This window comes from Stigmatopora nigra, chromosome 1 (assembly GCF_051989575.1).
Source record: "Stigmatopora nigra isolate UIUO_SnigA chromosome 1, RoL_Snig_1.1, whole genome shotgun sequence".
NCBI classification, from domain to species: Eukaryota; Metazoa; Chordata; class Actinopteri; order Syngnathiformes; family Syngnathidae; genus Stigmatopora; species Stigmatopora nigra.
The window spans coordinates 21347296-21408243 of record NC_135508.1 but is presented as its reverse complement, the minus strand read 5'-3'; the positions used below and the strand labels follow the sequence as shown (position 1 = coordinate 21408243).

At 41.3% G+C, this 60948-nt stretch overlaps 4 protein-coding genes across 9 annotated transcripts in view; 2 read left to right on the top strand and 2 right to left on the bottom strand.

Annotated features, from left to right (window-relative positions):
* Nucleotides 1-328: 328 nt before the first annotated feature.
* Nucleotides 329-6381, bottom strand: LOC144192020 (ADP-ribosylation factor-like protein 8A). Of its 2 annotated transcripts, none has more exons than XM_077711138.1 (7): nt 6299-6381; nt 2192-2272; nt 2049-2122; nt 1872-1965; nt 1647-1714; nt 1497-1567; nt 329-1391 (listed from the first exon to the last, which is right to left on the bottom strand). In XM_077711138.1, exons 1-7 carry the CDS (start codon nt 6335-6337, stop codon nt 1339-1341), a joined length of 480 nt encoding a protein of 159 aa, XP_077567264.1. In that variant the 5' UTR covers nt 6338-6381; the 3' UTR covers nt 329-1338. The 2 variants fall into 2 exon arrangements, with proteins under 2 accessions (XP_077567264.1, XP_077567188.1); XM_077711062.1 differs by lacking the exon at nt 6299-6381 and adding an exon at nt 2832-3241.
* A 759-nt stretch (nt 6382-7140) lies between these two features.
* itpr3 (inositol 1,4,5-trisphosphate receptor, type 3) lies at nt 7141-31734 on the top strand. Its single transcript, XM_077710939.1, has 59 exons — nt 7141-7385; nt 9388-9458; nt 10576-10697; nt 11002-11088; nt 12245-12403; nt 13055-13153; nt 13229-13312; nt 13602-13748; nt 13850-13945; nt 14078-14122; nt 14186-14328; nt 14398-14497; nt 14777-14937; nt 15010-15151; nt 15637-15801; nt 16071-16243; nt 16312-16431; nt 16603-16684; nt 16951-17066; nt 17944-18195; nt 18370-18514; nt 18586-18730; nt 18807-19009; nt 19238-19358; nt 19440-19494; nt 19567-19732; nt 19965-20132; nt 20490-20564; nt 20971-21090; nt 21214-21336; nt 21551-21751; nt 21825-21940; nt 22017-22152; nt 22327-22452; nt 22521-22646; nt 22726-22846; nt 22936-23266; nt 23344-23452; nt 23536-23629; nt 23807-23982; nt 24068-24227; nt 24292-24497; nt 24565-24765; nt 24836-24946; nt 25016-25111; nt 25180-25281; nt 25459-25542; nt 25628-25738; nt 25959-26151; nt 26457-26576; nt 26653-26828; nt 27393-27557; nt 27621-27810; nt 27892-27996; nt 28819-28937; nt 29004-29169; nt 30125-30285; nt 30359-30520; nt 31154-31734. The coding sequence occupies exons 1-59, from the start codon at nt 7294-7296 to the stop codon at nt 31262-31264; spliced, it is 8052 nt and encodes a 2683-aa protein (XP_077567065.1). The 5' UTR covers nt 7141-7293; the 3' UTR covers nt 31265-31734.
* A 1899-nt stretch (nt 31735-33633) lies between these two features.
* LOC144195256 (myosin-7-like) lies at nt 33634-47593 on the top strand. Its single transcript, XM_077714802.1, has 45 exons — nt 33634-33741; nt 34772-34871; nt 35059-35162; nt 35224-35367; nt 35628-35784; nt 36017-36044; nt 36278-36371; nt 36524-36616; nt 36918-36981; nt 37129-37227; nt 37357-37460; nt 37540-37678; nt 37921-38039; nt 38099-38248; nt 38322-38492; nt 38920-39099; nt 39187-39325; nt 39411-39481; nt 39573-39660; nt 39831-39948; nt 40034-40157; nt 40223-40359; nt 40500-40670; nt 40752-40836; nt 41025-41267; nt 41348-41524; nt 41587-41732; nt 41808-41898; nt 41963-42120; nt 42186-42417; nt 42497-42623; nt 43093-43211; nt 43318-43514; nt 43880-44063; nt 44166-44331; nt 44399-44523; nt 44596-44711; nt 45422-45608; nt 45706-45915; nt 46157-46282; nt 46359-46449; nt 46521-46600; nt 46799-46903; nt 47103-47198; nt 47291-47593. Exons 2-45 carry the CDS (start codon nt 34772-34774, stop codon nt 47465-47467), a joined length of 5832 nt encoding a protein of 1943 aa, XP_077570928.1. The 5' UTR covers nt 33634-33741; the 3' UTR covers nt 47468-47593.
* A 503-nt stretch (nt 47594-48096) lies between these two features.
* The window catches only part of LOC144194958 (extracellular sulfatase Sulf-2-like), a 19817-nt gene continuing 6965 nt past the window's right edge, over nt 48097-60948 (bottom strand). The window contains exons 3-25 of one of the 5 annotated variants that reach the window (XM_077714260.1): nt 60843-60902; nt 56167-56387; nt 55927-56047; nt 55244-55362; nt 55018-55169; nt 54506-54675; nt 53999-54149; nt 53113-53212; nt 52965-53040; nt 52742-52870; nt 52478-52534; nt 52205-52334; nt 51744-51942; nt 51482-51671; nt 51257-51353; nt 51084-51178; nt 50963-51022; nt 50659-50828; nt 50434-50576; nt 49821-49944; nt 49725-49758; nt 49394-49450; nt 48097-49104 (exon numbers count right to left, since the gene is read on the bottom strand). In XM_077714260.1, the coding sequence (XP_077570386.1) occupies nt 49074-49104; nt 49394-49450; nt 49725-49758; nt 49821-49944; nt 50434-50576; nt 50659-50828; nt 50963-51022; nt 51084-51178; nt 51257-51353; nt 51482-51671; nt 51744-51942; nt 52205-52334; nt 52478-52534; nt 52742-52870; nt 52965-53040; nt 53113-53212; nt 53999-54149; nt 54506-54675; nt 55018-55169; nt 55244-55362; nt 55927-56047; nt 56167-56326 (2565 nt within the window). In that variant the 5' untranslated portion in view covers nt 56327-56387; nt 60843-60902 and the 3' untranslated portion in view covers nt 48097-49073. The other 4 variants (XM_077714346.1, XM_077714433.1, XR_013326058.1 and 1 more) reach the window with 4 other exon arrangements.

Here is a 60948-nt window from a genome sequence, read left to right as displayed (position 1 = left end):
AAGAACCATTTTACTTGCACTGAAGTTTTCACAGGTAAATCGTACCAGTTTTACTGGCTCATAGATTCTATTGGCGTAACCACCAATGAGAGAACTGTGATTTAAGAAAATTAATTATCCTGATTGAGAATGACAAGAATTGATAGTTTATCAAAAAGTACTCAGTAAATGGAAATGATTCCACCTGTTTTTAAGGGTTGTTTTAAGACCAGTAAATGTCGCTTTCTACTTATATCTTTATGGACATTAGTCTAGTAAAGTGAAGATTGAAAAATAGCTTTGCCGATGTCAAAAAAAAACAACACAAAGGGACGTAGACACAAATCCATATCATAGATTTTTCACTTTAGTTGTGTGACGTCAAAAACGGCATTTTCTCCTAAATAAAAATCCACAGACGAGTGATGTTGTGCACCTGAGAGGCGCAGTCTATGTTTGCGAGTTGGAAAAACAACAACAACCTTGTCATTCCAATGGCTGCGCTTAATTTCCTCCACGTTTTATTTTGGTGCGAGGATTAACAAATTGACGACGCAATCTCTGAGCACAACATCGTATTCCATTTCTTCTCAAGTCCACATGAATCCAACTTTCACATTTCTCACATTGCGTTAGAGAAGCACGATCGGATCACGTTTCTACTCGCCGACACCTTCCGTTAAAGATCACTGGGTCCGATTCACATGACTGATAAATAAACTAGGCTGATCTATTATCGACATAAATAGCATGATCATCATTACATGACTCCGGCGGGCCAATATGTCAAAAAGCACAACAACAATAAAATTACAAAACTCAAAAAGTAGTTACACATGAAACGCTTATCAACATTTGTCATTATTCTTATCTTACAAAAATCAAAAATCAAGAGTGCAATAAAAAATTCCAAAGGGACGTAAACTTCAAACTGAAAAGGGAGGGACAGGGGGAGAAAAAAAGTGACCAAATGATGAATGACGAAAGGATGAGAGAGAAATGACGTCGACGGGGAAGAGGAGGCTCATCTTTCCCGTGGGGGTAGCGGAATAGACCGGTCAAAATGTCCGACGCGCCGATGATCTCACTTGACAACAAAGTTTTAAAACTCTTTGTTGAGAAACACTTGACTCGGTTAAATGGAGATTAATTTAACAACCATTGGGGACTGCGGGCTTTTCCTGCTTCCCATCTGGTCGCCCCCGGACTCGGAGATTGGCGCGTGAGATATGGGAGGCTTGTGGGTAGTGTAGTTTATGCAACATGGAGATATGAAAATGGAAGGATGAGAGGGGAGGAGGGGTTTGGGTGTGGCAAGGCTGGTTGGGTTTGAGTGTGGAATTTGGGGCTTGTCTACTCTCAGGAACTCCTCTTGGTCCTGGAATGCTGGATCAGCCACTGGAGGGTGATGTCTGTACACCACAAAGAGAAAAATCAGGATCAGTGGACATTTCCAAGGCCTACTTAAATCATTCTGTTGCTTATATATATATATATATTTTATGTCTGCAGCTTACCAATGTTGTCCTTTTCCTTGCAGGAGATGGAGTAACAGCAAATCTCTCTGTCCTGGATGGCCGACAAGTTCCTGGAGGAGACAAGCAAAGCACAATGAGGAACTTTTCGACATGGAGGACAGGCAATGAAAGTTGTTACGGTGATTTTACATCAGCTCTATGAGTTCCTTCTCGTCCAGAGCTCCTGGCAGGTCCCGCTTGTTGCCCAGGACCAGAACCTGAAAATATGATACCATGTCAAATTAGGAGGTGAAGGATTTCTTTCAAAGTCACTATTTGGGAATGAATTCACAGACTCTGAATTTAGATTGGCATGGATTTGAAGCTAAATCCTCACAGCTGTAAAGGTGGCAACACAAATACTGAAACACTCACCGGAATTCCCTGCAGTTGAGGTTTGTCCAGCAGGTTGTGAAGTTCGTTCTTGGAGGCTTCGATCTTTTCCGGGTCGGCCGCGTCAACCATGTATCTGTAAACATTGCGATATTTGATTGACAGGAATGACACATGATGAAGATAAGGCGGAATAAGGAAAGATGGAGGATGACTTACACTATGGCGCTGACTCCTCTGCAGTAACGCTCCCACATGCTCCGGAAACGAGGCTGCCCACCAATGTCCCACAGCTGTAAAATGCAAGCACGCTTTAGACTTTCACTGGGGACACTGGCTCGGAAATAAGAGCGTAGACCCACCTTGATGGTGACGTTTCCCTTTGTGATCTTCCTCATGTTGAAGCCCACGGTGGGTATCATGTCTTCACTGAACTGGCCAGACTGAAACAAGGCGGTCAAAGCAACCATGTGTCACTCTTTTTCAATCAATATCTATTAAGATCTTATATAAATGACTCATAATACACATCCTGTCAGTTAAAAAATTGGATTTCTTTTTCTATTTCATAGGGTCATATAGCGATGGAAGCATTTTTCCAAGAAAGCAAAATTTGAAAGGTGTTTGTCAACATTTTTCAACAAGATTTCCCCTCAAAAACAAAATAATGCCCGCGACTATATTTAAAGTCAAAGTGCATCTCACGCAAAATGAGTAAAGATGAGCTTTCTGTTCTTTACGACCATTTGACCATTTCCTCCCATCACTAAGCGGTGCTGATGTGAGGAATCCACAAGCACGCAGTGTTTTTCTCAAAATGAAACGAGTATGTTCTTGTCAAAAAGAAAAAACTGGTTAAAGTAGTTCCACTAGCACAATATTGTATTGATAAATCAAGAGGTTCTATCCAGAGGCTGACGTGAAGCCGCTGAGGTCATCGACTCAACAACGGATGGAGGCAGCCTGATGCTAACAGCTGCTCGCCAACCTTAGCCTTCTTACCGCGATCACGTTGACGAAGGTGGTCTTCCCTGAATACTGCAAGCCCACCAGGGTCAGCTCCATCTCCTCCTTCCAGAAGAGTGCCTTGAACCAGTCCAGCAGTTTGTTGATGAGCGCTATCATCTTCGTCGTCCCCTGTTCAGGCCAATGCTAACCGATTTGCTTCTGCTGATGCTAAAGCAAGGCGGCTCCCCTTGCTAGCAAACTGGCTGACGCCCCGAACGAGAATTTGTCCAAGTGACAAGCGGGGCCAGCGACGGACTACCGAACTGCGCCGTCGATCTCGATCTTCGGAGATGAAAAGACGTCTTTTGATTTTAACACGCGAACCGACTTCGTCTTTTTCACCTTTTCGCTGCTGTTTACTACGAGACGTCTTTCCTATGGGAAAACGTTCCGGCAATGTAAGAGAATGGACTTCCGGCTATGTCAAAATAAAAGGTCACGAGGTATGTGCAAAACAGAAACGAAATCAAATCCATTCTCTAAGCCTATGCATCAGATATTGTTATTTTAAATATATAAATACCGAGGAATATTAGTAAAAGACAAAAGTCTGATTAATTTAGCATTTTAGACAAATCAGACAAAAGCACTGTCTTAACTAAACTTCTGCCATTGGCGACGATTGTTGCCCAAACCCTTCTAACAAACATTTTATGACATAAAACTGTATTTTACAGCTCAAACTTCACGCCAATTTTCCATGAAACGTGCTCTGGTGTCCTGATGAAAAATATTGTCGCTGAGCTCCCCGAAAGTTGCGCTGCATATTTTTGCCACTGGAGGGCAGTGTTTAACTTTTTGGGATGGAGTGTACCACACCCAATTCCAGAGTGCACGACTACCATTAAATTTAAAGTGCTCTTCTATAAGTAAGGTTCCTAAAATATTCTCATGCATCCAAAAAAGTAGCACAAACAAGATTGTTATTTCCATACGAATACATATTGGCAGTCGTTACGATGCCTTCCAGAAGGGCCTATTGTCTTACGACATGAGTTGTTGGATAGAAACTCCCTCATTACTATTCTATTCAGGAGTAAAAAGGTTGCCAGAAGAGGCCATGTTTTGTTTAGTTTTTTTTTTTTAATGTTGGAGGCAAAGTTATTGAGTCTTTTTGCAATGGATGAAAAGACAGCATTGTGTGCAAGAATTACAGTAACTAGGTGGTGTTTGATCTATTATATTTAAAGATAGACTTTCCACCTTCACATTTGTATCATCTCTTGTCCAAAGAATCTGCTTTTCTTCTGTCCTTAATTTAATCACTGCCACTTACAACAATAAACCTTCAAACTAATTGAACTGTGAGTGATTGCCAACCCTCAGTTGAAACGGAACTTATGTTGTAGGCCGGTGAAATCATTTTTAGCCAAAGTTCTGATAGCACCCAGTAGTTGGTGTGACTCAGATTGAATTAGACATTGTGTAGGTTCTCTAAAAACCCCAAGATGGAAGCCCCTCTTTTCCCCAATGTGGACGTCAAAGTCCAAAAAAGGCAACGCATTATCTTCCACAGCAACACGTGTGACCTTGGTGTTTTGGTCCAATGACTTGATATGCTCTTGAAGGCTTGCACTTCGAGCAGTGATGTTAGATTGGACGACTTTTTTCCCTATTGGGCAACTTTAGAAGACACAGGGCGGGAAAGAAATACATTGGGTGGGTTGATGAAACCTACAATGCTTGTTTACATTACACAAGCATCTTGTCTTCTTTATTATCCAGGTTTAGCGTTTGTCTTCAAACATAGCGATAACCTTCGCGGCTGGGGAACGCCTCCGACTCGCTGCATGAATAGTTGACTTTCAACACAAAAAGCCAGACTAATCTGTCCTGCCTAGCCTTGCATGAACTGATGAAGCCTGCTCGGGGAAGACATGAAACATCTTCTAAGAACAGAGCCACCATAGTCAAGCTGGGATTGATTTAATTCCCTGAGAATCAAAAATTGAGCTGCGATACTTATAACATTCAATTTTTCTTATTCATTCATTTTCTAAACAATTTATACTTACTAGGGCCACAGGGGTGCTGGAGCCTATGTGAGCCAACTACAGGCACCAGGTGAGGAACACCTTGAATCGATGGCCAGCCAATCACAGGGCACAAGGTTACAGACAACCATTCACACTCACACTCATACTTAGGGGCAATTTAGAGAGTTCAACTACCGTGCCCTACATGTTTTTGGGATGAGGGAGAGAACCAGCGTACCTATAACCCCCACAGTGAGAAATGACCTGGGATTGAACCCTCGACACCAGAACTGTGAGGCACTAACCAATCATCCACCAGACCCATTTATTGAAAAAAAGTTCAAATGTGTTTGTTTACAGCTCTTAAGATTACCCACTTTCTAACACATGTACACTAAGAAAGCACACCCCCCACACACATACAGGCAAACACCCCTTATATGGGAGGAAAGGTGAATGGAAAATTTTGGAGTGTGAAGATTCCATATTTGTGTCAAATCCTGGCTAAATCTGCTCGGCCCCTCAGCTTAAAGGAAAGTGCATGCGTATTTTTAGCTTTAAAAGGACTTTTTCTGCAAGTTGAGGAGCACAACATTTGTACAGCATAGTGATCAAATAATAACATTTAGACGCTGTTCAAATGTAAACACATTCATGTTAATGCAACGTAATGCCCGTAATTTTTTATTGCAAGTTAATACCCATCATTTTTGTCAACAAACTCACTTTTTAATTTGCCAAATGCCCAATTCTGTCACTGATTGAGTGATGAAAAAGCATGGATTGTTCCAAAAATGACTTGGAGGAGCCTTAAAATTCAACTTTTGGTTTCAGTGCCCATCATGGCTGCACTTACCAACACACACACACACATCGTGTACATGCACCCTCACAGCCAAAATGTGCATCAGATTTATAACTTTTGGCAATCGCACAGTTAGATTGTTTCCTACATCACCACGGAGACCACAAAACCACACAGCCACACACTGTTCTGAGCAGAATACAGATAGCTATGCTGGTGCCGCCTGAAACCTAATTGCGTTAATTCATAAATTATAAATAATCTTGGCGACCCGGTGTTTTGAGTGGTTAGCACGTCGGCCTCACAGTTCTGGGGTCCTATATTCAAATCCAGGTGTGGAGTTTGCAGGTTCTCCCTGGGCCTGCGTGGGTTTACTCTGGTTCCTTCCTAAGACATACACGGTAGGCTAATTGGACAAGCTAAATTGCCCCTAGGTATGCTTGTGAGTGGATGGGCGATTGGCTGGCCGCCGATTCAGGGTGTCCCTTCCGTTTCTGTCCTGAAGTTAGCTGGGAGAGGCTCCAGCACCCTCCACGACCTTAGCGAGGATGAAGTGGTTCAGAAAATGAATGATTGAATGAATGAATAATCTTTCCCACGGTTATATCAAACACACACACACAAGCACACACACTCGCACACACGCACACAAACACACACACAACAATGCAGACTCTTACACACTGTTTGCATTCCAATGGACCACGATTCCTGATCATCTCCAGCAGGGGTGGTCAAGTACGGTCCTCGACATCCCCTATATCCAGTCTGTTTTCCATGTCCCCTTCCACCAACACAGCTGAATCAAATATTTGGGGATATGAAGCTTCTGGACAGCTTGCTGATGATGAGTTGATCATTTGATTCAGGTGTGGTAGAGGGGGGAGATGTGGAAAATAGACCGGATAGGGACTCTTGAGGACCGGACTTGGCCAACCCTTGATCTACAGCATTATTTCCCAACCAGAAAATTATTTATAGAAATGATTAATGACGAGTGCTGTACCAGGTGTCCCGGTGGAGGAGTGTTTGAGGTTTGGGCCACACAGTTCTGGGGTCGAGGGTTCGATCCCCGGTCCAGAGCTTCCTATGTCGACGTTGCATGTTCTTCCTGGGCTCATGTGGGATTTCTCTGGGTACTTCAGTTTCTTCCCACGTCCCCAAAAACATGCATGGTAGGTTGGTTGAACACTCTAAATTGCCCTAGGTATGAGTGTGAGCATCAATGGTTGTAATTTGTCGCTTTGGGCCCTGTAATTGGCTGCTCACCGATTCAGGGTGTCCCCCGTCTGGTGTCTGAAACCAGCTGGGATAGGCTCCAGCACCCCCGGTGACATTTGCGAGGATAAAGCGGTTCCAAAGATGAATGAACGGTGATTGTATTGCCCCGCCCCTCCGAATGCATGGATTTGCAGGTGTGTCAGGTTAGCGACAAAGTTCTGGGTCCGGATCACGTGCTGTTTGAAGCAGGGGGCGTGTCCGGCGGTCTTGACACCTCCACTCACTTCCTGCTTTGGAACAACAGGGTGGTGCGGAGCGGACTGTTAGCTGTGCTCTGCAAAGTGCACGACTTGATCGCGGACTTCTAGTTGCCTGCAGCCGAACCGAGGCATGAAGGAGTTGCTTGCCTGAAGGGGGATCCAATTTTGTAATCGCTCCAAGTTGCAGAGTCAACATGTCGGACTCCGCGTCCAGTTTCCTGCACATCGGGGACCTGGTGTCCCTGTACGCCGAGGGCACTGTCAATGGCTTCATCAGCACCCTGGGGTGAGTGCACGCGCCCAAACACACTGGCACACAACACACACGCACGCATGCACGTACGCACGCACTTTGTCTTGTCAATATGAACACTAAACAAGAGTAAACTTGGGCATCACAGTGTGTTCTTGTGTATACTATATTTTTTAGTTTGTGTATACTTTCCCATAAGTTGTAAAATGTTTACACACTTTATTTATAAAACCATGCCGAGATGATATCACAAACTTTTCCATCACCATTGTTGGTTGATGTGGTTGGTGTTGAACTTCATTGATTAAAAAAAAAGCAACAGGGAAAAAATGAAAAATTTGATAACCATATTAAACTGTAGAATATAATAAACTGCAGCTAAATGATTAGAGTAGGATTGAGGTTTTTAGTATGCATGAATGTTGATGTTTCAAAAAAACAGACACTTGGCAAGTAAATTCCAAAATAAGATATGGCAGTTGTCATTGTGCTGTTCTGCGGCTTTTCAATTCTGAAAGATACTGAAATTATGATTAGGTTTGACAAAATAAACGAATTATACCTTTCCTTCAAAGTGTATGAAAAAAAACGAGAAAATTGCTAATGAAGATATAGAAAGTATAAATACATTCTGCCTTTCAAAGTCTTAAGTTAAAAAAATTAAAACAAATAAAAATCCACGTAAGACCCTCACAGGGAATGCATTTAATATCTTACGTGTGAAATCTGCTCTAGCTGGTAACTTTTTTTAAATTATTTTTTTTCTTAACTATTATTTTTACACATACGATGAATCAGCTCACAAAAGCATGAGCCAAAAACGTAGAGGCAGGCCCTAAAGTGAGAGTCTACTCATACATCATGTCGAAAATATATTTAAAAGATAGTGATTACATTGATTTCTCTACTAGACACAGAGCAAAAAAATGTCTGGTGTTAGAGTAAAGGCTCACAGATGTATGTGTATTGTATTCAATCCCGCGCTGTCAACTTGTCACTGAGATACAAGCCTGGACTGGAACTTTAGCAGCCAGCATTATCTTTTGAAGATTCCTTGGGGTAAAGTTTTACTAACATATGTACACAAAGGGCAAATTAGTACTATTAAAATGAGGAATGATGTGCTAGGGGGTTGGGTTTGGGTCCATAATTCTTTGCCATTTCTACTAATATTACTGAGAATAGTGTTACAAATGGGAACTTTAACCCCTATACAGATGGCATTGTTATTTATTCCTTTGCTATAACACACTGGTGTCAAAATGGCGGCCCGTGGGCCAAATCTGGCCCACTACATCATTTTGTGTGGCCCGTAAAGTAAATGATGAGTGCCAACTTTCTGTTTCACGATGACATTCAAGTGAAGATTGTGGATTATTTCTTGTTTCCTCATTTTAAATCAATAATTGTAAAAATTTGTGCTAATTTGAATGTCCAAAAATGATCTATCGATTAGCATGATTGAGAAAACTGTCAATTTATTAATCGATTAATTTTGGCAGCCTAGTAGGATAATTTTACCTTACGTGGCCAAACAATCATTGAATACAGTGGTGGAGGGGAGAAAAAAAATAATAAATGTATTGTTAGGAGTACGTACTTTTAAGTTCTTGAACTAACTTAAGTTGATATAATAACGAAAAGTGCAAATATATATTTCCTGTAACTTGAGGCCTCCTCCCTTTCCACAAAGTTTACTAATCTGCTTGAGTAAAACCAACCAAACTGACAAGTGAATCAGAAAACCAGCCAACTCATTTCATTGCAAATTATGATGTTAATATAGACAGCAAACATCCTTCAGCTCCTCCACAACCATCCAGCGTGTCGCCTTCAGGTAGGAACTCGTCAAACCTGTGAGACAGGCCGCTTGGACCACTTCTAGAATCTTCTTGCTTATTTGACTTTTTAAACACTTACTGACACTAGTCACACACAGAAACACACGCACACACACATGCACACTAAGAATTTCTGGAACAATGCACCACACCAATTCACATATTTGTGTTCTTGTTTGTGTGTGTGTGTGTAGGTTGGTAGATGATCGCTGTGTGGTGGAACCAGCTGCTGGAGATCTGGAAAACCCCCCGAAGAAGTTCAGAGGTCAGATGGTCGTCCATTACATGTGTCATGTCAGGTGTGTGCAAGGCAAAATGCAAAATGTGTGTTAACAATCACAGCATCTCTGTGGCATCAGGTTGAAGTGGATCACATGACTCAGGTGGAGATGCAAATGAACCAAAAGCAGGCAAATGTGCGGCCGAGCATGTAGGCAAGCTGGCTTCCTGCTCACTGGGAAAGACGACCATATTTGGTGGCACTTGTGTTGCTTGGGCGCTTTGACTGACTCCACCCAAAACAGCCAATTAAAAGAGACACATTGCTATCACAGTTCTGGGGTCAAGGGTTCAACCCCCGGTAGTTTTATGTTTTTCCCGGGCTTCAGTGGGTTTGTCAGGGTACTCGGGTTTCCTCCCACATTCCTAAAACATGCATGGTAGGCTAAGTGCACACTCTAATTTGCCCCTAGGTGTGTGAGCGTGTATCCTTGTCCATCTGCCCTGTGATTGGCTGCTCACTGATTCAGGGTGTCCCGAGCCTGGTGCCCGTAATAAGCTGGGATAGGCTCCAGCACCCCTACGATCCTTGTGAGGATAAGCGGTTCGGAAAATGAATGAATGAATGAATGAGTGTGAGTTGAGTAATCCATGAGATCTGGTTAAAAACTGGTTTTGAATCTGTTTGTCTTATTATGGAGCAGCATAAAAATATTATTATAAATATTTTTGTACCCATTTTTTTCAGTGGACAAAATAATATCACATTTAAATTTCCATAAACTTTCTTAAAATTAATCTCCACAGCCTCTAATTGATTTTTTGTTGCTTTTTATATACAAAAATAAAATAAACAGTTTCTTCAGATGACTTTCCAAATCAGCTTTTGTATTGTGACTTCACTAAATATTTTCTTTACCAACATAACAATCACTCAGATGCTTTATCTCCTTCAACATCTTTCTTTTCAACAACTTTCTTATAACATACAGTGTGTTAATGTGCAAAACAATACTAATGCATTTGGCTTCAGATTGTTTTTCCGAGGTCTGCTATAGTATGATAGCAGGCTATTATGTGCAAACACACTAATTTAGACTTCCTATGCTGATGATAGCATGCCAACCTGTGCTAATACAAGCTAAAATGTGTCCCATCAACAGACTGTCTCTTCAAGGTTTGCCCAATGAGTCGCTACTCTGCACAGAAGCAGTTCTGGAAGGCAAAACAGGCCAAACATGAGAAAGACAAGATTGGCGATGTGGTTCTGCTGCAAAAACTTCAGGTATTTTCCAATTGAACTGCCAACATTGCAAAACAGTACAGTGTAATATCAAATTTAGACACCCAGAATGACCCAATGACTTTCTATCAGGGAAAAAAATCCCAATGAAGAGTAGTTTCTGACTGACATTCAAAGCCACTTTGCATTGGGACCTTGGTCCCTTCGTTCCAGAATTCGAAACATCCAAACTTAGCATGCAAAGTTTGTTTGTTCCTGAATTGAGCAGATATTTGTTCAAGTTACCATTTTAACATGAACAAACCTGGGTGTTTTTTTTTAATTTTTTTATTTGTGTGTGTTGTAGCATGCATCCAATTTGGAGCAGAAGCAGAATGAGACCGAAAACAAGAAGGTTCATGGAGATGTGGTCAAGTATGGAACCGTCCTACAGGTACTCAATTTGGCAGCTTTCTCATATGTTTTAAATGCTGAAACAATCAACCGTGCTCTGTTTACACTGGCCCCTCCCATCTCACCTTGGAAATGCTTATCCCTCTGCGAAAGTGGACACGTGTAGTCATGTACTGTACAAGACACACTCTTATTTTCTTTTGTTGAAGTTAATATTGACTTTGTTTCAACGTTCCCACACAGAGTACACACACATGCCCACTGTGGGTGTGGTCGTACTCAGTATGATGATAAAGATAGAGCTTCCTGTGCAAAGGTGCGCGTGTGTGTGCTTGTGTACGTGTATTATGTGTGTGTGTGTGTGTGTGTGTGTGTGTGTGTGTGTGTGTGTGTCCATAGCTATTTTTATATCATTGAGTAGATTGCTTTCCTGATAAATGGCCAAGCGTCTGAGACTTGACTTGGCCATTATTGTGAAATGGTTAACTTGAATATGTCCATGGACAATTTAGCAAGGCCTCATTTCGCTTATATACAAAAATTATATGTCGCCATTTATTTATTTTCTCATCAGGCACCATGTATTTTTATTTAATATTATATATGTAGTTAATTCAATTGAAACATTTACCAATGTCAAACAGCAGTGGGGGTGGAGTGGCGAAAAAGTGACAGACAAGAACTAGTCATACGACAGAAGTATTTTTCTAAACCGCAGCAAATGCATATGTATCCTGTAGATTAAAATACTTCATTATTTATATAATGTGTGTGTCTGGTGCTGCTTGGTTGAGGAACAGGAAGTTTTAACCTCCAAACAGCTTTTCTCTGTGCCATCTCTTGAGATTAGTGGGCACTAATGCAGAAAAAATAAACTTTAAAAAATATTTGCAATCAAATAAAACTACATGAATAACACACTTTAACCAGGACATCCTCCCATTTTGACGTTTTACCAATATAACATACAAATATTGAAAAATTGCTTTATCCATCCTTTAATTTTTCCAATTCGCTTATCCTCACAATGGTCTGGAGGGTGTCTGAGCCCATACCAGCTGACTATAGGCAAAGAAAATGAATTTAATGGCTCGTCATGCTAATAATAATGTTTACATAGAGTCAAATTAAAGAAAATACAATGCTAGTACTACGATAAAGACTTTTTGGCATCCTTTAAATTCCTTTTTCTGCAGCTGCTGCACATGAAGAGCAATAAGTTTCTCACAGTAAACAAGCGTCTGCCGGCACTTCTAGAGAAGAATGCCATGCGTGTCACACTGGACGGTACTGGCAATGAAGGCTCTTGGCTTTTCATACAACCTTTCTGGAAACTGCGAGCCAATGGAGACAATGTAAGCATATCCCATCAAATATTAGGAGAATGCTTTATAGTGTTTATGTACGTGATAGGATGCGTAACATATGTTTCAACACTAGATAAAATACACGTCAAATAGATGGCTTTCCATAAAGAGGCATACATTTAATCTTCACTTTTTATCATTTAGGACAGGGGTCGGGAACATTTTTGACAGAGAGAGCCATAAACAATACATATTTTCAATTGTTATTCATTGAGAGCCATACTCAGAATTTACTAGAAGTAAAATTACATGAAAATGCGTGCATTTTTAGTCATTTCACTGCCTTTAAAGTAGAAAAAAGTCTCAGAATTATGTTGACAAAATTGTTACCCTGATGCTAATCAAAAGGTTTAATTAAAAACTGGAAGATTAAAGCAACTCTAGACGTGGTGTCCAGATTTTAGCTCACAGTTTAGTGGAGAGCCATAAGCACCCATCAAAAGAGCCACATGTGGCTCCCGAGCCATAGGTTCCATACCCCTGATTTCGGACTTCCAAAACTAACTCATGTTATTTAAATTGGTAACTATTGTGTGAATATCAGAAAATTCCCTAAAGCAGCTTCAGGCCTTTTGATATTTTTTGCAACAATGGAGTGTCAAAGCTACATCAAAATAACTGTTGAATTGGTACTGGCAGGTGGTGGTTGGAGACAAAGTGATCTTGAACCCTGTCAATGCCGGTCAGCCGCTTCACGCTTCAGACTACGAGCTGACCGACCACCCGGGCTGTAAAGAGGTGGGATTCCAACTCCAGATGCGAGTCACCTGCAAGAGATGTGTCTAATTCATTGCGTGTTTTGGTCTTCTGCAGGTTAACTCTGTCAACTGCAACACCAGCTGGAAGATCAACTTGTTTATGATGTTCAGTGACCACAGGGATGAAGTACTGAAAGGCGTGAGTCTAATCGTCCAGCCACACTTTCTTTCCTTCTTTAACAAAGCATGTGTGAATTGGATACAGAGGATAATGTATAACTGATTTTCTGGGGCGAAGATTGGATTTTATTTGTAAAGGTTATGTGAATGGCGTCATATTCAAGATATTTTTGAGTCATTTTCTAAGGGTTGGTCCAGCACAATGGGAAGCTTCTTCCTTTCTTTAATATAGTAGATATTAGCTTAATGGAAAATCAATGTGGCCCAAACTATTGAGAGTTTGAACAGGATATTATTGTATTTTCCAGGGCGATGTCGTGCGCTTGTTTCACGCTGAGCAGGAAAAGTTTCTGACTTGCGACGAGTACAAGAGCAAAATTCACGTTTTCCTCCGCACCACTTTGAGACAGTCGGCCACATCCGCGACCAGCTCCAATGCACTATGGGAAGTCGAGGTGGGAACATTTAAATTTTGATAAGTACTTTGTCTGGTAGTCTCATTGAGTGTCTATACGAGATCATTCTTTTTCCTCTTGTCTACCAATGACACTTCTAGGTTGTCCATCATGACCCGTGTCGTGGAGGGGCGGGACACTGGAACAGCTTGTATCGCTTCAAACACCTTGCCACTGGAAATTACTTGGCAGCAGAGGTAACCATTACATGTTTGTTTTGTTTGAACGTGGTGGAGTTTTACCATTATAGTCAATAGTAAAAATCTGTGTAAATTGAAACAGGTCAACAAATGTCAAAGGTTAACAGATTTTTCTTCTTGTGCTTTCAGGAGAATCCTGGTTACCGTGGTGATAGTCCAGAAGCGCCTTCCTTGGTGAGCAAGAGACGTCGTGAACTTATGACATAACCTCAGCCTGACTTTTTCGCTCATGTTTAGACTGAAGGCAGTCGCGGCAACAAGCGCTCACACGGCGAGAGGATTAAGTACAAGCTGGTGGCCATGACGCATGGCAATGACATTGCTGCGCTTTTTGAACTGGACCCGACCACTCTACAGAAAACCGACTCCTTTGTTCCACGGTAGCAGACACTTCCTGTTGGCATTTCAATGTAAAATAAACAGAAAATATAATGAGCATCTTCTTGCAGGAACTCGTATGTCCGCTTCAGGCATCTTTGCACCAACACTTGGATCCAGAGCACCAACGTCCCTATCGATATTGATGAGGAGAGACCCATCAGACTCATGGTTGGTCTGCCTCTCTTCAATTCCTGCCTGACTGGATCAATACAAACATAGAGGAAGCACAAAGAAAATTGCTTGGACAAATAGCACAAATTTTCATTTTTAAAAGCCGAGTGATCTCTGAATTAGTCAAAAAGCCAAGCTAATCCACTGAATTTTAAAACTCACTTACAAATGACTATCTGTCTGTTTAAAACTAATAATAATAGTCAATGAAATGTGGCCCTTAAAACAAGATTTTACCATCCCTGGTGTATGACTTTGACGTTGTCCTCCTTGCAGTTAGGAACATGCCCTACTAAAGAGGACAAGGAGGCTTTCGCCATCGTTTCAGTTCCAGTGATGGAGATTCGGGATCTAGATTTCGCCAATGATGCGAGTGCCATGTTGAGCACGGTTGTGGACCAGTTCAGTAAGGGTTTTATCAGCCAGAACGACCGCCGGTAAGACTCTTTTTTTTCTTATCCACTGCGTCATAATGTTCTACCTGTGAGCTTTGTATTTTTCCTTGACAGCTTTGCCATCAAGCTGCTAGAGGATGTGGTCTTCTTCGTAGCAGACACCATCAATAGCGGTCAACCCGTGTTGGATGTCACTATGACTTCAGTTAACCGTGAGAGGCAAAAGCTGATGAGGGAGCAAAATATTCTCAAGCAGGTAAAACTCAAATGTTTATTGGGCACATTATGTATTGGCGAACACTGTTTTTTTTCTTTCTTTCTTCAATGTTCATTTACTGTTTGAAATAAACTAACCATGAAGTACTATGTACTTTCAAATTGGGCATTATAGATGCAAAATCAGTCATTGCAATTAAGCTCAAGTTTTATAATACACATTTTGCTTATCAGAAAAATATATTTGCATTTACTCCCCAGAATATTTCAAATTAAAACTGCTCGACAACTTTTCCATTTGGCATTCTCCTATTTGTGCCTTGTTATCAGTAGTTGTAGACATTTTAGTAGGAATCCCACCTCTGTTTGGGTGAAGAACCAATATTGCATTATTATTTGTGCAAATCTTTAGTAAATCAGGCCTCTATTAGGAAAAAAAAGAATTAACTTTGAATCCATATTTTACCTATTAATGTTCTATGCAAGTATAATGAACATATTTGCTTGATATTTCATCCATTTCAGATATTTGGCATCCTCAAGGTTCCTTTCAAGGACCGCAAGAAAGGTGAGGGGCCTCTCCTACGTTTGGAGGAGCTGGCCGACCAGAAGAACTCTCCCTACCAGTACATGTTCCGACTTTGCTATCGCGTACTTCGACATTCCCAGGAGGACTACCGTAAAAATCAGGTAAAAGCCATTTACAGGAGTCTTTTGTACTTTGTATTTTACGTACACTTGGCAACTTTTTTTTTAGAGAGAAGACATACCTTACGATGCATGTGTTTTTGCTCATAGTGTATCAAATTATATAAGACGTTTTTTTCCCTCTTTTTCATCTTACAAGCTGAAAACAGGTTTTTCTTGTGATAAAATGTAGTTGACTGTGTCCATTTGTTGATAGTTGATTAAGCAAAGTTATCATCCTGCTACCATTGTCGTTTTTTTTCCATTTTCAGGAGCACATCGCCAAGCAGTTTGGCCTAATGCAGGGTCAGATTGGCTACGACATCCTTGCGGAGGATACAATTACCGCGCTACTGCACAACAACCGCAAGCTTCTGGAGAAACACATCACCAAAACCGAGGTGGAAACCTTCGTCAGCCTAGTTCGCAAGAATCGTGAGCCTCGGTAAGCTCAATGTGGCATGATTTAAAACTATAGATTAAAAAATAGATTAAAATGCTGCTTCTCCTCAGTTTTCTGGACTACCTCTCAGACTTGTGCGTCTCCAACAATGTGGCCATTCCCGTCACTCAGGAGCTCATCTGCAAGTGTGTGCTAGAACCCAAAAACCAGGACATCCTTATCAAAACCGAGTGAGTGGGATGAGATTGGGGACGTCTATTAAGATTTTTGACCACTGTCTGTATGGTCTGCAGAGTCTCAAACTCTGTGATTGCGGAGAGAAATATAATTTTAATAAGAATACTACAACCATAAAGACATTTTCCCTTTCTCTAAAAATGTTGTATTTGATTGATTTACAGGCGTCGGATGCCCAAAGAAGCGGCACCTGGCGAAATCCCCAATCAGTATATGGGAATGGACGACTATGTAGACGAAGATGAGGTAGTAAAGTCTTCCTGAACAAATTGGATCTGTTTTGTTCACATTGTCTTTTCTCTCAGAAAACTTGAGTCAATTGAACCATCACAAACATCATGTTTCTATTTCACATTTTGAAACTATCAGACATTGGCTCACAGAAACACAGCTTTTTGCAATTTTGTTGCATTATTTCTTTTTTCACGGGCAAATGACCAAGGGCAGACACGTCAGTGCCAACTGCTAGTTCTTATCATGGGACCTACACAATTCTTGTTTGTATTTCATAGGTGTGGCTGGTGTGGGCTGACAAGAACAATGAGAAGCAGGAAAAGAGTATAAGGCAGCTCGCTCAGGAGGCCCGACAAGGCAATGCCCACGACGAGAATGTTCTTACCTACTACAGGTGAGCTACCGTGTGCCTCTTCCCCAAAAGCAAATTGCTGTCTCGATCTGACAAACTCTATGTTTGTGTTCTTTGTATCCAATAGCTCATCAAGGTTCTTTATGCCTGTTACACTTGTGCTATTGATGAGTCACACTAACAAAGAATATTCTGGATCTTAAAAAATACATGATGCTTCTACTCTTACTTCATTAACAGTTATAGACATGCGGTTCAGAAAATGAATGAATGAATGAATTATCTGGTTACACTTGCTTGTATTATGAATAAATTCTTTAAAAATAATTTAATTCCAGTTAATACCTGTCACACTCCTCATCCTGCCTGTAAATAACTCCAGGCATTTTTTTAGGTTAAATATTTTATCATAAAACAAATATTGTTCCTCCTTTTTTAAATTATTTTAGTTAGTGTTGCCCGGGCCTGCGTGGGTTTCCTCCGGGTACTCCGTTTTCTTCCCACATTCCAAAAACATGCATGATAGGCTGATTGGACACTCTAAATTGCCCCTAGGTATGGGTGTGAGTGTGCATAGTTGTCCCTCTCCTGCGATTGGCTGGCCACCGGAGTCAGCTGGGATAGGCTCCAGAACCCCCAGCGACCCTAGTTAGGATAAAGCGGTTCCAAAAATGAGATGAGTTATGAGCAGTTAAACATCATGAGCATTTTTTTTAATGTTAAATGAGTAGTAAACAACCTAACGAGACGCAGAAACACTTGGAAAGTCTTGGCAAGGAGACAGAGAGGCTTTTCTGGATTTTGCCAATCGCTCCTAAAATTTGCTGAGACATATTTACTCTTGTATTCTGCAAAACCTGTAAGGTTCATCATTATCAAGATGTGCTCATATATTGTGTGTTACTTGTCATCTGGGCAGATATCAGCTGAAGCTTTTTGCAAGGATGTGTTTGGATCGTCAATACCTGGCCATCGACGAGATCTCAAAGCAACTAGATGTGGAGCTCATCTTCCTGTGCATGATAGATGAGACCTTGCCCTTCGACCTGAGGGCGTCCTTCTGCCGCCTGATGCTACACGCCCACGTCGACCGAGACCCACAGGAACTGGTCACGCCTGTCAAATTTGCCCGACTTTGGACTGAGATCCCCACTTCCATCACTATCAAAGAGTCAGTAGCTGACTAACTATTAATATATACTGTTAAAGGGGGAGTTTGCATTTTTTACTTTTACACTTGATAGATAGCTTGCTAATATAGAAATATTTGTACATTCGACAGTCGGAAATTGTAAAAAAAAAAAAAAAGAAGTCCTGACTGAAAGGTGTTTTTCATCTCCCCAAGTTATGACTCCAACATGGATGACAGCAGAGACAACAAGAAGAACCGATTTGCCAACACCATGGCCTTCATGGAAGAGTATCTAAATAATGTTCTGAACGAGGAGCTTCCCTTTCACGATGAGGAAAAAAATAAGCTGACTTATGAGGTTAGCAGGGGCCTTTGGCGGCGCTTGAACTTCCTCTCCTTTCTTTCTCTGACTTCCTATTTCTGGTGCAGGTGGTGAGTTTGGCCCGACATCTCATCTACTTTGGCTTCTACAGCTTCTTTGAGCTGCTTCGCCTTACTAGAACACTGTTGGGCATTATCGACTGCGGGCCCAACCCTTCGCAAAGCGCCCCGGTGTTCCATGACGACGGATCAGGTGACGAGCCTTAATGCTTTTTATTGTAAAATGTAAGAAGTCTCACTCTTTTCACTCTTTTTTTCTAACCCATAAGGGAAGAATGTGAAACGTTCCATCCACGGCATGGGCCAGATAATGACAACCATGGTCCTCAATAGGAAGCAGTCGTTATTTGGTGGGGTGGGCGAACGGGGGGTGGGGCTTGCACTTGACGGACAGCGAGGGGCCAAAGACAGTATTGAGAAGACGGACCTGACAGTTATGGACACAAAACTGAAGATTTTGGAAATCATGCAGGTTAGTCAGATTGTGGTTGGAGGCTTTCTCTGCTGTCCTTTGACTTAATTTTAATGATTAGGATTGATAATAATTCATATTTGGAGCACTTTTCATGCACAGTACAGTAATCACTCAGTACAGTGATTGTATAATACTGTTTAATTGTCCGTTAACTTCTGAAATGAGATTATGTATGTCTGGCGCTCGACAACTCCATGTGGTAGATGATTGTCATGTCCTCATCAGTTCATCCTTAATGTGCGTCTGGACTATCGGCTCTCCTTCTTGCTGTCCGTCTTCAAGAAGGAATTTGTGGATGTCTACCCACTGGCCGATGCTGATGCCACCACCAGTATGGAGCAGGCAGGTACAGGTTATCTCGCAAAGGAAATGACGTGTTGTAGTGATTATTTTAAACCTCCTAAGTAATGACTTTCCAATTGTGCAGCCTCCATCAACCTACTGCACATTGGAGAGCAGGCCGAAGCCATGTTTGGAGTCGGGTATGTAGGAGAGTGCCATAAATGTAGATTCACGCCTGACTGTGTGGGTGTGTTTTGTATTCGTGTCTGCAGGAAAGGCAACAGCATTCTAGAGGTGGATGACGAAGGAGGCCGCATGTTCCTGCGCGTCCTGATCCACCTGACGATGCACGAGTACGCGCCACTGGTCTCGGGGGCACTGCAGCTGCTCTTCAGACACTTCAGCCAGAGGCAGGAAGTGCTTCACACCTTTAAGCAGGTTGCTCACTTGTTCACACTACAGTGCAAAGTCTCGGTGTAGGGTGGAAAACTAATATGATCCATTTTTACTCCTCTTTCTATTCATTTCTGTGTCGTACGTCTGGTACTTCGCGGCAAGAGTACATGAACAACCATTATACATTTGTTCATTGTCCTGCAGTATTCAACTGAACACTGTATCCATAATACATTAAGCCCATAACCTTGCAGATCTTTTTTCCCTTACATAGGTCCAGCTACTCATCTCGTCTCAGGATGTGGAGAACTATAAGATGATCAAATCAGACCTGGACCGTCTTAGGACATTGGTGGAAAAATCTGAGCTATGGGTGGAAAAGAAAACCTCTGGAGGTGGAGACGGCAAGAAGGAAAAGAAAGACAAGAAGGAGAAAGTGGAGGTAGCACAAATCTTTCTTCTTGTCCTATTTATGGAAATATGCATCCAGAAGAGTACCTGTAAGTTTGACTGCAACTCAAAACTTAATTTGAGAAGACTTTGGGAGGACAGAATTTGCTGCGATGTGGTCTGACGATGGCAGTTATTGGCTCTTTAAATTTTAAAATAAAGGCACAGATCAGTGATAGTGATTACTTCGAAAGCAGCCAATAATGATCACTGGATCAAAGCATCCTTAATAATTATTAAATTATCTATAAGACTTTTGGGAAAGTCCCCTGTGCCTCCCCACTGAATAATCCTATTTGAAAGTGGTTTCCCGTGTCACATCAGCCTGTTTGCCCTGTTCTTCCTGCAGGCAGCGGTGGAGGACAGCGCCCCCAAGAAGGAGAAAGGAGAGAAGAACAACCAAAACTATCAAAACGTCAAAGAGGTGAGCAAGCATCGCTTGGTTGTCATGTGTCAATCACTCAGTGGGGGTGGGGGATTGAGTGCAATGTTTGTTGCTGGCGACACGCATGTTTTTGTATTTTTGTCCTGGAACGTTTGATGATTAAGGGTCTATTTAAAGTTTTTTTTGTTTTGTTTTTTTGCTCAAAACATAAAGATCACATTTCGAGTACCAATTATGGCATGCTATAGTTGCCTTGCTTGTGCTTGAATAGAGTGCCTAAAAAAATTCCATAAACTGAGTTGCTCTGGACAATTAGGATCTTTTGTATATACTTCTTAGCATTGTATCTAAGAGGGGCCGGTGGGCAGCAATAAAAAACAGAGTGTGTAAGGTGATCTTCTGCTGTTGCGTAGTTGTTTATAAATGTAGTGCTATTATGTTGTAGATCTTGGAAAGGCTGAACAAGATGTGCAGCAGCGGCGTGTGGAAGAAGCAACAGAGGCTGTTGAAGAACATGGGTGCTCATAAAGTCATGTTGGATTTGCTGCAAGTCTCTTACGACAAGGTGAGACGACCTAAAATATCCACTACCAATGTATAAGTCTAAAAGGGTATTTAAGCACTGCCAGTGTTAAATAAGTTTGCAGATATAAAGCCAATTCTTTTTTTTCAATTTTGGTGTTTTCAGAACGACGTGAAGATGCAAGAGATCATTAGATACACTCACCTGTTCCTGCAAAGGTTTTGCACAGGCAACCAGGAGAACCAGGTTCTACTGCACAAGAACCTCAGTCTCTTCCTCAATCCCGGGGTAGGTCGCTAGTTTCCCTTTGACGTAGCGCCTTCGTATTAACTTGGATCTTTGTCGGATTACCAAGACTTCTATGGAAAATGTAGCATGAAGACTTTATTATTTCAACTAACCTGTCAAACACTGTACCAAAGAAGTCAAACAGGTTTTAGAGTCATATCAATAACCCGTGGTTTTTTGATGCACATCTAAGACTCGGTTTCTTCCCGTTCAGCTGCTAGACGCAGAAACTGTGCAACACATCTTTAGCAACAACTACCAGCTATGCACAGAGATCTCCGAAAGCGTCCTACAGCACTTCATCCACTGCTTGGCCACCCACGGACGTCACATCCACTACCTCAACTTCCTGCACACCATCATCAAGGCCGAGGGCAAATATGTCAAGAAGTGCCAGGACATGATCATGACCGAGGTGCGGATGCAGCTAAGTGGATTTTTCGAGCCCGGAAATGGCCGCCTTGATGTTAATTAGAGTGTCGATGCAGCTGACAAATTCCGGCGACGACGTGGTTGTGTTCTACAACGACAAGGACTCCTTCAACGTCATGCTGGAGCTGATGGCTGAAAGCAGGGAGGGTATTGGGGAAAACAGTCCACTCAGGTAAAGACAACAGCCGTTGTACTTGATATGTTTGTGGAGAAAAAAACGACTTTTCAGGTGACCTTGTGCTGTGCAGGTATCACATCTCGCTGGTGGAGCTACTGGCAGCATGCGCTGAGGGCAAGAACGTCTACACTGAGATCAAGTGCACGTCCCTGCTCCCACTGGAGGACGTCATCCGTGTGGTAACGCATGAGGATTGCATCACCGAGGTAGGCCATTTCTCTACGTTTGTCTGGGGAACAAAAAGTAGATTTGTTTTTGTTATGCACGTACATATGTCTGGGAATGTTCAATACCACGTATTTCTGAGATGGTTGCTTTTTATTTTACTTTACTTAACAGTTTAATATTCCAGATAACATGTACATTTCCTGTCTTCCCAGGTGAAAATTGCCTATGTCAACTTCGTCAATCACTGCTATGTAGACACAGAGGTGGAGATGAAGGAGATTTACACCTCCAACCACATCTGGAAGCTATTTGAAGACTTTACAGTGGACATGGCCCAAGTGAGGAGGACCGCTAGGTGAGCTTACCTTTGTCCCGTGACCGCTCAAATGCCGTATTCTGCCGGCAGGTGTGCAACAAGCGCGACAAGCGTCTTTCTGATCCCATCTTGGAGAAGTACATCATCAATGTGGTCTTTGACACCATAAACGCCTTCTTTAGCTCGCCCTTTTCTGAGAACAGCACCTCGTTGCAGGTCAGCTTAAGCCCTAAAACATTGTTTATTGATAAAGTCCCCCAGCTTTGACTTGTCCCCATCTCCTGTTCTTCGCTAGAGTCATCACACCATCGTCACGCAGCTGCTGCAGTCATCCGTGCGCTTGCTGGACTGTCCTTGGTTACAGCAGCAGCACCGAAGCCAAGTAGAGACATGTATCAAGACCCTCGCAGTCACAGGTGAACTCTCTGGAGAGATAATTGGGGAGAAAAAAGTGATGTCATCAGGTCGTTGTTTGAACCCAAGACGTTTATTTTTCTCTTTCCAGCCAAGACTCGCACCATTTCCGTCCCTCTGGATCTGGAGGGTCAGATTAGCGCCATGTTGTCTACCAGCGCTCTTAACTCGCTGTCACGTAGCAGCACCAGCTATAAATCAACATCGCGCTCAATACGGCCAGTTGCCCCCAGCAACCCTTGGGACTATAAAAATATCATTGAGAAACTGCAGGATGTCATCAATACGCTGGAGGAGCGCCTCAAACCACTTGTCAACGCCGAGCTCTCTGTCTTGGTGGACGTTCTCCACCAGCCAGAACTTCTCTTTTTGGAGGGAACAGATGCACGCCAGCGTTGCGAGTCTGGTGGATTCATTTCTAAGTAAGAGGAATTATCAGTTCATTTCAGAGTGTCTGGACTGTTTAGATTTAGAATGTGTGTGTGTTTGTGTGCTGCAGGCTGATCCAGCATACAAAGGCTCTGATGTCCACAGAAGAAAAATTGTGCATCAAGGTTCTGAGGACACTGCAGGAAATGTTGATCAGAACACTGGACTTTGATGAAAAGGTGAAGAAACCGGTTTTTGTCTTCCAATGATACATAATTGAGGGATTTTTTTAAGTGCGTTTTTACGTTTTTTGGCCTTTTAGGGAATTTCACTGCGAAAGGTTCTACTGCAGAACTACTTGTTCCCGAACAAGAAAAACAACCCAAAGAATGAAGTGGCAGAACTCAGATCGGCAGGTCCCAAATGTCGTGGTTATTTTTTGATAGTAATTTAATATTTGTACATAAAGGTCACTTTATGATAAATTAGATGCTATTTGGGGAAATACACAAGAGAGGTTGCATTTGATTCTGCTCCTCCATTTTGAGAGGTGTTTTCCTTGTGAAGTCATCACATGTTTATTTGACCACCAGGCAGTGAGCAAGAGCGCGATTGGGCCACGGTGGCGGCAGTCCAGTGTCGTCTGGACCGAGAAGGCAGTAGCCAACTTTTCATAGACCTGGTGATGAGCACCAAGAATGACAAGATCTTCCAAGAAAGCATCCAGCTGGCCATCAGCTTGCTTGAAGGGGGAAACACGGAAATACAGGTTACCTGTGGTCCTGATGACATATGTCATCTCACATGCTAATATGAGTAACTGTTTGCCCCACTTTTTTCAATTTGACCTTCAGAACTCCTTCTACAAGCTGATGATGGGGGACAACAATTCTGAAAAGTTCTTTAAAGTTCTCCATGACAGGATGAAAGAAGCACAAATGGACATCAAAGCGACAGTTTCAGTTAACGTCGGCGAGATGTCGCACAAAGCCAACGAGAAGGAGCTGGATAACGGTGAGGTCCCCGTGGACAGCTTTTTTGAAGATGTCCTCTCAACATGCATGTTCTTCGCTGGAAGGGTCGTCTTCAACACTTGGACTTTCCGCCACCGATGGGCATTCCCTTTTGGTGCAGGGCCAAGGTGGTGGCCCTTCCTCCCCACAGGCTCAGTCAGCTGAGGAGCAGAAGGAGCTGGATACAGAGATGGGCCCGGCCGTCCTCATCATGAAGCCTATCCTGAGGTTCCTGCAGCTTCTGTGTGAGAACCACAACCATGATCTGCAAGTGAGTGCTTGTGCCATTGCCAATGGACACAAACATTGCTTTATTCATCTTATCTTCCTTTTTTCAGAACTTCCTCCGCTGCCAGAACAACAAGACCAACTACAACCTAGTGTGCGAGACATTGCAGTTCCTGGACATCATGTGTGGAAGCACTACAGGCGGCCTGGGCTTGCTGGGCCTCTACATTAACGAGTCAAACGTTGACCTCATCACGCAGACCCTGGAGACACTCACCGAGTACTGCCAAGGCCCATGTCAGGAGAATCAGGTAGGAGAAGGCGCTCCATTGCCACCAAAACGCTCTGAGGAGGACATTTTTCTATATCTGCTCGCTTCAGACTTGCATCGTGACACACGAATGCAATGGCATCGACATCATTACGGCACTCATCCTCAACGACATCAGCCCGCTCTGTCGTTACAGGATGGAGATGGTGCTGCAGCTCAAGGTGTGTTGCCCGCAGGTCACATGATGTCACACTGGTGTGACAGCATCTTATCTTTTCTCCCATGACTAGGACAATGCCTCCAAACTCTTGCTCGCACTCATGGAAAGCCGCCATGACAGTGAGAATGCAGAGAGGATCTTGTTCAACCTCCGCCCGCGAGAATTGGTCAGAGGCACCTCGTCCCACAGACTTCAGTCAGGGTCTTCTTCTACTAACTGTTCGCGTCTGTACAGGTGGACGTGATTAAGAAGGCTTACCATCAGGAGAGTGAGTGTGAGGGTGGGGAGGTGTCACCACGCGAGGTGGGGCACAATATCTACATCCTGGGACTGCAGGTGAGCTATTTTGCATTCCGATTGGCTAATTTTGGTTGATGTCGCTCCATCTAACCAGGCAAAGGTCAGCCAGGTGAAACTGGCATGAAACTGCAACAAGAATCTGAAAAGTCAATGTTCAGGGTCTCATGTAGAAGCGCATTAGACATCTAATTCATTTGTAATGTTTTTTTGCAGCTGGCCAGGCACAACAAGGTGTTGCTGAACCTTCTTAAGCCTCCAAAGAAAAGCAAAGAGGGCGAGGAGGGCATATCATCTATGGTAGCCTTTACATTCTATTGATGTTCCTGTTCAATCTTGTTGAATGACTCATTGTTTTTTTTTATTTATTTTTTTGGTTCGCCAGTTAAATTTGAACAATCGTCCACTTTCGCAAATGTTAAAGTCATCAATACCGGCAGCTGTTGTTGAACAAGACCCGCTGGAGTATTATGACCAGCTCACTGCTCAAATTGAGGTACTATGCTAAACCTATGGCTACCAATGATAATTAATGACGCTTCTTATGATTCACTCTTCAGAAAAAGTTACTCTGCTAAATTTTATTGAAAATTAAAAACATTTTTTGCACAAAAGCATGTGTATTTTAACTTGCTTTATAATATTTCAGTTTTAAAAAGGCTTGAAACTCTTGCTCAGTCACAACTGATGCGTGTATACTTGTGTTACACGTGCAGATTGTACGTGATGATCGCAGCATGGAGCAGATTGTGTTTCCCGTGCATCCCATCTGTGAGTACCTGACGGAGGAGTCCAAGGTGCGTGTGTTCAACACAACGGAGCAGGATGAGCAGAACTCCAAGGTGACGCACTTCTTCGAGCAGACATCTTTCCTTCATGGAGAGATGGAGTGGCAAAAGAAGCTGCGGAGTGAGTCTAAAGCAAATATTAACATACTTCATGAAGACCTTACACACATTACTATACACATACTAATAAATCACAAGCTAGTTTCAATATCACAAGTCGTTCAAAAACACTTTCCTACACTGCTGAAAGTTAATGCATTTGATTTGCTTACACGTCCTCTAAAGGTCTTGAGCCCCTTTATTCCTTCAATTTCCATGTCAGAATACTTTTATAGTTAAATGTCTTTGTTTTGATATAGACCTGTTTTGAAGTATAAAGTAATGCAAAGAGCACACCTAGCGCTATTATGCATGTGTATTCCACAGGCATGCCAGTGCTGTACTGGTTCTCCGGAAAGATGTCGTTGTGGGGGACCATCTCCTTCAACCTGGCTGTCTTCATCAACCTCATCATTGCCTTTTTCTACCCATACGACTCAGGAGAAGGTATGACTTAGTGTGTTTATTTGATGACATAAAACCCAAGTGTATGGGCAGGAAGTTAACCTATCTCTCTCACCAGTGGGTGCCATTGATGACTCTTTGCTGCTGATGTTGTTTTGGGGTCTCATCGGGCTTTCCGTGCTGGCCTTACTCTCGCAACGCTACGGCCTCCAGCCATTGACTTTGGCGCTCATCCTGAGATCTATTTACCATCTGGGTATTGGGAACACGCTGATTCTTCTGGGAGCACTGAATGTAAGACCATAACGTGTGTGGGGGGTGTGACCGTAAATAGTTTAACTGATTTGTTATTATTTTCAATAGTTGCTCTGTTTAAGCGTAATTTGGTTTAAAGAAAAATTGGAGCTGATGAAAATGAATAGCAAAGCTCCCCACATAAAATATTAGTTTTTTCCCCCACATGATTTGACTGATTCTCACCGTTCTAACTTTGAAATGTTAAAATAATAAATTAGAAAAATTAAAAATTGTTCATTTCCAATGGCAAAAAAACTACAAAAAGAATCTTGTCCTGGAATACTTATCTGATTCACTTAATTGACACATGAAACAATTCCGGAACACCAAAATTTGACCAAACATTTATTTCCAACTGGAATAAATATACTTAATCATGAATGCAATTCGCATTCAAAGTCAATGCATGCAATATAAACATGTAGTAATTACTTAATTATGCTCATAAAGTACTTAATTATTCAAAATCTTTGCAATACTTATTGGCCACATGACGTTATCGTGAATTTTTTTTCATTGTTATTTTTCTGTGGCTTGCTTACACGGGTGTCTTTTTTGCAGCTAATCAACAAGATCGTGTTTGTCGTGAGCTTTGTGGGCAACAACGGGACGTTCATTATGGGCTACAAGGCCATGGTGATGGACGTGGAGTTCTTGTACCATCTGGCATATGTCCTCACCTCCACATTGGGCCTGTTTGTGCACGAACTATTTTACAGTATCCTGGTACGTAGCTCGATCACTCCGGTTTCAAGCTTCAGCCTTTAAAGAGTCCGTTCACGTCATCAGCTCTTCGACTTGATTTACCGCGAGGAGACCTTATTCAACGTGATCAAGAGCGTGACGCGCAACGGGCGCTCCATCCTGCTGACCGCCCTCCTCGCTCTCATCCTTGTCTACCTCTTCTCCATCGTGGGCTTCCTATGCCTCAAGGAGGATTTCATCATGGAGGTCGACCCACTGCCACAGATTGCCCCGTGTAAAGCCAGTGTGGTTCTTCTTAAGATGGCGTACCGACTCGTCTTGCTTATCGATGCTGACTAAACATTTTCTTTGGAAGCTCCTCAGCAGAGCGATGCCCGGCAAGACTCCCTCAAGTCGTGTTCTGCAGATGGCGTCCAGTGTGTAGGAGAGAGTGAAGCTGCAGCTGAGAGCGAGGACGATGGTAGGCCTTCGGGAAGGTTTTTATCGTGAAAGAAAACACCTGGAAAGAAATGGTGAAAGAAATAGGCTATTCTAGTCATTTTGAATGGGGAAAATGATTAAAAAGAAAAATGATGATGCACTGAGAATCTATTGAGTGCAAAGGAATGGAATGTGTTTGTCATTGGTGCAAAGACATTAAAATAAAAGCCTGTCATTGAGGGTTAAAAATAAATATTTATATAATATATATATATATATATATATATATATATATATATATATATATATATATATATATATATATATATATATATATATATATATATATATATATATATATATATATATATATCTATATCTATATCTATATCTATATCTATCTATCTATCTATCTATCTATATATATATATATATATATATATATATATATATATATATATATATATATATATATATATATATATATATATATATATATATATATATATATATATATATATATATATATATATATATATATATATATATATATATATATATATATATATATATATATATATAACTTTAAATAATAGACACTCAATTTCATTGTCATGTTTCACTATTCTATACTTGTGTTTACAATACTAGCTGAAGCATATTTTAATTGAAGGCACTCATTCCTTCAATATTGTATTTCAAATCCACACATTTACATATCAAAACAACTTTCAAAATGACTGCTTTTGATTTGATTATTATTCAAGCAATTTGAGTGGAAAAAATCAAAACAATCCTTCACAGATGGTCAAACTTTTTTTGCACTGTATCAAGTAACTTACATTTTGGATTTTCTCCATAGACGAATCAAACAGCGAGCGCGCTTGCGACACTCTGCTGATGTGCATCGTGACGGTGTTGAACCACGGCTTGAGAAACGGCGGCGGCGTGGGAGACGTCCTCCGCCAGCCTTCCAAGAATGTAAGCACTTGTTTTTGATGGGGTTGATGTCGAGAGGATTTGCATGTGATCTGCATGTGTTTTCAGGAACCACTCTTTCCCGCTCGTGTGGTTTATGACTTGCTCTTCTACTTCATTGTGATCATCATCGTCCTCAACCTTATCTTCGGTGTCATTATCGACACTTTTGCTGACCTGAGGAGCGAGAAGCAGAAGAAAGAGGAGATCTTAAAAACGACATGTTTCATCTGCTGTCAGTCCACATCTTACATCATCCACTCATAACTACCATGTTTACAACGTCCAACGTCTTTATAGTGTATTATCCGACATTTTACCGTATTTTCACGACTATAAGGCGCACTTAAAAGTCTTAAATTTTCTCCAAAATAGACAGTGCGCCTTATAATCCAGTGCGCCTTATACATGGAAAAAAACAAAAAAAACAAAAACGGAAAACCACCACTATTGGTTATTAAAAAAACACAAACGCCTGAACTGAAAGAATACTGTTAAATATGCAGATGCCAATTTAGTTTACAAAATCTTCCATCATATAGCTCCTCCCCCACTGCAAGATTTTATACAAAGACATCCAAAACATCAACAATGGCTGGCTCTAGAGGTGACTGTGCAGTGAGTGGTTCATACCTGGAAGTCAATAGCAATTACCGTATTTTCACAACTATAAGGCGCACTTAAAAGTCGTACATTTTCTCCAAAATAGACAGTGCGCCTTATAATACAGTGCGCCTTATATATGGAAAAAATGACATTCATTGAGGGTGCGCCTTATAATGCGGTGCGCCTTATAGTCGTGAAAATACAGTAATTGGATTTGAGTTCAATCAATGATAGCAAGTCTTCCAAAGAAATTGCCTAATATATTCTGACACTATTAGTAGGTCTAAAGGTAAGCCTTGGGTGTGGTCAGTGAAAATTAACTGCACTTTCCAAAGAATATGAATCACAATCAAACAAAGGGGACTATTACTCTTCTAATTTTTTCCCCTTCCACACAAATCATTTCAAATCTGATTCTTCCATTTACTGGGATTATTTTTGTCTCATTTTGTTGAATGACCAAGATGGTTGTGAAACTGTGTCCCAACGAATATATAAGCATTTTCAAAGGGGAAAGTGTTTTTTTTCAAGGCACCAAGGATTTCAATTATTCCAACAGGTGCTAACTGCTTTGTGTTTTTTAGGTCTGGAGCGTGACAAGTTTGACAACAAGACAGTTTCGTTCGAAGAGCACATTAAGTTTGAACACAACATCTGGAACTACTTGTACTTTATTGTTCTGGTGCGTGAGAAGAACAAGACAGATTACACGGGGCCAGAGAGCTACGTGGCCATGATGATCAAGGTTTGAGAGAGACCAACTCCCAGTCCAAGAGATGGCTGACAGGTGCCTTTATTGAACGTCTACTGTGTCGCAGAACAACAACCTGGACTGGTTCCCCCGCATGCAGGCCATGTCACTGGTGGTCACCGATAGTGACGGCGAGCAAAACGAGATGAGGATGTTGCAGGACAAGCTTGGCTCCACCATGAATGTGGTCTTGACCCTCACCACACAGCTTACAGAGCTCAGAGAGCAGGTATGCAAAGAAATTACTATGTTCGGTGGCTCTTGGAATATGTGTATTTCTGCATAATACTGGACAGATCGTCAAGATGATTATTCAGTTGGTTTTCCCACATTCTAATCCACATGGAAAACATGTCACTAACTACACTTTGTGTCAATTTGCTTTGTTGTGGACATCATGACATGCGCAAGACCCCAACTATGTTGTGGTACACATTCAAGAATCGCACTGTCAATATACTCTTATGTTTTTGGAGTACCACATAAGGTATGAATTCAGAAAAAAATACTTGCCATAACCTTACAACTCAATTAAAAATGATAAATGATCGCCCTTCTCCCATCTTGTGCACCATTATTAGAAATACACATTGGTTTCTTGACGCTTATAATTCAACTCCTTTATCTTTTATAGTAACTTTTTAGATTGGAAACGATCGGATACGCCTGTGATTACATTTTAATACTGTAAAATTTTCAATGAATGGCTCGAAATATACTCTTTTATGAAGGATATACATAGACAATATTATTTTTCTACCCTCAAATGTAACATACATAGAATTGCAATAATGGATTTACCTTTGTTGGAACAATATATTTGTAATATGAATAGGCTCATAGTTAATTGGAATGTCTGCAGATGACAGAACAGAGGAAGAGGAGGCAAAGGATGGGTTTTGAGAACGTCCAGCAGGGCAGTAATGCTTCACTCCCTCCCAGTGCTGCCGGAGGGAACCACCAACAGATGTAAAAAAAAAAAAGGACAATTCAATTCCGTGTGTCAAGGTGAGTACAATAAATTGAGGTAAACACTTGAATACAAAGAAAATACAAAAGTTATTGCATACCAGCAAATCATCATGCTGAAGTTTCCTTTGTGACTTTTGTGGGGGGAAAAATACCCTCTTTTTATGTGTGCTTTTAACACTCATTAACCACACTGAGATGCTTTTATCTTAATTTATTAAGTTAATAAGTTATAAGTTGTCACGGCTGTCGATGAGTTATATGATAAGGAGATAGTCCAAGATTATGACTTTAATACTATGTTGCCCACTACATGGTTTTATACTAGAATTTTGCTATTTTATAGTGTTGTACAATATACTGTCACACAACAACGAGGTGCACTGTACTGTTGTATAGTGAAATGCAATTATACTGTGATATAATGTTATGCTATAATAGCAGACTGTAATAAAAGTCCCTGTAAAACATAAATATACATGTTTTCTAACTTTGACACAACCTAGAGTTTTGTTAAGACTGTAAACATTTTGAAGGATAAACAAAAAAAATCCTAGTAGAAATGAATAAATACATTAGGGTTTATTAATCAAGCCCTCATCAAGAGCCACTGAGTGCGCTAAAATTGACTTGTATCCATTCCGACATGTTTTGAGTCTAAGGAGCCAGAATTTCATTAAATGCCTGACAATCAACCTCCTTCCTCACTGATAGAAGTTGTTTGTTTTTTCCTCACTTGCGTTTTCTAAATTAAAGAAGTATATTAGTCTAAACTTGCAGTCCCTATTCTGTGGCTCCCGGGCTGCATGTGGTTCTGTTGTTCTTTTTGGTGACCCTTTCTGTGATTTTGGAAAAAAAAAATCAATATTTCCTTTTTTTGTTTGTCATTTTTGCCTAGGTAATTCTATATTAGTAGAGTAGAGTGGGTGGGAAGTACAAAACAATTCTAAAAAGCAAATATGCATCACAGGACAACACCAAAATATGCAGCCAATAGTGCTTTTTCTTTTTCTTGTAGTTTAAAATTGTGTTGACCTTTGGCTTTTTGGAGGGATTTAATATTTGTGCTTTTAACACTTATTAACCTCGTATTTCTTATTTTGTGTTTAAATTAGAGTAGTTATGACATTGTGTTGGCTTGAGTAAGAAAATGTGTAAACACACAACTATCCATGTTACAAATATGTGTGCTACAAATTGGCTTGCAGTCAACTTTGCTCAATTAAAATATGACGTCCTTATTCGAGTCATTATAGAAGCAACATTTTTGAAGGATTTGCTGAACAATGTTCTATTTGTCACAGTAATCCACAAACACCAAACTAAAAAAAAACTGAATTAATTTCAGTTGAGGAGAATTTGTTGGTTAATTCGTTTTTTTGGTTAGACATTAGAACTAAAAACTGACTAAAAATGAAGCTGCTAGGGTGAAATGGAAAGACTTCCTGGTCAAGGAAAGATAATAGGTGTTAAAACAAATCACAGTAGTGAAAAAGTGTGATATTTTTAAGAGGCACATGCCAGTGGCTGTGGTATTTAGTACAGATTATGAATAAAGTGCTTACTTATCATTATGCAATCCATTCATTATTAATAGCACTCAATGTCTGATCAGCAACACGTTTGTGATGACTTAGTGCGCGTGTTTGTGCTTTCCTGTATGAAACAGATCGACAGGTGGGGTGGGATTGAGGGGACTAACTTGAGGCTCCACTGGTCTCTCCTCATTCGCCTAAAATAAGTTTACGGCATTGTTTGGAATATGTTCACTGTTCCCGTGTCTGTCATTGTCAGTGCGAGATAGAGAGAGAAAGCATGTTTGTTTTTTTACAATTGTGTGACTCAAGTTTGCAGAATCATGTTATGTTTTGCTTACCTACATCCATCCAAATATAGTATATCAACTACTATTGTGTTTTGCCACAATCAAAACTGTATCATAAGTTTTTGACTATAAGATCCAACTTTTTTTTCTCACTTTGAACCTTTTGTTGTGCAATGTGTTTTTTAAAAGGATTTTTACAAGCTAAAGAGATGATTGCATGACACCTTTTATTTACTTGATGTGTCATTTACATTCAAAAACTGCTGTTAAGAAGTAAAAATGTCAGTCTTGCATATTCTTTGGAACCATCTCCCCACACCAAGGCGACTGGACGCTAGGGCCCAATTTCAAGTTGTCTAAACTTAAGTGATGGATGTGATGAAGTGGGTGTGGCCACCCCGTACCACAAATAGCATCGAAGGGGACAGACAAAGGGATTGAAGAAGCAGCAGATGTGGACTTTAGTGCGACCACCAGCTTCATTCCTGACCGCTGCGTACCATTTATGACTGGCCAGTGAGTAACTCCTCACCAATCAGAAGTGGAGCTGTCGGTAACCACGTGCCAAGATGACCTTCAGGCTTGGTTAAAAAGTCCAATGATGCTCTGCTGCCATTGTCACTCTGCCAGTGCCTGCATTGATCCGCTACAGAACCGTGAGTTCGCCGCCAAAATATATATACATATATATGCAATTAAATCAACTGGTAAAATATTTATTGACAAAGATAATTGCCGTATAAAGTGATTATTTTATTTGTTTAATATTGCTTTTGCTCTTGAATCTCATTATACAGCTTTGGGAGATTAAGATTGTAGACATCATCTGAATTTGAGCACACTGGTTTTTAATCTATTGTAGTTCATTTACCATGCAGAGATACCCTTGTCTTCACAAATGTTTCTTCATTAGGATTTGCCTAATAGTTAGCAAAAAGTTCTTATCTGGGTCAAGTGTCGCATACTAGCCTTGTGGTGCACATTTTGCTTAACGAACATACAAACGAACATATAAAATATCTTCATTTTACAAGAGAAGCTTCAAGTTTACAGTTCAAATTACATCTGATCATATTTAAAGTTATAGGGCAGAAGGTGGAAATAACCACAAACTGTCATACTGTGAGTGTTCACTTTATGTAATTTTTAGCCATTTTTGGTACTGTTATGTTATGGATGATTAAGATGTCAACATTAATCACATGACCTTTGACAGGTATATCAATGATTGGTAGTCCGGTGTACCATTGTCATTGCAACTATGACAAAGCGTTCACTACCAACTAAAAATGTTTTTCAGTATTAAGTCATTCCGCTTAAGCAACCGGAAGAATTCCTCACCTTATCCCACTGGAACCACAACTAGATCCCGCTTAAGATGGCTAAAAAAAGCTAGTGGCTCAGCCCATTCCTAGTTTACATTCTCTGTGTGGACTCATAGACGCCGTGCAAAGATTAAAGGGAGGACAGCTGTTCCTGCCACTGCTAAGCCTAAGAATTGTCCACATCCCAGCATAACTGTATGATAGTGTCAGCATGCTAACCCAAGCCTCTTTCACATATAAACATGTTTTTTCAACCCTTCACTTCAGCGTAGAATGATGCATCTCCTGTGAAACCTTATGTATAAATTAGCACGTACATTTGTGGGATGAAGTTCAGAACCGTGACTTTGCGCATCCTCAGATGTCACGGTACCTGGATCCGAAGGACTTTGGAGAGGCTGCTCGATATCTTCGCCTCACCAACCTCGAACAACTGGCCGCCATAGCCCAGACCTACGATGGTAATGTAACCGTTGACAAGACAATAAAACAACAAATTCCAATTCTGAGTTTATCAACAATGACAAACGGCATCAACATCATCAAACCAACATTAACTTTGACATCACCAAATGATAAGCAAATACAACAAGCAAACACCACACACAACACCACAACAACTTGTCACCAATTGTGCGTGTCGTGCAGGAACGAAGCGCGTATGGATGCCCGATGAAGTTGAGGGTTATGTTGAGGTGGAGGTCCGAGAACAGAACGGAGACAAAACTACAGTGGAGACCAAAGATGGACGGGTGAGTTACATCACATTCTCATCGCACCTATTCTTGTACTTGTTATTCTTTGTTTTTGCAGTTTATTATCGTCAAGGAGGAACTCCTGCAACCTACCAATCCTAGTAGATTCGACATGATGGAAGACATTGCCATGTTGACTCATCTCAACGAGGCCTCCGTGCTCTTCAACCTCAGGCGCAGATACAGCATGTGGATGATCTATGTATGATTACACCGCTACCACCAATTACGGCAATCTGGTCCACGAGGGCCGCAGTGGGTGCAGGTTTTGGTTCCAACCGATCCAGCACAGGCAGTTTATCTCATTAGATTTCTGCTGAAACAAAAAGCACCTGCCCGCATTCCACTGATTGCACTTCTAAGATACCTAAGATACCCACTGTGGCCCTTTGTGGAATGAATTGCCCAGGTTGAATTACGGGATCATCGCCCTGATAACCACAATGTTGCTGTGTTTGTCAGACCTACTCTGGTTTGTTCTGCGTGACTATCAATCCTTACAAATGGCTGCCGGTCTACTCAGACCAAGTGGTAATGACATTCAAGGGAAGACGGCGCAATGAGGCACCACCGCACATCTTCGCCATTGCTGACTGTGCCTACAGTGACATGCTGCAGAGTGAGTTGCTTACATTGTCATGGAAAACATTTTGAAGCCTTTTATGCATGTTTCTGATAACTATGAAAGCTACACATCAGTCTAACAGTGAACACCTGTTTGCTGTTATGTTATGATTAGCTCTCAATTGCAGCAACTGAGCCGTATCATCTTGAACATTTGTTTGGATTCGTCTTAAAGAGTGTGTGAATGAAAGGCTTAAAGAACTTTGAACTTTTCACTTTTTCTTCAGATCGAGAGAACCAGTCTATGCTCATCACGTGAGTTCTTGCTCCTCAATTTTTATGTGCTTTTTGTTACAAGTGACCACTTCACTCACTCATGATTTGCCATTGCCAAACCGTGGTCAAATATCTAACAAGGGCTTGTTTGCTCATGGTGCCATCAGAAAACACTTATTTTAACGATGACCTTGCCTTCATTTGCCAGGCAAAAGCAGGCGTGAGGTCATAGTGAAAATGTCAACTGCAGTTTTTGTTTGTGTTTGTCTTAGCGGCGAGTCAGGTGCTGGCAAAACAGTCAATACAAAACGGGTGATCCAGTACTTTGCCATCATTGCCGCACTTGGAGATACGGTTAAACAAGGAGTATGTTATCATTCATTCATTCCAACATGCTTGACCACAGTCTGATCAACAATACAACACTGGAATATTGAAAATCATGAGAAACCATGTGCTGGTTCTGCATTGAGTTCAATCAATGCTACTATTAACATCATGTTGGTGTCTGGTCTCAGGGATCATTGGAAGACCAGATCATCGAGGCCAATCCTGCCATGGAGGCCTTTGGAAATGCCAAAACCATCCGCAACGACAACTCTTCCCGCTTTGTAAGTGCTACTTCTGCCAGTAACATTCACCTCATAGTCATGATCATTCAAAGACAAAAAGCAGATGAACCACAAAACCATGAGTCCTTTGAAGCTTAGCTACGGCCAACATTTGTGTAAATATAACATGATCGGGCCATAATCACCATTAAAGAGAAAAATCCTGGTGGAATTTGATTTATCCCCAATCAAATTTTGCTCCTTCTAAGTTTAAGCGTTTGCCAAATTCAAGATATCAAATTTTTTAAGGTCTTTTAGTCTGCTCATTGTCATGCATCTGCGTTGTCTGTTTTTTTTTCAGGGAAAATTCATCAGAATTCACTTTGGGCCAACAGGAAAGTTAGCATCTGCTGACATTGACATTTGTAAGTTGACTTTCTGGAAATATTGAATTTTGTGTTTCAAATTTAATGACACAGAATGATGATTTGATTGTTGTTTTCATTCTTAAGTTCTCCGGTCCTGGTGACTGTGAAATCTGTCAACATTCAAATTATTTAAATCTCCATCAGATCTTCTAGAAAAATCCAGAGTGGTGTTTCAGCAGCCAGAAGAGAGGGGTTACCACATCTTCTACCAGATCCTGTCCAATCACAAGCCAGAACTTCAAGGTAACTCCACCCACTGGCTGGGCACACCCAAATTTGATGATAGACATGTCAATAAATAACGTCTTACAATATTTTTTTGGTGACTGCATACTTTTCATGCATTGTATGCATGTGCTCTCTTTTTTTAAGACATGCTGCTGATAACCAAGGACCCATACAACTACCACTTTTGCTCACAGGGTGTCACCACAGTGGCCGGCATGAAGGACAGCGAAGAATTGGCTCGCACTGATGTAAGGTTAAACTGTGGAGTTTTAGTGCAAGTCCACACATAATTATAATACATAGTAGTGATGATGAAAATGCCTGCAGCACGCCATGGACACACTGGGCTTCACGCCGGAGGAGAAGAATGGCTGTTACAAGCTCGTTGGGGCCATAATGCACTTTGGCAACATGAAGTTCAAGAAAAAGCAACGAGAAGAGCAGGCCGAAGCGGACGGGACTGAAAGTACTACATCCCACTTAAAACAGACAAAAACAAAAAAAACTGATGTTCTCATTTATAAAGATAACCTTTTTTGATCATTGGAAATATTCTTAGTGTCCTAAATAACCTCAAAAACGGGGATTTATTGTTAAAATCGATTTGACACACTGCTATTGTGCAGTCTCCAAAATGATAAAGTCAAGTTTTTATATTATTTTCTTAAAGAGATCTCATTACCGTTAACGTACTGATTACATGTACAGGTGTGGACAAGGCAGCCTATTTGATGGGCATCAGTTCCGCTGACCTGCTCAAAGGTCTCTTGAATCCCCGAGTAAAAGTGGGCAACGAGTGCATTGTGAAGGGACAGACAGTGGAGCAGGTAACTTCCTTTACCATCATTGTTGAAGTCATGTGACCTGATGACTACTGTATGTGCAGGTGAACTATGCGGTGGCAGCTCTAGCCAAGGCCACGTATGACCGAATGTTTAAATGGCTGGTGACCCGCATAAACATGTCCTTGTACACGGCCCTGCCTCGACAGTACTTCATCGGTGTGCTGGACATCGCCGGGTTTGAGATCTTTGAGGTGCACATCCTGTTTTTCACCTGATTTTGTATTGCAGTCACCTCACACTCTACGTTTTTTCCTCCTTCTGTAGTTAAACAGTTTTGAGCAGCTGTGCATCAACTTCACCAATGAGAAACTGCAGCAGTACTTCAACCACCACATGTTCATCCAGGAGCAAGAGGAATACAAAACAGAGGGCATTGAGTGGACATTTATCGATTTTGGTCTGGACCTGCAGGCCTGCATCGACCTCATTGAGAAGGTCTTTATTCCTGTTACGTGTGTAGACATGATTCCTGTCCACCATTGTGCTCAGTTAAGGCAGGCAATTTTTGTCTTTTGGTTTTAACCCAAGTATCCTCCACGTTTCCACATTCCAAAAACATGCATTGTAGGCTGATTGGACACTCTAAATTGCCCCTAGGTATGGGTTTGAGTGTGCATAGTTGTTCGTCTCCTTGTGCCCTGCGATCGGTTGGCCACCGATTCAGGGTGTCCTCCGCCTCTGGCCCGGAGACAGCTGGGATTGGCTCCAGCATCCCCTTCGACCCTAACGAGGATAATCAGAAAATGAGATGAGTGGATCAGACAAATATCCAGAAAGTCAGGTTATAAAATCATGTGCTAACGTTCTACATTGTGTTTAGATTGATATGTAAATCTGCAACTTGTATTAACTGTTTGTGCAGCCCCTGGGAATCCTGTCTATAATGGAGGAGGAGTGTATGTTCCCGAAGGCCACCGACCTCAGCTTCAATACCAAACTTTACGACAACCATGGGGGAAAGTCACCCAATTTCCAGCGACCGCGATTGGATAAAAAGCGCAAATATGAGACACACTTTGAGGTGGTCCACTATGCTGGATCGGTATGTCTCACCTCAACCTCATCCATCCCAGGAATGTTAAAGTTCTTTGTTGTGATAATCACTCTGATGCTGAGGTCTTGTGTTCAGGTTCCATACAACATCAACGGCTGGCTAGACAAGAACAGAGATCCTCTCAATGAGACGGTGGTGGTTGTGTTCCAGAAATCCTCCAGTAAACTGATGGCAGGACTTTATGAAGACTATTACATCAACTCAGCAGGTGCAGGTAGACTGCAGAAGATTTAAAAAAATAAACTATTTCCAAGTGGGACTCATAACTTAGTCAATTAACCATATTTTTCCGGCTTCAGACTCTAAGCGGGATACAAAACAAAGGAAGAGGAAGGCAGCTTCCTTCCAGACTGTCTCCCAGCTTCATAAAGTGAATAAGTAACATTATCAGATGAGTGATTTATTCAGTCACATGACGACATAAACACACATATCACATAGACATGCCATTTTACCAACAGGAGAACCTCAACAAGCTGATGGCGAACCTTCGAAGGACTCAGCCGCACTTTGTCCGCTGCATCATCCCCAATGAAAGCAAGACACCTGGTCAGTTGACAGCTTATGTCTACCCACCAACACTAGTCTGTATCCTTTACCTAGATAGTGGCCTTCATGCCAAAATGAATCTATAGCCAATTTTCAAAATATTTGAATTACTTCTGTTATCTGACATAGGTTGACTGGTTTCAGTGAAGTCCACTTTGTTTTTTCTTCAGGCATCATTGATCCTTTCCTGGTCCTGCATCAGCTGAGGTGTAATGGGGTCCTAGAGGGTATCCGTATTTGCAGGAAGGGATTCCCCAACCGGGTCTTGTATGCAGAGTTCAAACAACGGTAAGATTTGGAGTAAAAATGGTGCATCATAGTGTGAGCTTTCCTATGTGACCATTTTACCGTGTGATCACTCCCTTAAACTCAGCTATCGTATCCTGAACCCCTCTGCCATTCCTGAAGCCACCTATGTGGACAGCCACAAAGCAGTGGAGAAGCTTTTGAGCTCATTGGACATTGACCACAGCCAGTATAAGTTTGGACAAACCAAAGTATGACGGCAATGCTGTCAGGTACTGCCATGTTGGATGTGTCTTCATCTTCTTTTCCTCTTCAGGTGTTTTTCAAAGCAGGTCTGTTGGGTCAGTTGGAGGAAATGAGGGATGCCCGCCTATCGCAGATCTTGACTACGGTCCAGGCCATGGGCCGAGGGAAGTTGATGAGGATGGAGAGAGACAAGATGTCTATACAAAGGTATTTCAATCACAGTTTGTTGATAATGTTGGAAGTGACACTGTCAGCGCAAGAACTAAACTTGCTTCATTTATTCCTGCATAAAAAAAGAATTCTATTTTAATCAGATATAAATGACAACTCATACTGGCGTGTTTCAGGGATGCTGTTTTGGTCATCCAGTTCAACCTGCGATCGTTCTTCAGTGTTCGCACGTGGCCATGGATGATGTTGTTCTACAAGCTGAAGCCCTTGTTGAGGAGTGCTCACATCGAAAAGGAGCTGGCCTCTCTTAATCAAGACTTCAGCAAGCTAAAGGAGGCCTTTGACAAGTACCAGCAATTTCTAGATGCGCCTAAGTTGGGGCAATCCAAGTTTGTTGTTCTTTTTTTCATGTTCTTTTCCTCACACAGGTCTGAATGTAAAAGAAACGAGGCTGAAGAGCGTCAAGTGGTTCTTGTCCAGGAGAAGAATGATTTGACCTTACAACTCCAAGCTGTAAGTTATATTTATCCCTGTGAGAGACTTTTTTCGAGTTTCCTACACATCAAGAAAGCACATTTATCCAGGTTTCTTCAGCCCTGACTTGTGTGTTCACCGAACAGCATATAAATAACTATTCCAGCTCCTCTGCTATTGGACACGCTCAGTTTGTCCCATTAGCCTAAGATTAATGGTCCAAACAGGAACAAGACAACCTGGAAGATGCAGAGGAACGCTGCAACCAACTGATCCATTCAAAAATCACCCTGGAGTCTAAGCTTAAGGAGATGCACGAGCGTCTGGAGGATGAGGAGGAGGCGGGGGCTAAGCTGATCACCAAGAAACGTGTCCTAGAAGAAGAAGTAGGATCCCTACGAAAGGATGTGGATGAACTGGAAATAACCTTGGCAAAGGTGGAGAAGGACAAGCACAGCAATGAGAACAAGGTAGTTTATACCGGGAACACTTTATATTTCTTACAAAATACAATGTTCTCAGACCATTTTTGCGTCTGACGTGGGAGCAGGTGAAGAATCTTTCCCAGGAGATGTGTGTATTGGACGAGTCCATTGCTGTCCTGAACAGGGAGAAAGTTACCCTTCAGGAAGCTCATCAACAAGCTCTCAATGACCGCCAGGCTCAGGAAGACAAAGTCAACATTCTGACCAAGGCCAAGAGCAGACTGGAGCAGCATGTGGAACATGTAAGACTAGCAGTCCATGCTGGCTTTTCTCCCAATTCCAACTAAGTCTACTTCTCCTTCAGATGGATACCACCTTAGAGCAGGAGAAGCGATTGCGAAACGAACAGGAAAAAGCAAAGAAAAAGCTAGATGCCGACCTGAAACTATCCCAGGACTCTGTAAGAGGGTTGGAGGATCAGAAGAGGGAGCTCGAGGAGATAATAAAAAAGTAGGAAAACATTGGTAACCTTGGTTGAATGACAAGTCCTTCTATAGGGTTGTTTCGAGTGCTATTTATTGACAGGAAAGTCTTTGAGTTGGGTCAACTTCAATCCAATTTGGAGGACGAACAGAATCTAGTGGCTCAACTACAGAAGAGAATCAAAGAGCTTCAGGTCGGCCCCGTTAGTCTCGTGATGCGTCTGTCCATCAGACTAATCAACGTGATTTCTTTCACAGACCCGCATTGAAGAACTGGAGGAAGCCCTGGACGCAGAGCGCGCATGGAGGTCAAAGGCTGAGCGCCAGCGGAACGAGATTGCCCGAGAGCTGGAGGAGCTTGGGGAGAAACTAGAGGAGGTGGGAGGAGCTTCTGCTGCACAGATTGCACTCAACAAGTGAGTCCAAAGCAACTTGGGAAAACTACAGCCGCATCCCTCTCACTGTTCGTGCACCCCATCAGGAAGCGGGATGCAGACTTCCTGAAGCTTCGACGGGAGTTGGAGGAAGCTGGACTTCACCATGAGACGACAGCTGCCGCTCTGAGGAAGAAGCATGCCAATACCGTGACGGAGCTCACCGAGCAAATTGACATGCTTCATAAAACCAAGCAGAAAATGGAGAAGGAGAAGGCGGACCTTCGACTGGAAGTAGATGACCTGGCCTCCAATTTGGAGCAGCACTTCAGGGCCAAGGTGACAACATGGTCCCTGCCTCATCTCTTACCAAACAGGCTTCCCAGCAGGGAGTTTTATTACAATATGTGCTTTGCAGGGTGCCTTGGAGAAAATGTGCCGAGTCAATGCGGACCAGCTTAGCGAAAGTCAAGGCAGAATTAATGATCTGCAACGACAGCTTACTGAGATGTCAGCTCAGAAGGCGCGAAGTGTGGCTGAGGCGGGTAGGTGCAAGTCTATATTGTAGTGGTTTGCTCACTATACTAGGTCAGTTGAAAGCTTTTATATTAGTTGGAGAGGATGTTTGTTGTTTTGTCAAGTAGTAACTTACAAAAGTTGGTTTTCATTTAGTTTGTAGTCAGTCTGTTAGTTGGTCTCTTAGTCGTATGGTAACTTCAGCGATGTTTCAAGCTTCTCAATTCCTGCTTAAGTTCTTTTTTGGGTCCTTCTTAACCATGTGAATAGACACATACTGTATCTCTGTTACAATTGTCCTTATTTAAGGCATAGAAATAATCAGCTCTACTGTACATAATGGAACACATTATACCATAAGGTACTTTGGGTGTACAAAGTTTTTTTTTCTACGCTGGTGTTTAGACCTATGGGCCTCATGATATTCTTATTTTTATCGTTTACGATGTTCTTTAGCAAATCCAAAATATGCTGAAAGTGTTTGCCCTTCCATGACAGCCGAGTACAGTCGACGCCTGGAGGAGCGTGAAGTGCTGACAAATCAGCTGCAGCGATCAAAAGCCGGACTATGTCAGAACTTAGAAGACGGGAAAAGGCAGCTAGAGGAGCAGAGCAAAGTATAATCTTAATCATGCTGCTCTTTGATTAACCAACAACTGAAAGAGCAGAAAGTGTTTTGAGAAATCATTCAGGTACTCTGTATTTTTTTTCCTCTCCTTTAAGGCCAGGATAACACTAGCGCAAGCGATGCAGGCTGCTCGTCATGACCGCAGTCTGCTGGCGGAACAGCTGGTGGCAGAACAAGAATCCAAAGCAGAGCTCCAGCGGGCACTTTCTAATGCCAACAGCCAGCTGGTGCAATGGAGGACCAAGTATGAAACGGACGCTGTGCTGAGAATTGAAGAGCTGGAAGACGCAAAGTAAAACTCCTTTATTTTGCCCATGTTGTTCATATCGTAACCAACACAGATCAATATTAGCATGCTTTACTCATCATCCAGTTGTACACATGGTGTGTTTGTGTTTGGTCTACATGTGTCATTTTCATCAATGTAAGTTTGAAAAAGAAAGCAAAATGCACTGCACAGCTTTTGTGGGTGGTTGAGATTTAGTAGGAAGCAACCCACAGAGATCTCAGTCCTTCACAGTATAAAGTAATGTAATGGATGAATGGATGGACTGAACATAACTGGAGATCCACTGACCTTGGATTCACACGATATATATATCCTAACATGCTAGTAGTTAGCAAGTTGCAAACTGAAAACCGTTCATTTGCTTGCAGGAAAAAGCTAGTTGCCAAATTGCAGGCAGCGCTAGAAGTTGCTGAAGCTTCTCAAGCAAAAAACTCCTCGCTGGAAAAAACCAAACAACGTCTTCAGATAGAGATTGAGGACTTAGCAGTAGAGCTGGAACGCTCCAATGCTTCCGTTCTGGCCTTTGACAAGAAGCAACGCCAGCTGGACAAGGTCAAAATAACAGGAGTAGAAACATGAGAGAATCTCTCTGAGCTACTGCTCACCAAAGGAACTTGCTTGTGTGTCTGAAGCGTGTTGTTTGTGCTTTTGCAGATGTTGACTGAGTGGAAACAGAAGTTGGAGGAAAGTCAGTCAGAGCTGGATGTCTCCCAGAAAGAATCACGACACCTCAGTACACAACTTTTTAAGATGAAGGACATTTATGAGGAATCTTTGAATCATCTGGAGACGCTCAAATCGGAAAACAAGAACCTTCAAGGTATTGTGCTCCTTGCTAAGACTTTGTCTGAAGAGCCACATCTAACGTTAGATTGGATTGATTTTAGATGAGATTTTGGACCTGACCGAGCAGATCAGTCGTAGTGGCAAGACAATACATGATCTTGAGAGGATGAAAAAGATCCTGGGAGTGGAGAAGAGTGACATCAGAGCTGCTTTGGAAGAGGCAGAGGTGTGTGACCATCTTCCAACCATCTCCAAGCCTTTTTTTTTTTGAGGTTTCACGCCTCTGGTTGTCCTCCAGGGAACTATCGAGAATGAGGAGAGCAAGACCCAGAGAGTTCAGATAGAACTTCAACAGACCAGGATGGAGATTGAGCGCAAGATTGTGGAAAAAGATCAAGAGATTGAAAGCCTCAGGTGAACTCAACTTTTTCACATCTACTTAGTAAACCCTTTGTCGTTTTTCATGAATTATTACATTCATTCAGTGGCGGGCTGTCAGGCCCTTCCTCTGCTGGCCTAAGAAATATCTGAATCATATATTATATTTTGTCCATCATTACTTATGAAATAATTCCAAATTGTCTGTTAGGGCTTCATTTCATTGCTCTCTCGCTGGTTGCACTGCTTCCAGATGTGTGTTTCATATTGAAGCATTTAACCAACCACATTTCAGCCATTATTTTTCGCCAGGGTCAGATATCTGCCTCAAGGCCTTCACAATCAGTTCTGCAGGCTTTGCTGCATTAAACAAGCGTCGATAAGACTGTTGCTTTAACCAATCAGAATTCGATTAGGTGACACCAAGGCATTTTCGCAGGCGTAGAGATGTGTCATTACCTTCTTGCAGGCGTATATATTTGTAGTCAAGACTTTCCAATAATGACAAAGTTAGATATGTCTACTTGATGGTGTAGAGGTTCGCTCAACTGCCTGCCATGTGGGCGGCATGAGTCAGTTAATACGTTGAACGCAATTACAGCATGAGTACTGCTAACAACCTGTTCACCAGTGTATATTTGGGCATTTAGTTCTCTGAAAAACAAGTAATATTCTAGTATTTTCAGTTGCATACAAGTTGAGTTAGCTAGCAAGCTTTGACACTTGAGTTGCATGTCATCAACCAGGCGGAATCACCAGCGTTCGCAAGAAGCCATGCAAGCCAGCTTGGAGGCTGAGATTCGTACTCGCAGTGAAGCTGTTCGTTTACGTAAGAAGATGGAGTCTGACCTAAGTGAGCTGGACATTCAACTTGCTCATGCCAACAAGCGGGTGTCCGAGGGCCAGAAGAGTATTGCGCAGCTGCACGCTCAGGTTGGCCTTTCAGCAGGGCGACTCGCACTAAAGCCATGTATACTGTTTTTGTTGCAGTCGATATTGGGGATGGATACTGATACCTGTTTCTCTGTAGGTGAAAGGTCAGCAGGTTGAGTTGGAAGACAAGGTGCAGATGAACAATCAGCTGCGAGAACAAGTTGCACTGCTGGAACGTCGCTGCATGCTGATGGTAGCTGAGGGGGAGGAGCTTCGGGGCGCCTTGGAGCATTCTGATCGCACCTGCAAGATGGCTGAACATGATCTTGTGGAGGTGGCTGAGAGAGCTAGTCTGCTTACCACGCAGGTATGCAGCATTGCACCAATCCACCAATTCAGGGTGTCCTTTTTACTGGCATAGGCTCCAGCACCCTGTGAGAACTTGATAAGGATATGCAGTACAGAAAATGAATGAAGGCTTCTGGTTCTGATCAAAGGCTCACATTTGTTTTAGCTTTGTAGTTATTGCTCAGTGTATGAATTTATGATTTATTCTAGCGTTTAATAATTCTAATCTTTAAAAAAAATATATCTATGGTGTCATTAAGAATACGGGTCTGGTGAGCAGCAAGAGAAAGCTGCAGGCAGATGTGTCTAATCTAACGAGCGAAGTGGACGAGATCTTGGCAGAGAGTCGCAACATGGAAGAGAAAGCCAAAAAGGCCATCACTGATGTAAACACCTTCTTGAAGCTTTCACATGCAAGCTTTGCCTTCCATTATAAACATGGCATGGCAACAATACCCACAGGCGTCAACCATGGCAGAGGAGCTAAAAAGGGAGCAGGACAACAGCATCATGCTGGAGAGGATGAAGAAGAACACTGAGGTTGCTCTCAAAGGTTCGTGGCGCCCTTTCCATTTAACACTTAGGATTTTCTGAGGACATAGTTTAGTGTTTGTGTGTATGCAGAGTTGCAGGTCAAACTTGAGGAGGCTGAGCAGATGGCACTGAAGAGTGGAAAGAAGGAAATTTATAAACTGGAGACGCGAGTAAGTCCAACTTCTAACATACTACACCTTCTACCCAATGCTCTAATCTATAACTTACTATATTATATCATATCATATTTGCCAATTATCCATGCACCTGTCTTTTTTTGTTTTAATAATCATTTCACTTTCCATAATGTCTTATACTTATTTCAGCTTATTTAAACAAAAGTATAAACCTTCGACTTACCTGTGCAGGTGCGTGATCTTCAGACTGAGGTGACCATGGAGCAAAAGAAGCGGGAGGAATATCAGAAAGGCGTCCGGCGCTATGAGAGGAGGCTGAAAGAAATCACCTGCCAGGTTGCACACACACGCTTGCACTGATGAATGCATGATTTATGTACGTACATGTATTGTTTTCATATTCCCTGACTTTTATTGTTTACTTAAATTGTTCTATCAATGTGATCTGGCATGTTTATCTGCAAATACTCGGTAAAATATCATGCCCATTTTTAAATGAAATAAATGAATTTCTATGTTTGGGTGTGTGTTTCAGTCAGAAGAAGATGGCCAAACGCTGGTGAGGATGCAGGAGGTCATCGGGAAACTTCAAAGCAAAGTTAAACTTTACAAGCGACAAGCCGAGAGCTCTGTAAGCAGACAATCATCTCATCCACGCTGCCACCATTTTAAAGACAAAAAATATTTTGACTCATTTCTTGAATGGATTTTTCTGTCCACCAGGAAGAGCAAGTGAACTCCAATGCTCTTCGGTTTCGTAAGGTGCAACACGAGCTGGATGAAGCAGAAGAGCGTGCTGATATTGCAGAGAGCACCGTCAACAAATTGCGTGTTAGAACACGCCAGCACATTAACGTTAGCAGCACCACTCTGGTGAGCGCTTATCTCAATCGCGGTTAACCGATCACGATAAAGGTTTTATGTGTCCAATGCCAAATGTTATTTATATTTCATGGTCATCATTTTAGTTGGTGTCGCTTACTTATTTTTGGCTTCTTCTTCTTCCAGATTTCTGAATGAGGAACCACTGCTGGATTCTTGATTTGTTGACTTGCAGTTTGGCGTTTGTTGGGTTTTAGCTCAGTTTGTTTTATTGCCTTATCAGAATAATTAATTAGCATGGTGTGATGTTGCTAATGTTTATTTTGGCCCTAAGTGCTTTGAAGTGCAACATCATTTTTTTACCATCGTGGAACTTCACATAGGTTTGAATATTGAGGGTGATACATTTAGGGGTTTGCTTGGTGTCAAGAATTCTTCCCTTTTTAGACAGTATATTGCTTTTGTGTCTTCTAGAACTAGTTGCTCTTTTGATGTACAAACATCTGGGTTAACCATAGGTTTGTTTGGGCACCTGAGGTTTACACGCTCAAGATAGAGCTGTCCTAGAAAAGCTTACAGTATCTGTATGAACTGATTAAGCCTGTTCAGATGAAAGTTAAAACATCTGACAAGACAACCAGAAAAATATTCAGTCAATTCAATGCTCTAACAACAATCGTTAAAATATTAAAATTGACTTACAGCTGTTTGTTGTGTTACATTATCTTCATTTATTAACATGGACGCCAAAATAGGGCCTGCACAAAAGGGGTGTAGATTATGAAAATAATCGGCAGAAGGAGGGAGCCTTGAGGAATCCCGGAAGAAAAACTGAATGATCTGATGTGAAGCACTTAATAAATTGAAAAAACAGGGTGCATTGTCAGAATTTTTGGAGGATGAGTTTGTCTGTGAATGCTGTTTGTGATTTTATGACAAAGGAACAAAGTAAAATCTATAAAGAAGAATATGGAGAAGGATCTTGAGTCCGTGATATGAGGTCACAAGCTAATGAAAGTTTAGCAAAACCACAATTGGTTCATTGAAATCACATTTTGTAATCACATTCACAAGCACGTTACATTATTAGCAATGTACAACAAGTATCATCACAACATGGCTGTTGAAGAACAATGGCACATTCAAACACATTAGAAGGTACATTTCTATTGGTGCAAACAGGTGGTGAGATCAAACTTTACGCCTCTGGTGCTGCACTTACCTTCTGTGTGGCATCATGGTAATTAATATCACAGTCACAATTAATGATGTTTAGAAGACAAAATACAAAGATTTCCACAGGAGGGAATTGAGCAATATATTAGTTGATTAGTATTAATAACAATTAGCACTTCCAAGGTTGTCCACTGAAGGAAAGTTTTTGCATGTTTTACTAACAGCGAGGGCCAGGTTTGGGTTTCACTGGCAATATAAATGGAGTGTTTACCAGTGGAAGGAGGGGCGTCCATGTTTGACTGAGAGCACCTAAAAGGTGTGCCAATGTTTGTTGGAAGGTGCAAGTTCAGATGTTATTGACGGCACCTGTAGGACTCGTGTCCACATTTGAATTGACAGCAAATAGAGACAGCATGTCCTTGTTTGCTATATCCACGCAGTCAACTGGGATCTACTCCTCCACGTTCCTGGCAGTCAGGATCCAAGACTTTTTAACCAATAAGAAAGTTTATCCCTTCCAGCCATCCCAAATCGGACCTCTACAAGGACAAAGAAAGAACAAGGGGGACATGTTCTATTCCTCACTTGTTTCCAGAGTAGAACCTCACAAGTACAAATGAATGCATCTATTGCTTCATGTATGAGGCCTTAACAAAGGTGAATTAAAGTTAAAATATGGTCTTTTACTGTAAAGCTCAACTAAAACTGTTGTTCTATTAGTTCCCTGTAAGCAGCTTCATAGTTGCCTTCTTTTGTTACCATGTGATTTGTTGATATTTGGACTAAAGCAGGCTCAAAAAACATCAAAACACAAGAGAGATGACTTACAGCGTTCGCGATGACGAAGGACGCTTGACTCGGGGCCACTTCCTCTTCTCAAACAGCCTGAAACAAGCACATAGAGAATCTATTATTTTCTAGACAATAGATGCAGTATAGACATTAAGCAATCAAATAAAATGGTCTAAACCCATACAATGCTGTCTATTTTGATTTAAAAACACTCATAATTTCTGCACTTAACGGAATACATATACATTAGTTATATCTTCTTAAACTTTTATTCAAATATAAAGCATAAAATGTGTAGCAGTATCCTAATTATCTTTATAAAAGCGGGCCATGAGGAAAGGGCAATAGAACTGAGCTCAATTCTCACCTGTAGTCTTCAAACCTGCCCCGGTCCGACGCATCTGATGAAAAAATGCTGAGTTGGTGAAAAGAACATCCGTGTCTTATTGATAAGATGTCATACCTTTTTCCAGTGAGCGGACATGAGGATTGCACTGCTTCTGTCCCCGACAGCCTCGCAGTTCCATCAGCTGCGCGTGGAGAGTATTGAGTAGTGTCCCGTGCAAAGAACCCACGCTGTTCACGAGCTATGGGCGTATGCAAGCAGGCCTTATTAGTGGACAGAAGATCATGGAATTTCACCAAAATTGAAAATGATTCATGCTCCAATTATTTACGAATTGAAATATGTTGTAAGCGTTGAAATTAGCAAATGTTTGATTGAGAGAGACAGAAAGTGATTGATGATAAGAGAGCAAAGAGAGAGAGAGAGATATGCTAGTCATCCGTCAAAATTTGATTGATGGATGAGGTACGTTTTTCATGACTTTGACATCTCCTTAGATCTTTCTCATCATACTAATAAATGCTTACTTTTTGGATGCTTTGGTCTTAGCATGTCTGCCATTTTTGAGTAAAAAAAATCTCAGAGAGCCATTGAGAATCTTATCTCAACCATCAATCAAATTTTGACACAATTGGACTATAGTACATTTCTCTGAGGAGTAACTGGTTGTCATGAATATTTTTAAAATGTATAACACAAGTCACTGCCCGTGAGTGTGGAATGCGCGTACCTGGTAAGGGTCTGTGTTCATGTCAAAGTACTCCAGGAAGCCAGTTGCAAACTCACAGAACAACAAGTTGTGGCTTTCGTTGATTGTCCTCAGACACCAATATGTGTTGTTGTTGGCGCTTGTGCAGGCACAGAATGGCCCCACTGCATCCGCACAGGCACACACATTTTCAAAATTGTAAACAGAAAAATGATAAGTATGTGTGTCTGCGTGTGGATGTCGTACATGTCCAATATGGAGCTGAGTGCCAGTGTTGGTTGTCATGTGTGAAGCAGGTGAGTCCTGGCATGGAACAGGTGTCGTTGTTTTGGATTCTCTTGATTATCTTCCTCATCTTCTTCCTCCTATTCTGCTCCTTCAAAAGCCATGCCTTGTTTTTGCGACCCCTGTCCCTGCTAAAACACATTAAGCAGATTAATTACACAATGCACACATAAGCAAACATTATAATATTCAAGCATAATTGAGTTGATAACTTTCCTAACATTGATAAAACCTGAAAGAAACCCTTTTTGGTGTAATTTCTAACCTGAAGGGATGTATGCCACCCTTTCGGTATAGGAACTTCTTCTTGACTTTAAGCTTGTTGCTGGAGGACAAAAAAAATCATGACTATGCAACTATGTTTTTCTTAGCGCTTTAAGACCTACAAATACTTGTTGCAGTGGCACAGCGGAGGACGAGCCTTCTTAAGGTGGCCTTTCACCTCTTTCAGGTTCTTGATCTTTGTTTGCAGTGTCTCGATCTGACAGCCAAGTGAAAAATGGTGGAAAAAGTTAAACCAAGGAAGAAGAAGAAGAAGTGGACCACCGGGGAAGCTGACCTCATGGTCGATATGCAGCTTGTGGTCCTTCCAGGCCTGTAGAGAATCGTAAACGCCTGTGTCGCACATCACTGTCGAGTTGCTTAGAATGGAACACCTGCCCATAAATAGGGAAAAAAACAGTAGTCACAGTTTATTTTTTTTTAACTTAATAAGTGAAGTATTATTTTGGTGTATCACAAAGATTGGTTCTACAAAATATCACTTCAAAAAGAGTTAGCTGACCTGTGCGTGACTTTGAGGGAGTTGGGTGAAGAAAAAGCAGTAGGAGCTTCGCCCATTCCGCTAAAGTCATCCTCATCGGTTGAACTACCCAAGACCATAGCCACCAGGCTGCTGTTGTCAGGGAAAGTCTTCATGACGGGCACAGAGCGACTAAAGCGCCTTCTGGAGTAGCTTTTTAGAACGTTCAAGTCTGTTAAGGACAGATTCATTGATTATCACTGTCACGAAAGAAGGCGGGTGTGGAGATGTTGGTGACACTCACACTTCCTGGAGAAGAAGGACTTCTCGTTGATGGTCCGTTGCTTCAAAGGTCGAAGGCCACAGTCACACTTGCCACTGTAAAATGCAGACTTTATCCGCTGACTGACTTGATCTCCCTGAGTGGCCTTAGGCCCGCTGCCTTCGCTCTTGCATTTCAAGAGCCGCAACCTCCCCGAGGAGTCATCTACACACTGCCACTTCTGCATCAGTGCACACAAGGACATGCATACACACACATTATTGCAATAGACACAAATTGCTATCAAATGTTGTTATCATACTCCTTTTCCCACTTGAAATGTCTCTGACAAGTTGTTCTAGAAGTTAAAAGATGAAGGAAAATTCTCCTACCTGTGGGTAATCAATGGCATTTTATATAGTAGGCATAAAGCACTTTTCTGACATTCGAAAAGCAAGAAAAAGTATCTGTAAACAAGCAGAGTTTGAAATCCGAGAAGGTACCTGTCCAATCTGCTGACATGGCGTCTGGTACTCTGAGCGCTGACACAACTCTTTGACCTGCTGATATTTGGGCAGGAAGTTCTCCTCCTGCGATACGTCCTTGATTCCCGTGGGCTGATGAAGTAGCTTTCTGTGGAGGAACCAATAGGGAGACAGCTTGTAGGATGATCAACAGCCACCCAAACAAGCAATATGTCAAAAATGCCATGACTGGACCACCATTGGCTCACACTGGTGGTGATGTCGTATGTGGACAGGGCCTTCAGTATTTACCCTCTTTCCACCAGAAAGGAGTCTCGCCACACGTTTGACTTCTTGGTCACCTGGAACCTGCAAAAAAAAGTTGTTTTTGATACTGTATGGTATAACTCATAATGGCTTGAAAATGACATGGTTGACTCTATCATTTCTTGGGAGATATAGCTGATCTTGAATAAGCCAAAAATGAATGGATGATTAAATGGACAGTGGGATATCAAAATCAACGCTTTTAAATTCTTCCTACATAATTTATTCCCATTTATTTTTCCCACTCACCTGTTGGCAGGTGATTCAGTATCCAGCAGGCCCAGGATGGACTTGCCATCCATGTCAGCAGGCGTGTCCACTCCTGCGATGTCCAGGATTGTGGGCGCCAGGTCAATGTTGAGTACAATGTGGGGATTGCTAGGTGACAGGAAGCGGCAGGTGCATAAACGTTGCCATGACCGGCGTACTAGAATTTTGCAATGCTTCAATTGTGTGTGTCTTGTGTGCTTACACGCTGTCTTGTGCCACGTTAGGTCCTCGGATGTAAAACGGAACTCGAATATCAAAGTCATAAGGCATGGATTTTCCTGTAAGCAAAATAGAAATGGTTTTACGACACCGGGGACATAACAAGAGGACGGCGGTGTGTCCTCTACTACCTTTGACAAGGCCAAATTGTCCGATGTGGTAGCCGTGATCAGACGTGTAGATGATGTAAGTGTTCTCCAGCTCGTTGGTCTTCACCAGCATGTTGTAAAGCTAAGCAACATCAAGATGTATATTAGAATAACGCTGAATCGTACAACTTAAATAGCTGGTATACGTATTATAGCTTGTGTGGCTTATGTGTCAATAACGTAACATGGTAGTGTACATCTGACTCTGGCTACATTGATAAATGTGATTAGGAAAATGTAAAAGTAACATATAACAAATAACTTGCTTAACAATAGAATAAAGAATAAGAATGTTTTTTTGTCATTGTGCTGGTAGAATGGAATTTAAATCTTCCTCAACGGTAAATGAAAAAGAAGACGAACAAGGGACCAAATTACCCACATCGTAAAATGAAAGCAAGTCTAACTGCATTTTTAATGCAGTTTACATGTATAATTTGTATAGATAAGCTATTAAATGAAAGGTTAGTGGAAAAACAGGTCAACAAAGTCATAAATAGGGTCCTCAACCTATGAAAGTTTTGAGTAAGTGAATGAAACTGTGGAAGTTATCATCTTTTCTTTTTTTTTTCTAGCCTGTGCCTCCTTTTGTACAACTGATTCACATGTGAGCACATGCATTTCAATTGAGATTTTGAAATAAAATGCAATACATTTGTATGATGTGCAGGGAATAAATACTTGTTCCTGCATTTCCCAGGATCATAATAATTCCATAGCTTTAGCCTTGACTTGGCTCAATGAATGCATAACCATTGCAACACAAATCTATATATTTCCTTATCTTTCAGGGGCAAAAGCAAATTGCGGTTAGGATCCATTGACATTCCTCAACATTGGAGGGGGGGGGGGGGGGGGGGGCGATTACCTTCTCCATGCTGTCATCAACTGACAGCAGCGTCTGAAGTCGTTTTCTCTGCAGCATATTGGTGAACTCCATGTGTATGGGTTTCATGGCACCCGTATAGCGCATGATCCAGTGTTTGTCTGGGTTGGGAGCATAGTTGTAACTAGGAGTACTGAAACAGACAGAGAAAAATGCACTTTCTCTCAAGAAATCACTAGCAACTCTGTAAGACAAAATAAGTCATAATGCCTAATAGCTGAAAAAAACGTTGTTTTACTCTTCTGTGTGCTGTCAGCAAATTATTGCAAATAAAATGAGAATCTTCTCTATTGCCAAACCCTGAGGAAATACAAATAATGAGCACTAAGCACACAATAAAAATGCCCTTAGTAGTTCATTTGACAACTTTGAAAGAGATGATTTGTTATCACTCATTTATCTATATAGTTTTTGTATGGATGTGTGTGTGTGTGTGTGTGTGTGTGTGTGTGTGTGTGTGTGTGTGTGTGTGTGTGTGTGTCGACGTACATGTGTTGCGAGGCATTGGCAAAGGCTTGGCTGTACTGTGGTGCTGAGTCCTCAGGTCCATGCGGTGCAGCGTGACTCAGAACCATCATGACAGGTCGATGAGGATAAGCTTGCTTTGACGAACAGAAGTAACGAATGGACTCTGCTGTGATCACGTCTGTTAAATAGTCCTGGGGGAAAAAAAGTTAGTAAGTCTTCTTGAGTAATGGAATGAGATTGGATTTTGTTTTAAAATAATATATTGTAGAGATGGGGCATTTTTGTAATCATTATATCTAATTCTAATGGGTCATGTTTTGTCATTCTTTTTATGAACAAGTATTTTTCTTATATTGAAATCAAATTTCAAACTATTTGTAAGGTAGTGGCCAGCACATTACTGATCCCAGTTAATGCGATATTTCTAAATATATTATACATATATACATATACATGCATGTATATGTATATATGTATATGTGTATGTGTATATGTATGCCAATGTAGTCATTGTGTGTGCAGTGTGTACATACCTGAGGGTACTGGGCTCCGTGTTTCTCTCTGAGTCCGTTACGACTCAGGGTGTAGTTGTAGAATCGACTGTTCTTGACGAGGCCAAGCCACTCCCTCCATCCGGCGGGCACGTACGAGCCGTTGTACTCGTTCAGATACTTGCCAAAGAAAGCTGGCACACAAACACACCCACACAGAGTCATGAAGTTAACTTGTCTGTGTGCGTGTACAATTGTGATTATATACCAGTCCTGTATCCTGTATTGTTCAGGTAGACAGCAAAGGTTCGTGGTTCCTGCTGCCGCTGCCAAGACATCGACGAACAGTTCTCATTATTGGTGTATGTGTTATGATTGTGAACATACCTGCACAGAAACAACGGGCAAAGACCTTAAAACAAGGTGACAAATGCCCTGAAACACATTGGTGAAACTTAACATTTGGCTGCGAGTAAAAAACCTGTTATCAGGTAACTGTAGCACAGGGGTGCCCAATACGTAGATCGCGATCTACCAGTAGATCACCAAGGAACTATTGGTAGATCGCCAAGGAACTATTGGTAGTAGACCAAGGAACTATTGGTAGTAGACCAAGGAACTATTGGTAGTTCGCCAAGGTGCTTTTCGTGAATCGCATGATAATAAAATCGGTTTGCTTAGGTAGGCTCTTATGAACTTGACATTCATTTCTGCAGTAAACTATAGCATGAATCGAGAGTGGATTTTCACTCGTTTCCTACCACTTTCATACATGGTGATAGAGTCTAATGCGAGGTATATCAACATAAATAGTTGCCGAGTTTGGTCAGTGGCCTGTCTGTAAAAATGTAGATGGTGGAAGGTCAACTCCTTGAAAAGTATACCTAGATCTGGGATCAAATTTCTTTGAACACCCCTGCTGTAGTAGACAGTTGACAAGAGAAGACTTACTTCCCAGTGAGCATGCTTGAACGTGATGGACAGCACATGGGCGTGGTTACAAAAGCATTGGAGAAAGAAGTCCCACCTTCCTCCATAATGCGACGAGTCTTATTCATCGCCTGCATTGAACCTTGATGTAGAAACACAAATGAGCTTTATCATGGACTGTCTTTTCAAATCAATCTAATCATCATTTGCATCATAATACAGCATGAGCAGATTGATCATCAACATGTGCGTATAAGTCACCCAGCTCTAGGTCCTGGTCATCCGTGATGACCAGGATGATGTTGGGACGGATGTTCCGCCGGTCTCTCTGGAGGCGGGTCTTCAAGCGCTGACCGCCAGACAGGAAGTGAGCATGTCCAAACGTTACAGATGCCAGCAGGAGAAGGAGGAGCCTAGGCATCGTTGCCTCCCCCAAAGCGCCAAGGTTTGCTTCACTAACTGAGGAAGCCACAATAATGCACCTATAAAGCAAACACAAAAACAAATTTACTGTTTACATGCACATAAACACACACACACACAAAACAATACACAAAGTCTACATACATACATAATTTCACTCGCCATGTTGAATTTGAATCTAAATCTAAGACAATGATAATCTATGGAAAAAATAATATGCAGTTTTTGGGGAGTAATTAAAATGTGTGTTGCCAAAATACTGCTCAATATTCCCTGGTCCCCGTGTGAAAAATTAGTAGTAATTGGTTGGCCCACTCTTCCTTGCAGAATTGTTTTTACTCCGAAAGATGAAAAACAGTGATGATAACATTCATCTTCATCAGAGTAAGAAAAAAAAATGACGTGGCAGGAAGGTGCGAGTATGCGTGGGTTACTCAGATAACACATTATCACCACACATAGCTTGCTGAATATAAATCAGCAATGGGAGAGCTAGTCTTCCACAGGGAGGTCGAAGGTTGTGAGAAAGGTCACTGGTTACCATGGTGATGGAAAGGATCCTTTCTGAATTACTGTTTGAGCACCATCAGTCATGTTTGTAGCATCATGTAAGTCGACACTACAAACGTGTAAGCTGACACTGGCACAAACAAAAATTTAAATAACTAAGGAAACATAAGAATGGCACTTCAGGTACTGTGAACTAAAAGTACATTTTCTTTAGCTCATCTATGACATTTCACATTATATATAGTATTGACATCAAGAGACTGCATTTGGTGACTTGATTGAATATTTGAATGTCCCAATTTGTTTATCACTTTTACAGTACGCTTCAACAAGGACTGACCAATAATGTTCGAATCAAGCAATAATACTCATGCCTCTTTTCTTCACCTTCACCTTCACCGCCTACTCTCAGCCCACTCGCAAACACAAATAAATGCTTGGAGGCAGGCACACGTAGAACAACACGCACGCGCAAATAGGATCGGCTTGCCTTTACGTGTATTAAAAAAAAAAAGTGAAACTTGATTTTTGTGCAAGAATCAGTCACAGTGCACCTGTATTGGGATTTGCCAAACTGCTTTGCGCCCAATGGAACGCGAGTGTGTCCTTAAAAACGCATCTCGTGGAATGACAATGTGATGACAGAAATCTAACCTAAAGCATTAAGTACAGCACTTAATAAAATTATGTAACATACTGCTGTCCAACACTGGGAATTGAATCAACTTGGAAGTCTTTCTCTTTATTTTTCTTAATTTTTTTAAAAAAACATGCTGTCCAGTCAAGTGATTTATTTTTTCATTCACCTGTTTCTGTCGGAGCTCCCACATATTAGTTGGGATCATAACGAAAAGTCTGAAATTGCCCCAAAAAGACATTAAGGAGAAAACTATTCCTTTTAGAAGTGAAACCTCTGCTAAACTAGAGTTAATTCCAAAATGTGAACCCCAAAGACGGCAATAGCTGTCAGATAATCTAGTTGATTGTGATTGAATGCATTAGTTTGCTGTTAATGGGTCTAAAAATGATTGTGGTGATTTTACTGGGACACACAAGAGAGGGCATTAAACACTCTGAAACATTGTAGCAATCAATCCATTATCGTAAACTTGGATAAATATAGTTTTGCGCTCAATGTATTAGAATCGTCAGCCAAGGGTCAATTCATCTTACGATAAAGTCCATTTTTTAATGAACTCCACCACGTCACATGGTCAACTAAGAATATCCCAGAGATGATCACATACACAGTCGGGTTTGTTCATTCAATTTGGCCCTAATCTAAACCCATATTTTCTTCCTCTCAGAAATTCCAGCACTCTCCTTCTTGCTTGCCATGTTGTCTTGTTCGCTTCATCTCCTCACTAATAATGCGGCAACTCAGTTATTGACTTCTACTGTAAACGAGAAATATTTAATGATTTGGTCACCCTTTGCCCATCTAACAGTAAAATAATGATATGAGAAATGATGGTAGCAGAACCACAGTCCAACTCGAACAAATTTACAAGCAGATTTACTTTTGCCATTCTTTAGATTTACTTATACCACTGCTTTATTAATTACTTAAATTAAAGTTTACACTTTAAACTAAAGTATAAAATGTGTTCTTCAAATGGTACATCAAAACACAGTTTTTAGAAGAAAAAAAAGAGCTCCAAAAGATTTGCTTGAGCATGAAATGTGTCCATCCGTCTAATGTCTTAATCACCTCATTGGTCATTCAAAAGAACAGCATGATGCTAATTATACTCCATGACACATATCATCAAGATAAACAATGAAAGGTTGAGACAAGAAGAGCCTCGCAAGGCTGATTGTCACATTTCTGAGGTGTGTAGCATGCAGTTAATTGTTGAGGTTGTTCTTATTAAAATATGAAATAAGTCTGTTTCTGTTCAATTGCAATTGGTGACAAACTGAAGCATACCTGAAATGTCCAAAATCAATGTGTCAAAACCCCAAGAAACTCATTACAGCTTTTAAAAGTCAGCCGGTTCCTGACTTAAAATGTTAGTGGAGGGCCAGCTCACCAAAAGAGCCAGATATGGCTCACAAGCCATAAATTCACAAACTCTGCTTTAGTTGTAATATCCTGCCAAATTCATCATTATTATTATTATTCACAAGCTACATAGTATATATCTTACACTTACTACATTCCCTGACAAAACAGATGTTGCAAAGAAACCCCAAATTGTACCATTGCAAATGAATGGAATGATTTCATAAATATTTCTATTGACATTAATGAGTGCAAGTGGAACTGGTGAACATGCAGACTGACCCCAAGTACAGCAGCTTGTTCCTCTCACTTAATAATCAGGAACATGTGGGAAAACATGCACAGGAATGTTGAGGAGAGACTGTCATCTGGCCCAGCAACCCTTGTGTGTGTCTGTGTGTCATTGTTTGGGTCTAACTTGCATCATTAATCAGGAATGTGCCATTGCTTTTTGGTGGGACACAATAAGCAGACTATCTGACTGACGTGTGTGTGTGTCTACATCTTTGCCAGGTCTTCTGTTCCTATTTCTCTCTCTCTCTCTCTTCGGCATAAATACTTCTCCAAAACGAAAGCAATCTGGTGTGTTTTATAACATATTTTTATAAAAATTTTGCAATTGGGTTTATATGGGCTTTTGATGTGGTTTCCAGTAAATCAGGCCATGAATATGATCAGTTAACTCTAAATGGTTTTCCTCTATTTAGGTTTCAAAAGCTTGTTTAAAATTGATTCAGCTTTCCATTAAACGTGAAAAAAAATGTTTTTGGAAATATGCTTGCTGCCATATACATTGATGTAATTTGTATTCAATTAATAAACCATTATTAACTGATGAATTAAGAAGAATGTGCTTTAAGAACTTTGTGTACTGGAAGTACATTTATTAAATATATTTATCAATGTAAATTCATGTCAATAATTCATTACACGCAATAAAAGTATGGACTCTGATTTGTCAGCGGACATAAACAACCAAAAGCGTACTTTCGAGTGTGTGGCCAGTAACTCTACTCCACAAAAAAAAAACTGATTTTGCATGTGACTTTTACATTTGACACCAATGTAATTAGATAACCCGTAATTATTGGATATTTTATAATAAAAATGTGTGCTAAATTGATGTTGACGTTCTCTCAATGAGTCATGCTGATTCTGTCCCTAAGAGCCGCGTTGTTGACACCGCAGGCAGCGGGTCACATTGTGAAACAGGAAGTTGGAGGACACGCCAAGCCAACAATGCTTTTTGCCGGCAGCCTGCTTGCTGACAAACAAATTTAAAATAAAGAAAAAAAAAGGCGTATGGGCCTTGGAGGGGTTGCAACAGCAACAGGTTGAAAGTTCTAGTTTCAGAATCAGATGATGCCTTCAGTGCTGTCTTTGTTGTTGTCACTCTACATTTTTCTCACTGGTCACTCACGTATCATAAGTTGGCATGACTCATTGTCATAAGTTGTGAATGATGCAAATGTACGATGCCAACATTGTGGCCGTGTTTCCAATTCTTTGCTATGACATTGTAAACTTACAACAGAAATGATTGCTGTAATGCTATTCAATGTCATTTAAGTTCTCGGGATGTAAAATTTTTGCCAAGCCTCTAACACACAACAAACAAATCCGTTATCCCATTAGTCTTACGTAATATTGCAAAGCTCTTACAATCCACTATGCTTTGACAGCACTTACAAAATGCTGTGAAATCACAACACTGACGACCTGAGAAGTCACCAAAGCTGACCATTATGACATCTGCTACTATGACAAAATGAAATAATATGATCTAATGATTCCACTTTTGCAAAATGAGTCACCACCACACAATCATAAATTAATATGAACCAACAAAACAATGGAAAATCCCAATTCTATCAACTCCCCAGTACTGGGAACATCATAATATTGATTATAACGGCAGTCCAAAAGAAAGAGTTCACAACTTTGTTTTAAAATCAATAAACCAGAAGGAAAGATCATTGGAGGGGGGCAGAATCTCTACCTTTGAATGCTGCTGCTGTGACGTTTCCTCTCTGGCGGCAGGTGTTGTCTCGGGGATCCCCTGAGGAGAACAAGGAAAGTTGTCAGTTGCTCGGCCCTTCCTGTCT

What these genes read in the sequence shown, in the direction of transcription:
- itpr3 (XM_077710939.1), top strand. Translation starts at nt 7,294, where the DNA reads ATGTCGGACTCCGCGTCCAGTTTCCTGCACATCGGGGACCTGGTGTCC. An exon ending in AGGACTACCGTAAAAATCAG is followed by an intron (nt 15,802 to 16,070) that starts GTAAAAGCCATT and finishes TTCCATTTTCAG; the next exon opens with GAGCACATCGCCAAGCAGTT. An exon ending in TTACAGTGGACATGGCCCAA is followed by an intron (nt 22,453 to 22,520) that starts GTGAGGAGGACC and finishes TTCTGCCGGCAG; the next exon opens with GTGTGCAACAAGCGCGACAA.
- LOC144192020 (XM_077711062.1), bottom strand. Translation starts at nt 2,954, where the DNA reads ATGATAGCGCTCATCAACAAACTGCTGGACTGGTTCAAGGCACTCTTC. An exon ending in CCTTCGTCAACGTGATCGCG is followed by an intron (nt 2,273 to 2,831) that starts GTAAGAAGGCTA and finishes GCCTTGTTTCAG; the next exon opens with TCTGGCCAGTTCAGTGAAGA. An exon ending in CAAGGAAAAGGACAACATTG is followed by an intron (nt 1,392 to 1,496) that starts GTAAGCTGCAGA and finishes TGTGGTGTACAG; the next exon opens with ACATCACCCTCCAGTGGCTG.
- LOC144195256 (XM_077714802.1), top strand. Translation starts at nt 34,772, where the DNA reads ATGTCACGGTACCTGGATCCGAAGGACTTTGGAGAGGCTGCTCGATAT. An exon ending in GCATCGACCTCATTGAGAAG is followed by an intron (nt 38,493 to 38,919) that starts GTCTTTATTCCT and finishes CTGTTTGTGCAG; the next exon opens with CCCCTGGGAATCCTGTCTAT. An exon ending in TGGTCCACTATGCTGGATCG is followed by an intron (nt 39,100 to 39,186) that starts GTATGTCTCACC and finishes TCTTGTGTTCAG; the next exon opens with GTTCCATACAACATCAACGG.